At 35.9% G+C, this 72089-nt stretch overlaps 1 protein-coding gene across 1 annotated transcript; it reads left to right on the top strand.

The window, feature by feature from the left end:
* The first annotated feature begins 11739 nt into the window (after positions 1–11739).
* On the top strand, positions 11740–60959 carry LOC145783202 (dachshund homolog 1-like). The gene is made up of 18 exons (XM_082595003.1): positions 11740–11862; positions 16800–16937; positions 20508–20609; positions 21310–21416; positions 39486–39573; positions 39869–39953; positions 46534–46637; positions 47236–47406; positions 48025–48141; positions 48482–48540; positions 48918–49078; positions 51376–51582; positions 51975–52058; positions 55474–55587; positions 56063–56251; positions 57595–57738; positions 58685–58750; positions 59510–60959. Exons 1-18 carry the CDS (start codon positions 11740–11742, stop codon positions 59566–59568), a joined length of 2118 nt encoding a protein of 705 aa, XP_082451129.1. The 3' UTR covers positions 59569–60959.
* The last annotated feature ends 11130 nt before the right edge of the window (positions 60960–72089 follow it).

Genomic DNA, 72089 nt, shown 5'->3' with positions numbered 1-72089 from the left:
TCAGTAAGGAAATCACGAAGTTCAGGTTGTTTTAAAGCTTTCTTTCTTAAAGCAGCAGCTCTATCTGACGCCAACACAAAATTGTTAGGTAGATCAATATCTTCCTTCAACGGAACAGGTATCTCAAATCGACCATCTTTCAACTCAATATTCGGTTCGACAAGTTCTCTAGCCAAAATATCATTGCGAGACAATTCACAGGTTTCATTTTGCAAAGTCAAATCCTGAATGACTTTATTCAGGTCTGCTATTTCCATATCGCGAGACTCAATTTTACGCTGAAAGCCAGAGATGACATCCGACTCTGAAGACGTCTGCACTCTGCACACTTTAGCAACGCTTTCAACTAAGGGTGACTTACCACCACAAGCCAACCAACCGAGAGGAGTGAGCAAAGCATGCGGTTCACTACGATTGTCACCAACACGCTCTTCTTTTGCACACATCAAATAAGCGTTGTCGTTGCCAATCAGTACATCTACAGTACTACAATCATTCAAATGAAACATATTCACGTCATGAAAATGACGGAAACCACTTAAATCTTGTTTATGGGGTAAAGTTTTAACATCGTCAGCCCAAGCTGGGTTAACCACCGAGGTTATATCACAAAACAGTTCATCAGTCTCTAACGACTGGATGTTGAGTTTAACAAGGTCAGCACAAGTAGGTTTCTGACCAGCCAGAGTATCCATTTTAAACGACGCTTTATCATACGGTTTAAGACCAAGTTCGCACACCAAGTCACTCGAAACAAAGGTCAACTGCGAACCAGGATCATGCTGACAATACACCAACTTCGATTTGCCAGTCATTGGATTCAAAACACGAGCAGCAGTAACGCGGTTAAAGGCTGCTTTAACATTTCCAATCTTAACATTACGCACAGGAACTCTGGCACCAGCCTCATCTTTACCGACCAAATCCAGAGAATCACGTGACGTCACATAAAAATCATGCAGAAGAAAATAGTGTTTCCTATCGTTGGTAGGTCCACACTTACGACAGTTATTTGCATGATTACAGTCTCTAACCATATGCTGGCGCAAACAATTCAAGCATTTGCCAGCTTTCACAATGACATCTCTCCGATCTTTAGGTGTCAAGCGCAAAAATTCTTTACAATTAGACAAAAAATGATATTCAACTTGACCACGTGACGAACAACAAAAACACGCCGGTATGTCACTATGTCTGGCCACACCGCCGCGCGGTGCGCCAACAGCAGTCGAGTACTGCGAACTCCCTGAAATCACATTATCATGGGGTTTTACCGACGTCTGCCTAACCGGACATGAAGGCAATTTTCCTTTGCCAAACTTTTTAAAATGCTGCGACTCACCAGAATCGCCCATTAGCATAATGCTAAAATCAGTCGACTTGCGCGTTTCCTCCCGTACTACAAAATCAAACAAACTCTGAAAAGTAGGTTCCTCAGTGCTACCATATTGATCACCTAAAAAGTCAAGATAACGCTGCTTAGCGTCAAACGGGAGTCGCTTAGCCAAATCCAAAACAAAACGTCCTTCTAATTTATCACGCTGACCATAAGCTTTCGCGTAAAGCAAACACTGCGACAATTCATCTTTAAACTCTTTCAAATCACTGGAAGAGATAGAAGTCAATTTGCTACCATAGCGATACTTTCTAATTTCTGGTTCTGCGAAAAGACCTCCACGAACTCCAAAACGTTGGGACAAGCGAGCTAACGACATTTCTATCCTGTCTTCCTCTGACAAGCCAGGAGTGTCAGAAACCAAATTAGCAATCGTTTGTGCAGCTGTTCTAACACAAGCTGCTTGCAACAAAGTCAAACGAGTTCCCTTAAAGGGCGAAGCTGCCATCAAGGCCATAACACGATTTTTAAAGAAGACAAATGGCATATTATTACCATCGTAACCAATCAAGGCCGCCTTATCGAAGAACGTCCTACTATTTTGGTATTCAAAAAAGCAATCCTGCTGTTGAGAACTCGATTTAGCGGGAGAAGACAAGCTATATCCCTTAAGGGGCTGAGTGGGCTCAGTCACATGCACAGCCCGATCACGATCCTCACACACGTTAAAATCAGGAGACGCGATACGCCTCTCACAACCACCCAAATTACGTGTAGCTGGGCGATCAAAAACTAGCGGCGCTGAAAACTGTGAAGGGGGCAAAGCATTACTGCTAATGGCGGCCCCGTGACCTGTACGCTCTGGGGGAGGAGTTCGGTTGTAATTTGCAGGCCTTGGCTCTACAGCCTTCGGAAGACCCTTAGCCGCGGCCCCGAGACCTCCTGAAACAGCTGGAAAACATGTGGATTGTACAGGTCCACTTACGGATTGAACAGGCGTCTGGAAAAGGTTAGGTAAATTAAACTGTGATTGATGTTCACTTCTGGAATGCCTAGAAGAGCCCTTCCTAGAGCTACGCCGGGAGCCCAACTCAGAACGATATTCAGCTAAAACTACCTCTTTACGTTGTTCGGCCCTCAACTGAGCGTCTTTGAGTGCGAACTCAGCAGCTCTAGCTTCGGCTCTCGCGGCGGCCTCAGCAGCTCTCGCTTCGGCCTCAGCTCTCGCGGCAGCCTCTGCTCGTGCGGCCTCAGCAGCTCTCGCGTCGGCCTCAGCTCTCGCGGCAGCCTCAGCTCGTATGGCTTCAGCAGCTCTCGCGTCGGCCTCAGCTCTCGCGGCAGCCTCAGCTCGTATGGCTTCAGCTCTTGCGATGGCCTCAGCAGCTCTTGCTTCGGCCTCAGCTTGGATCTGGAGCTCCTCTCGTCTTAACTGTAGGTTAATTTGTGCAACTATCCGTGACGAGCTCTCAGACATCCTAGTGCTTACATTTGAGGCGCTATCCTCAGGATGTATGTCAGCATCCAACCTATCTGAGAACTCACTTTCTTTTTGTTCGAAGTTATAAAAAACTTAACTGCAAAGACCGTAAAAATACAAAAAAGAATTTAAATGCACGATACCGTAGCTGTACGAGTATGTGAAGTCCAAACGTCCACAAAACTTGCTTGGATTCTTCCACTTGAATCTTCAAGCACAGATGGATTGCCTTTAATCTTCTTTCTTGCCAATGAATGTCAAAGTTATTTTTTTTCTGTACCAAACTGAGAAGAAATGTCTTTAATTTTCTTTGCTTCTTTAGACTACCAACCAACAAGATCTTCTTTTATTATTTCTTTGCTTCTAAGTGCTTCTTGGCCTACCAACTAACTAACTTCGTCTTTTATTTTTTTTGCTTCTAAGTGCTTCTGTGCCAAACACTAGACAGAGAATCGTCTTTTATTTTTTTATGGTCACAGCGGTAAACCATAATTTCTTCGTGGGAAAATTGTAACTTAAAGTTCCCGGATCCTTTCGTCTGCATATAATGACCGAAGAAACACACACTTGAACTTCTTTTCAAACAGTGTATTTCTGTAAAAATTAGCCCACGGCTACCAAAAACGAGGGGGTGCAACGCGTACACCACTGAAAACTGTCACTACAGAACAGATTACTTGGATAAAAGACGGAACCTTTGTCCAGCTAGCAAGCACTAAGCCAACAGTTAAATGTGCGGCCAACTTTCAAACAATCATTTTACGAATGACCAGAATAGATATCAATATCAGGGTTGCCAGATACTCAAGCTATAGTAAGGCCAAATCCATTATAAAATAAGGCCAAAAAAAGGCCAAATTTTTTATTTACTTCTAAGGCTAAATAAACGCTAACAACTTAATTGAAACAATTTTTTGAAAATGCCATTTTACAATCAAATATGACAGATAATAATTTAGCACTGTCAGAGCATAATGACCGGTTCGTTTGCATAATTTGATTAATGAAAAATTACTGTAGTAGCAGATAAACTAGAAACCACTATTACTTCAATTCATGAACAGTGCTATTCGGAACATCTAGCTAAGCAAAAAGCATGAATTTGTCTTATTGAGTATATGTACCAGGGATGTCTACAACTACAGGATTGGAAACTATTTTCAGGGCTATACATGAATACAGAAGAATTATTAAAATAAAACACTGTTTGTATCAACTAAAGAATGTATAAAATTCAATTGACCGATTTTTTAGCAAAATGTCCGAAAAAAATGTAGTCAATTCGGTCAAAATGTCCGAAAAAATATAGTCAATTGACTATTAATGACCAAAAATGACTAAAAATGATCGAAATAAATAAAAATTGACCGAATTTTTTCAAGTCATTTTGGACAAATGACCGAAAAGTCTCAGCAAAAAAAAAATCCCAGCTTATTTGATGTATAGAAGTTTAAAACCACAAATCTAAAAAATCAAAAATAAACGAATGCAAAGATTTGCTGTCGTTTTGTAGCATTTTGCGTATTGCAAACCGGATCAGAAGTACGGTAAACGTGGAGTGTTCAAAAATCAGTGAAATGTGTTGTCGTAGGCTTTTATAATAAACTTATTCACAGACCAACCCAGTACGAAATCAATACGTTTAAGATGTCATAAGAACTAAAACTAATACTGTAGCCTACTCGGTTTTGAAATTATTTAGCAGCAAACAAAATACGACAAAATTGAACAAATGGAATGCAAACACATCACATTAACAAACAAGGCAAGTGTATACTTTACGGTTTACGGCAGGTGCAACTTAATAGAACCGCCCTGTCCACCGCTAACACATTCTCTACTCTCTACCAAGTACCAATGTCTCTACTCACTAATTAAAATTAAAACGAATATAGGTCAGCCTCTAAGTGATGATAAGTGATACTTTTATAATACCATTGAAATTGAATTTCCTTAAAATAATACTTTCTAAACCGGTCAAAACTTGCAGCCATTAAAAGGGCCAAATAAGGCCAGATTTTCTGGCCTTATTTGCATCAATTTTTGTAGGCCAACTGCAATTTAAAAAGGCCAGTTTTCTGGAATTTGGCCTAAAAAAAGGCCATCTGGCAACCCTGATCAATATCTCAAATTCACGTAGAAAGTAACTGTGACGCAATAAATGAAAGACAATTATGAAGTCATTCCAACAGGTGTTTAAAGCTGATGTAATATTTCCTGTTTAAACAGGCCCAAACAAGTCCAAACAAGTTTGACACAAGTCTATGAACGATGGTGCAATTTTGGCACATTTTCTAGCAACTTCCATGACGTAATATTCAGTAGACTTGAACGGTTTTATATGACGTTTGATTTGTACAGAGATTGGCCGTAACAGCAGGTTTCTTGTGAAACAATCACCCAGACGAGAGTGCACAATTATTTAAGCAAGACAGTTGTGAAAAAGTGAACTCTTTCACTATTGACCCATGATTGACTTTTGTGATTTGTCGCAAACGACTGAATTCCAATGTTTTCAAAACAAAACGATGTCCATCGCAAAAGAGATTGCAACAAAAAGTTTCAAGAAAGTCAAATCAAAAATCTATTTGTATTTCATTGGCTATTGTGCCACAGCATCACAATGCTTCAACAAATCGCTTATGACGTAAGAAGCCTATGAAATGCAGTCTTTTTTTTTCATTAAAAACTTATTTTCAAAAAATAAAGAGCCCAAAATGTAGATACTAAACTCATGTTCAGCAAACAAACGTTTCGAAAACTATACTGTCTTCATCTTCAGTGCTATAAATGTAAGCAATCCCTGATGCCCCATAGATTTAAATTGAATTGCGGCTGACGTCACAAAGACTCATCAACGTGTTGGTTAACGTTTGTTAACGTTGGTTAACGTTTGTTAACGTTGTTGGCTAGCGTTGGTTACTGGGCGTCATGAACGTAAGTTGAAAAGTCTAGGCTTACACATTGATAGTAACAACCAAAAATCTATTGTTGAAAATCTTTCTTCCAAAAAATTATCTAAAGTTCAACTGGACGTTCTTAACCGTGGATTAAATTTCTGTTTCTTTCCGTCCAAAATCAATTTTCGTAATGTGCAGGTTGAATTTGAAAGCCTTTACCAACAAATACGCAGTTTTCTGTCATTCCAACAACGTTTTAAATTCAAAACAACCCTAATAAATCTTTACAACAAGTATGTTTCTTCCTTTTTCTTTGAACGCAAAAGAAGCATTTTTGCTCCAACACTAGCTCAACAAGAAGCCATTGATGAACTCAGTAAAGACGATTCCATTGTAATTACCAAATTTGATAAAGGAAACGGTGTTGACATATTAGACAAATCAGATTATATTTCCAAGATGAACAGTATTTTGTAAGAGGAATCTAAATTTCAACCAACAGATACGGATGACAATATTATAAAACTTCACAGGTTTCAAAATCACTCACGTTATTTAAAAGCAGCTAAAGCACTTTCACCAGAAGATTATTCCAGAATTCGTCCTTCTTCTGCTACCACTCCCACTCTTTACGGACTTCCAAAAATTCATAAACCCAACATCCCACTAAGGCCTATCTTATCTTCAGTAGGTAGCTTCAATTATCAATGTGCTACATGGCTCAACGAAATTCTTTCACCTATTCGATCTCACACTACAAACTTAAAGGATACCTTTTCTTTTGTTTCTCTTATCGACCATGGCTCTTTTCCTGATAAAATTCTAACTTCTTTTGATGTAAAAAGTCTGTTCACTAACATTCCTGTAAATTTTACCATTGGCTTAATCTTACAACTAATTTTTACCAAAGACGTAAAAGAATTTCATGGTCTCAACAAGCGCCGACTTAAATCGTTATTGAAATGGGTAACCAAAAATACAACTTTTCAGTTCAATGGAAAATACTATAAACAAATAGATGGTGTAGCAATGGGAAGTCCCATTGCCCCACTCATGGCCGATGTTTTAATGAACTACGTGATAGACCAAGCTTTACTTCGTACTACCGAAATGGAAAAACCAACCTAAATTTGCCGCTATGTGGATGATATCTTCTTAATTTTTCCAACTTCCTCTTCTTCGACAAAGTTTTTTAAATTAATTAACTCCGTAAGAAAAGAGATATCTTTTACAAATCAAGCAGAAGTTGACAAGTGTCTACCTTTTTTAGACGTTCTCGTTAGTAGAACGGATGAAGGTAACATCAACACCAATGTGTATCGAAAACCTACACACACTGGACATTATTCCCTTTGGTCAAGCTTTGTTCCTTTTCACTACAAACGTAATCTCGTTAATTCTCTTCTTTCCCGAGCTTACCGCATCTGCAATTCATATTCTTCCATACATCAAGAATTTGAAATCATTAAAAAGATGCTTGGGCATAATGGCTACCCCAGAAAATTCGTAAATAAATGTATTGCAACTCTTTTGAACAGAGTACACAGCACTTCACCCAGCCAAAAATCATCTAAAGATCAAACTCGATTTTTAATCTTTATGCTGCCGTTTCTCGGTGACATGTCATACCAAATACGCAAAGAACTTCAACATTTAGCATTTCAACTAACCAAAGGAAAATTATCTATTCGTTTCGTCCACAAAACCACAGATCTTTCAAAGCGTTTTAATTTTAAAGACCGCCAATCCAAATTATCAAGCTCCAATGTAGTGTACCAACTGTCTTGTTCGTGTGGAGCAAATTATATTGGAGAAACAAAAAGGAATCTATACACTAGAATTTTAGAGCACAAACCGGATCATCAAAATTCAAAAGAATCTGAGGTTGCAAACCATTTGCGCACCAATGCAGATCACAAGATTAATTTTGAAGAAGTTGAAATACTAGGGAGAGGGGAGGACTCAAGGAAATTGAAAATTCTGGAAACGTTATTCATCAAAGAAAAATCTCCGCAATTGAACTTGGACTTGGCATCTGCACCATTATATTTATTTAATTGTTGAACTGATATACCGTATAGCACTTATTCTGACTTGTCAAACCCATCTCGTTGATCCAGTAAATTGTAATTTGTTTTTTCGTAAAGTCTTATCGTAAAATACTGACTTCTGTTACGCATCATTTCATGAAAAAACCTGACTTCTGTTACGTTTTTTACTTTCATAATAGCTTGTTGATGAGTCTTTGTGACGTCAGCCGCAATTCAATTTAAATCTATGCGGCATCAGGGATTGCTTACATTTATAACACTGAAGATGAAGACAGTATAGTTTTCGAAACGTTTGTTTGCTGAACATGAGTTTAGTATCTACATTTTGGGCTCTTTATTTTTTGATTAACTTATTTTCATTTCTACAGTAACATAAAGCAACTACCGTAATTGCATTACTGGCAACCTGTTTTACAGCAACGATATGAAATGTAGCTGTGGATATCAAATCAATGACACAACAAGTTCTGCAGCGCGACTGCTCACGCGGCAGCGCTTTGCAACTTTATTTTGTAGTTAGGACCTTGAATATCAAAATTACTTCACTCTCAAATATCCACGTGCACGTCACTGTCTATTTTTTCTTGCGATTTATTAGATTAGATAGTTAGACAGTGGTCGCCAAACTAGAAATCCTTTGTGTGTTATTTTCTAGTTAGAGCGTTTTTTAAGTTTTTTAGAATTTTTTTTACTTGAAGAAACAGAAACAGTGACAAATATGAATAACAAAAAAAAATAAAAAATAAAATAACAACTAAAGCTTTTGAGCATATGCTTGTGATAATTAAACGTATGTTCATGTTACAAACTGTGCATATTCCCAATTTGTAGACCAAATTGAAAATAAGTGAATACGAATGAATAGATATTGTACCAAAGAATATCTCAAAATGCGTTTCAATCATTTCCGCAGTACATATGCTTGTCGCCTTTCATACGGTCCAAAAACCACCACGAAGGCAAAATAAAAGGAAAGCTATTCGATGGCTGGCTTGCGTCGCACAACCCTATATCCCAATGATATGTTTGGACAGAGTTATGAAAACGAAGTTCTGCTTTTTTCAAAAAACCATGGGTGGTAGTTTGAAGCGTAGCTCTTTGTGACTAGCCTTACGGTCAAGCCTGTAGCGTAACTTGGGCTTTAAATTACAATCTATTACTTTAAAACGAATGTGCCATGAAACTTAAAAACATGGATTGTCTTTTCTGTCATTATTTGTATATCATAAAAAACAATGAAAACTATTAATACTACAAAAAGTGCTCAATGCTAAGCAAAAAGGCAAAGCAGAGCGAATTAAATCAAATAACTATATTTGATTTATATCAGAAAAAATGTACATTTAATGTATTGCCAGCGATTTTAAAATTTGAATGCTTTTTGTAATAAAATTAGGAAAATTCTCATTTCGGACAACGTCTTGTATGTGCCGTACAGAATTCGAAAAGTTTGACTAAGGCAAATAATTTTTTGTTCAACAAAATGCAAATTTAAGAAAGAAATAACCACTTTTTACTTGAAGCGTTCAACTAATTTGAGTTCTTCAAGTTTGCTCACAATAAAGAACGAAAACCGCATAACTTTTGGTTTCCGAAAGCTTAATGGAGACTTTAAGTTGTAAAGCTTTGAATTGGCCAATAGTCATTTTTGAAGAAGTGTCAAGAACAAGGCAATCGCTAAATTGTAATCGCTGCGATAGAGTAGGTGAAGCGTCGAAAGACCAAAGTCAACGTAATATAATTGAAAAATTTTTGATTCTACCAGCACAGTTCACTACAGATTATTCGCGACAGTGAAAGCTGTTTTGCTTTTACATCTGGCAACGATGAAGCGATGTTAAGGAAGGCAAGTTTCTTTCAGATGAAACTGCTGATCGCAATGGCATAACAGTTACAAATCTAAAAGCAATTTGTCGTTTCTTAAGCGTTCACCATCTATTTGCACATTAGCTGCAATGTAAACGTAATTAGACGTTGACTTTGCAGCAGATAGGTGCTAGGTGCAATGATCGTCATTTGAAACGACACATTTGACAGATTGGTTCAACTGGCTCCCACCAGCAAGGCTGCACACTTCACAGGAACCAAACTAAACTTGACATGTAAGGACGTGGGTTAAAATATTAAAAAATGGTCTATGAGAGATACAGATATATTCTGAACATTTTACTAATCTCATAACTGCTCTTTTCCACGAAATAGTGCGTATCAAGCCATCAAACTCATTGAGAACTCTTATTAATCTTAAATAACAAGCCTTAGAATAAAAGTGAAAACGTTCTTGTTCGCAGCTTACACTTCATTTTGTAGAAACAAAACACTTTTAAAAATGTTCGACAAAGCCAACAACTGACGAAAGATGGTATTTTTTTGTATTTTCATGTGTTGTTGGAAAACTGTGGCATTGGTGGTGAGAAAAGTCTTTGCCGCAAATCTTCTCGTTTAGCTTAAATTTAGAAAGTTAATAGGCTTAAATGTGGCCACTAAATGACTTTTGAACACATTACTTAAAAAATCTGGTATTTCATTATTTTTTTCATGGTATTGTATTTTTTCGCTTCTTTACAACGCATTTTTACGTTAAAGTAACCAACTTATTAAACTTACGTCATATTTTTAAATATGACCTGCTGCAACTGCAGTGAGATCGTGCTTGGTTTTATTTTGTTAATTATTTGAAACTGATAGATTTGTGTTTGAGAATCTATCACAATCCACCATGGGCTCTATCCAAGGGGGGAGGGGGTAAGGGGGGTGATCAACTGATCAAAATCACCCACTATCCGAAAATATCCGAAAATACCGAAAATTACCACTATCCGAAAACCCCCCCTATCCGAAATCACCCCCTCGAATTCTAAAAGTGGATAGAGCCCCTGCAATCCATGTAAAAATATTATATTTGTAATCATAAAGATGTCACAGATGAACCGTTGTCGTAGTGAACGCGATTACCAATCAACCATGAGTGGCAATCGAGCGTTTTTTTGGCATACCGTATGTTAAACTATCTACGTTGTCTTGGCGAGATTGAAGTCTGCGCAATGCTGCTAAACAAAAAAAAGGAAAAAAAAACTCTCGATAGTGATGTGAAACGGTCAACAGAGGACTTACTTCCCAAAGTAGCGTTATAGCGCAACAATAACCTGCGGTTACTACAACGTTAATTATGCAGTCACTGCTTACTTTGTTTTAAATGAACGGGTATAAAATTGTAGTTAGAATAACAATTCAAGATAAAAAGTAGCCTATACTCAGGTGTCAAGTAAACAAAAAAAAAACATTTAGGTTTGAAGATTTCGAAGTTTAAGCAGAATCGAAGACTTTAAGGCTGTAAAAATGTCTATGGTAAAAGCAATATTGCATTTTTTAACTCTTGATAATAACGGAATCGGCCCAAAGGCTTGACAGCCGAGTTCAAGAGTTCTCAGGCTGTGGTTCGATTCCTTTCAAGGCTTTCTTTCAAAAATTCTTACCTTCATCCATTTAAAGACATTGGTCTTTCAAGAAATTAAGTTTATACTTAGATGATCAGCATAAGAAGAACTTAAGTAGTTACAACTATTTTATAAATTCTCTCTGCTGCGTTAGAGTTTGTGAAGTATCAGACAAAGCAAAGGCGGATAAAATTTTTCTAAACAAGTGGAAAGGATCACAGCCAGCCCAGTTTCGTTTTGCTTTGTTATTAGAATTGGCGACACACAAATGGAGTGATGTGGTAGTATTTGTACGAATGTTTAAAGTTGGTCAATCATATGATTAAATGTATTTATCATTATCTTTAAATCAATACTTAAATCTGCATCACGCAAAAGAAATTTGTTCTCATAAGTTTTGCTTATTGTAAAAGAACTTAAAGTAGTCACTGAAAAAATACAGCCTATTGACCTTGCGAAGAAATACGCACACTGTCAAGTAGCTTTATTAAAAGTATTTAATATCAGAAACTTTTATTGTTTTTTAAATCTAAAGGTTATGTGTACTGTAGACCATTTCATTTTCAAGAAACCTCATATGTCTGTAATGCGTCTAGCGACTACAATGCACAACAAATCGTGGGATAACGTGATGAGTCCGGCTCAAATGTCTTCTTACAAGGTAAGGATTCGTTGACTGTTGCATTCAGTGTGATCGGTTTCAATTTCGGCATTAGGTTATGTCTGATTTCTTGGAATTCTATAAACAGGCACATTGGAAGAAGTTGTAAATTTTTGCCGCAAAATGAACCTTATTATTCTGCCTCGCTATTATGTTTTTCCGATGTAGAAGCACGTGTTCTGTTCACACATAGTCGCAAATAAGCAAAAATCATTTCTTGAAAACATTCAATGGATTCTGTTTTATTATTATCTTATTTCAACTACTTTAATGCCAAGAATTTCAAGATGTTTTTAAATTTTCGTTTTCATTTGTGCATCATCATCATCATCCGTTCAGTCGTTTACGACTCTCGGTCACTCTATACGTCATCTTTCTCCACATCTCTCGATCCCACTCTCGATCATTTGTGCAACTGTCTGACTGATATTCTCAAAATTAAATCTATTACAATATTTCTAAACTAATCTGGCAATTAAAAAAGGCCTCAAAAACTTTTAGTAAAATAAAATAAACCAAAGAAGGAAATTACTTCTGGCTGAAAACGCAAAGAGGCGATTTCGTTACAAACAAATTATGATGTCATCATTTACGCCTTTGATAGGTGTCATAATGGCTAGAAACACGTCACCAGTAATTAGAGTTTTCGAATCTTATTCGTTCAGAACTAACACATGTAGCCTACCGTTTTTCAACTTCGAAAAACATCCAATCAACATAAAAATGTGTTTTGGTCATTTAGAACTGATGTGGGTTTTGCAAACACAAAATCACTTTATTCCTCATGCTTTGAAAGTGACACCGATTCTCTCATCTGGCTGTTAGGCGTTTGTACTATTGTTGGCTTTGTGTGATATTCTTAGAGAGAAAGCAACAAGTTTTTTGAGAAAGATCAAAAACTTCAACTTTTTGAGCAGTCTATGTTCAGCGTTTAAACCAGTTGGCAGAAATCTTGCGTGAACTACTTTTTACTTTGCAACTAGGAATCAGATTACAGTGTTATTGTAATACAGATTTAAGCAACAGAGTGGTAGAAATGCAATGCCCTGCATTAAGATTTATCGCTATGGTTAGACAGAAATTTCCTTTCATAAACCCAACCTGCTTTAATTGTGTCGTGATAAGCTTGGACTCTTTTTGTGTCTTAAAGAGTGTTAAGTTAGTAACCCCAGATAGCTACGAACATTGTTGTAATATTTGCCAACGGTTATCAGATGGTTATCATTTCTTATTTGCGATAATTTTTGCTTTAGTCGCTAGGTTCGATAAAGAAAAATTAACAAGTGGATTATCCCGCCTCTCTGTTTTTGCATCTGTGTGACATTTGATTACATTACATCGATTAATTCCTGACAAAAATTAATGGTAAGGACCTTGGGTTGCTTAAATGTGAGAAGAGTTTCCTCTGAGCGTTTGCGATTGCTAATCGCTCTTTATTTGCTTTACCCACACCCCCCAGATAGCGCATGTCAATTGAGAAGATAAAGTTTTTTTGTTTCAGCCCGAATTAACAACATTCTGTAACTCTAATAAAGCGCATTGTGTTACAATAATGGCCTAGCTACTATGCTTGTTTGACGTTTGAGGCTGTTAACCATTAACTTTTAATTGACACGTGTTTTGCAAAACTACTGTCTTACGTGCTCTAAATGTTTTACTTGATACAAGATCTACTTTCTACAGGAAGGTGGGTATCAGGGTCAAGGCAAGTATAGTCATATATTAAAAAAAGCACTCAGTCATTTTTAGCTACCATTTTGGCTCCTTTGTGCTGGTTGTAGGCTAACGTCTAAATCACATTTTAAAACTGAAAGCTTAATGAAAGGAAAATGGCGTCACCAAAAGGTTTTAATTATGTCGCGAATGTGCGTGATAATGCGCGCCATTTTGAATATTATGTTTTCTTGTTGTTTGTGAGAACAAAAGTTTGCAAGAAAGGTTTCATAAAACCAAGACTCAATCTTTTGAGGGAAAGTGCAAAGCAAATGCTTGAAGGCTGATATCTTGGAGATGCAGCAGGCCTAAGTTAGGGAGCTGCTGAGCATTTTTGTGAACGATTGTTCGCTTTCTCCACCTGGCATCGACCCAGGTCTTCAACTTCATAGTGAAATTCTGATGATTGACAGGCGAGCTTTTGTCTTCACTAACCCTCAGTTATGTGATGTCAATAGACCTACACTGACGAATATTAATATTACGTTTTAACAAGGAATTGTAAGAAAAAGTGAAGCGAACGTTTTTTTTTGTTTTACTGCTCAGCAACCATTAGGCTGTTAAAGTGTTTTGCAAAATTGAAAAGCATCAGTATCGTTCAATGTTTCATTCAACATCATAACTGACCTGAAGTGGGGTCTGTGCGTACAGTTTGTGTTTTGCTTTAGCATCAAGTCTTTCGTCAAAAATACAGAAAAATCGAATTTGTTGTATTATTTTATGTTTTTTTGTCATTGTCATCAATATAAGATACCGGTGCACTAAAATGCTAAAGCCACAAACTTCCGTTGGTAAAAGTTATTATCAACAAATTGTTTCTGCTGCTGCTCGGGCTCTGATTCGCTTTTGTGAGACTGGTTGCTCATTTTGTTGCTTTCGATGTGTTTAAAATATCAACGTAAGACTCTGAATCAATATTAACCACCAAGTAAAACTCATCCAACGCGTCGTGTTGTCATATGGAAAAGCGTGGTTTCTGTTCTTGTTACGTTGCGCCATGACATCTGCAAAATAATTTTGCAAATGCATGAACAATGGATTTTGCATGGAAAGTTTTTGGTTTGGCATCCAATTTTGTTTAGTCAAGTGTTTTCATGGCTGTTCTCCAACTTTAAAAACAGTTCGATGTTTCAAGCGTTTGTTGCAATCGCAATCACTGTATTTGTCTGATTGATTGAATCTAGATCTGCGTTCTGGTGCAACTTTACTCTCAGCAACCTGACTCGTTTTGAAGGACCACGTTTCTGAGGATTAAAGAAACCTTACAAGTTTCCATTTGTGTGTTACTTAAAAAGCAATATAAGGAAAAAATTCTCCACAAGTTTCTTTTCGGTGGAAAAATATTGTTGGGATCATTTTTGTGATGAGAAAAAGTATAAAGATTGGAAAGAAAAGCTCTGGAATTATGCTTGACAGTGTTTGGACAGCGATGGCCGATGGTGATATCACAAACAGTGGCTTCTCGAATTTTTGCTTTGAGTTTTGCTTCTCAAATTTTTCAAAAACATACATGGAAACTCTGGCCAATGCGGCAACCACAACTTTATGCATTTGAAAATGAATACCGAGTAAAGTTTTGATCCATGACAGTTTTATAGATCACGTAACTAATTGATAAAGAAAAAAACAACATACCCTTGCGTTATTTTTATAGTATTTTATCGGTAACATGACGTAAAATCGACGGAATTTGTCAAAGATTGAGGAATTCGTGGGCGTGCACAGTTGGCATAACTTCAGGAGACTGGTTGTTGCTTCAGTGTGCTAAAGGAAGTAACAATCCCACTCTATAATGAAATTCATTCAATTGTGATACAGATCTTATGACTGGAAATTTGAAACAATAAATAGACTGTGTTGTGAAACCGTGTGCTTGCATTTTGCTAACCTCGTTTCCATTCAATTTACAATAATATTACCTTTTTGATTGTGCAGGCATTTACGTATTTGTTCTTCTTTTTAAGGATAATATAACTTTGTTCTGGGCTTTGAATGGTGGAAAATTGTTGTCTATTTAAAATATTTGGAAAGTTTTGGTGCCAAAACTCCTTTTATGAATAACCCCTTTCTAATATTCATATAATCGTTGATTGTTTTTCGTTTAGCTGACGTTTGAAAATAAGTTTTGATTAATGTGGTTCCCAATGTAAATTTTACACTCATTCAACGTTTGAAGAAATTAGATCGATGAGTTTTCTTTCATTGATTGGCAAGATTTCCAAGTGACCCTGTTGTTAATGCGATACATAGCTGAGGGGAAATTAATCCTATTTGTCATTCTCTCCTTTGTTGCAAGCTTTTATACAGTGAACTAAATGCAACCTTTCATATGACAGCAATTGTAAGAACCAAGAGAATATCTTTAAGGTTTACATCGTTCTAATGTCAAAAGACGTAAGAAATGGCAAATCGTAAGCTCTTGGTGAAGAAAGATGAAATATGCAACTTTCAATGCAGTGAAATCGTTAGAAAACGTTTTCGGCCATTCAGTTTTATTGCCTGTTGACTAATGATGGCGGGACTTATTCATTTCATAACCTTTTTATATCTATTATGCTCGCCTATAAATCGTAGCTCTCAAATTATGAAGGAAGACAGTGACGTCATGAGCTGTGAATTTTCCATCACGTTCCATAGAAAACGATCTTGTGTTAAAGAAACATGTCTCTCACCTATATGTGTTGACAAACAGACACGCCGCTTGAACGTTTAATTGAAGATTCACTGTATTTTGTTGACAAGTTTATATAGCCTCCTTTCAGCTATCTATTTCCGTCAAATTTCATATTTTGTTGTCAAATGGGTAATATACGTTGATAGAAATGTTCATCTTTATTCCTTAAAGTCTAACTAAGCTATTTTATGGCAGGTAATAATCTCGACCTGTGAAGAGTTTATACATTGCTGAAACTGTAAAAACATCTTTCACTGTTTTAAAACATTTAGAATTTCGTTACTTTTTTGTAAGTTAATAGTCAGAGAAAGTGGAATCTTTAAGTTTGCTTTAGCATTGCTTGCCTATAAATATGATTTAGTAAGTATAAATGAGTCTAAGTCATTTATATTTCTTCCACCTGGCCAGGGCTTGATTAAACAAGTGAGTCATCTTCATGGCGATTGTAATGTTTTGGAAGTAATAAATGGATTTTTTACAGTATCCTTATATGTTTTCGCCTAAGTAAACATTGCCATCTTGTTTGTTATATGAAACAAAATTCTTCCAGATGGAACGACCAGCTTACAGCACCCCTCCTCCTGTGGAGAACATACCTACCAATAACGAGTGTACAATGGTGGAGCTAAGGGGGACCAAGGTGGCAAGTTTTTCGCTTGGATGTGAGGAATATATCTGTCTCCCTCAGGTAGGCCGACAACTGCAATCGATGTGACTATGGTGTAAACGTCAGACCATTTCGTTGTCTTAGTTAAAGCTTAGATTATTGCTTATTGAATTGTAATGCAATGGTGGATCAATTAAAGTTGCCGCCACTACACTTGACTAACATCAAGAAATTTGAATGTTACAAGATATTGTAGCAGTTTAAAAAGTTTAACCTTTGTAAAAAAAAACAACACGCAACACTTGCAAAGGTGAGGATTTAGTTTTGTTCTACGTATGTACAGCTATGGTATGTAAAATAAATGGCAAAGGAATGGTGAATCAAAATAGGAAGAGACGTAGGCATACAAAACGTATAAAAAAGAAAATTAATTTCTTCTGAAATTTCTATAATAGAAAATTTAAATACACTAGTTGTTGATACACTTTCGAATTCACTAGTTGAAAACAGTTTTCTGTTAAATTTACTACTTGTGAAGCAATTCGGTAGCGAACACTCGCGCTTTTTTCCTTTGTCGACTTGCCGCGAATTATATCCATGTCACCATGATTGGGGATGAATTCAAACATAAAAATTTAAGGGAATCAATTGCTTTTTGCATTTGTTTTCTACAAACTTGAGATCACAGCAGGGCCGCTCAGTGCAATCTTATTGTGTTTGTGCAGTGTATTTGAAAACACGTGTCGACAAGAAATTATATTCTGCAACTAAATCTCTTATGAAAGAATAGGTTTTGAATTAGATGTTAGTTATATTGACGACCTGTCATAGAGCCAATTGCATGATTCTAGTCACTTTTGAAACATTTACTGGACTTTAGACATTACTTGCTTTGCTCACAAAGCTAGAGAAAGTTATGTTCGACCATGAAAACACATTTTCTTTGTGATAATATGCATGACCATTTGATATCATTTAATTACTTGTAGACTTAGAAATGATTGCATGTGGTTAGGTGGGGGTGTTTTGAATTCTTTTTTTCTTTTTTTATGGCCAACACCACTTAGGCGCTTTTGCTTATGGCCGCCAATATGTTAGGCTTAGAAGTGGGGTAACACACAGAAAGTGGAAGTTACCACTGCCAATGTATATTGTATAAGCAACCTTTTGCACTGCCGACCAGTTTTTAAAACATAAACTCAGCCCTGTTTTATATTTGGTTTTCAAACCAAATCTCTTTCAATCCAATAGGCCTACAACGGCAAGAAAATCACATCTTTTTGCACAGCACACCAGTCGTGAACTGTTGCGTTTCCTGTCTAAAAATGACTTTCCTCACAAGCTTCACATCATGTTTTAATTTTGGCCTGTCGAATGCACATTTACACATGGATTGGAATAATGTTGTGGGTTGAGGGGCGTTTATAGAATTCAGATGGAAAACATTTTCAAAAGCTGACAACTTCTGTAATCTTAATAAGAAAGTCAATGCATGCTTGTGACCCCTTGGAAATTTCTAAGCGAAACACCAAAGGATGATGATAATTCATTTTGGAATTTTTGCTCGGATGAATTAAGTTAAATAGTTGCATTTATTAAACTAACAACGTAGCAAATTTGTTTTAACCTAAAATTATTTAAAGGTTGTATCAGCGTCATGAACATATTTGCCACTATAGGCTACGTTATAAACCAAATGTTTCTTTATACTAAAGGCCAGACTTCTGTTGACTGTTAACTTTACTCCGGTTACTGAAAAGTTAGCAATTAACAAAACTGATGTGAAGACGCCTATAGGCCTATAACGTCTACTTCACTTGCCGAAATTGACAAACATTTCAATTGACTATTTCGTTAATTTTTATATAATCTAGTAGACGTATGGACATTAAGCCTAATTTTTAATTTTGAAGGGGTAACTACTGACAAATAATATTACTTTGTACTGATTAAAAAAGATTAAATTGTGAAAAATCAAAAATATCAAAATTACCAAATAGATGTATCCTGCATAAACACAATCCTCGAAATGGGGCAACCGCAAATGAAAGAAACAATCCCATGAAGTTAGAGAAAGTTTGTTTTTGGTCGACAAACCATGACTGGGACAGACATTTCGAAAGTTTTAGTTGATTTCTCAGCTTTTCTTATCAGCTTTAAATCGGTTATTTTTCTTAAACTCTATTTACTTTTAGGTATTGTGTATACTCTCCCCGCTGTACCGCATGTTGTGGCACTGCTTGGTACTTTGAACAAACAAGTTGATTGAGAATTGAGCTATTTTAACTTCGTGTCATTTGTTAAGCCTGATATCAGCAAAGAAACAGCAACGATTTAATCCTACTGTAAATCAAAAAAACACCATTTTAAAAACAGAAAAAAAAGTGGTTTGCAAAGTTTACACAAACTAACTTTTACGGTTGATTTCTAACTTTACTTCAAATGCCGATTGCGAGCGTATCCACCCTTGTTCACTTTCTCGTTAAGTTAGCTCAGTGAGGAAAAAGCGAAGTCGCAAAAGATTAGTTTATCTGATCGATGCATACCAGAAGCTGAGTCAAAGTGGTGCTGGCAAGCCGAGAATATTTTACACATTTAACGCTTTTTAATTTACTTGAGACATTCCGAAAACATGCTGAAGTTGTTTGTTGCATTCATATTTAAGCTGTTGTAGAACCCGGGACCTCAAACTGTGCTCTTTGTACGAAAGCAAATAGTCGTCATTTACAAGCCGTTCGTGTTTAAATATTTTATTTGGAAAGCTTTCTGCCACTATTTTGCAACGCAAAGATTTTAACTCCCGATCTAACAGATGGTACTGCTAATTTGCATTCATCAAATGCTGGCATTTGGAATTTCGTAAAATGATTGTTTTAAAAGCTTTGTCGTCTACGCTTATACTCTCTAATAGATGAATTGGGCTCTGCTTTTGAAACACAATAAAATAAAGTTCAGTGGAATTCTCTCCCTAGTTTCTATTGCCCAAAGTTAAATTGGGCAACGCAATCCAAGGCGAGTATGAACTTGCACACTTGGCGATGAAAATAAGCAACAAAATAGCAATCACTCTCATATCAGGTTGAGGTTCGCCTTTTTTGTTGGTATCCAAGCGTTCGACCAGTTGTTGTGCATTTAGAAGAAGCCAATCTTCGTGGCTTGAACAACACAGCCGCATGCTCTTGAGCGGTGTCGAACCGACGTCCTTTTGACCATCGCGCCAGAGCTCTCACCACTCGGCTATGTAGCCAAAAGTATTGTGTTAATTGAACCAGAAGCACAAGAAGTGTCTATTTTGCTTGTTAAGAGTTTTCTAATTGTTCAATCACAATATCTGGTGCCCTCCGCGATAAACAGCGGCTCGATTCTCGGGTATGACGTTTTTCGTCAATCTTCATATTCGCAGTTAAACGTTCAAAAGCTGAAACAGTAAATTTGTGGAAACTGTACAAAAACTTACTATTTTCATTCAGTTGCTGCGGTGTTGTTATACAAGACGGTAGCTACTTTTTCACTAAAATTTGACGGAAAAAAATACGTTTGATGTAGATTATTTATGGTAGCTTTTCACATCATTTCGAATACCAGCCTTTGCTGTTTAAGATCTTCAACAGAAAGTAACCAATACTGAGCGATATATTTTTATCTTTTTAGGCATTTGATCTTTTTCTGAAGCATTTGGTCGGAGGACTTCATACAGTTTACACAAAGTTAAAAAGATTGAACATTACACCTGTTGTCTGTAACGTTGAACAGGTGAGGTTTGACGAAGCAATTACATTTTGCAGTCCACAATTCCATAAAACAGACATATAGGTTTGAAAAGGGCAGTATGACTAGCCGAAAACGTTAGATTATTGTTTTTGTTTTTTGTTTTTATAATGTTAAATCTAGTGTTGTTGCTGGGTTATGTCTGTTTATGGTTTAAAAAAGTTACCTCTCTACCCAAATTGTATAATTCCATAAGAAAAAACTAACTCGAAAAATTTTCAAGATAAAAAGAATTGTTAATCCCTTTTTTAAATTTGCTTCTCTGTTCCTCATTTCGGCTTTTGTGACTGATTAAGTTTGAAATGATGTCTGCTTACTGTTTTTGAATTGGAGAAAGAAATGTTTTCTGCGCATCATAACAAATTATCCAAACAAATCAAAAGAAATCCAATAAAACAGTTCAAGCCGTTTTTCTTTTGAAGTGTCAAAGTTGAAAGTTTTTAACTCTTTTTTTACTTTTGGCATCCGACGCATTTATTTCTCTTTATGTCAAAAAGTGTTCTTCACTGACATTTCTTTTTGCAGATCAGAGCGAACTGCTTCATATTTAGCGATTTAAGATAAAATTCCAGACTAAAATTTATCTAGACCATTGTAGATTGAAAACCAAAGTCTGGTGTATGTCATGCTAGCTTACTTGATTTGATGACTGAGTTTTGTAAACAAATTTGCTTGACTCATTCAGGTTCGAGTTTTACGAGGCTTGGGTGCGATACAGCCAGGCGTCAACAGATGCAAGCTAATCACGAGAAAGGATTTTGAAGTTCTCTACCAAGATTGCACTACTGCCAGGTAATTGTTTAATCTTCAGGCTTGTTGAACTTCTAATTTCAGTACACTTCGATTAAGAATAACAATCTAGGTTACTGCATTTCTAACACGTTGAAAACCTTTGCGAATGGAAATATAGTAGGACCAGTCATAGCCTTGAGAATGGAAAATCAAGCCAACTCACAAAAGCTGAGTTGTATTTGCGAATGAACAAGTGTTGCTAGATCGAAGACGATTGCTTCTGTTTTGTTTAAATTGTGAAGTGGTGGTTCTAGATTATTACGAAATGGAGGGTGTGAACGACGGGCTCAACTATTCCCAGAAAATAAATTTTATTGATATCTTTAGATTACTACTTTGATGAAATTTAGATAAAATTTTGAAAAAAAAATTGAAACGCGCGACGTAGGCCTACACTATATTTTGTAAAAATTTTTATACAACTACAGTATATTTGTAATGCAGAAATAGAGATAAAAGGAAGGATTCTTTTATCATTTGAGAACCTCTCTTTAATAAACTTGTTTTTGGGAAGTTCGCTAGGGTCATTCTTGCAATCATTTACGATACTGTATGCAATGTTACTGGTAGTAGTTTAGTGCCATACGATGCAATGAAGCCTGTTGTTGCATTAGGATGTTGCGAAATAACCTTGAGCCTTCTGTTTGGTGCAACAGAGGCTGCGTGTTTTAGCCTACATTGACTCAACATAATCTCACATTAAATTAATAGATAAATAAATTGATTTCGACAGTTTGTTTTGATTTTAATGTAGGCCTACAGTAAACCAAATGAGAAATGTATACTAATTTATGTCTGTGTGACAATTTATCAACAATTAATCGAATTGGCGTTCATCCCAAAATGGCTATAAATGTATTGATTTGCGAATACATACAGCTTGTCCAGTATGATAAACATACAGTATTTTGAACGATTTCCGCGAAAATTACGCAACTCTATTGATAAACGTGTGGTAGGCTCCATTCTTTTTGGACAAAGATTCCTCGAAATGCTGACCCTTGGTAAAATTTATGAAGCCAAACTAATTGTTTCAATTGAAGAATGGAAAAATCCCGTTTAGTTAGTCACAGCTTTTGTGTGATTCTGGTTTCTGTTTGTTTATACTAAGTTAACTTCAGTGCTCTGTTGTGTCATTAAATCGATATCTAGTCTTAATTGTCTATCACCATTATAACATAGAGAATTCATTTGACATTTCAAACAACATTAACCTATGAAAGTCTTCCCTTATTTGGGAGATACCTTTTGAAGATCTAATAAAAACGAAAAGGTTTTTACTTTCATTTTTTGGAAAGATATTTCGACATTTTTTGGTAAATTGGATTAAGGGAAGTTACACTTTCATCTTTGTGTTTATTCAACCGTGTCTTTGTAGTCATTTGCTCACAGTTGAGCCGCTCAAACCAGCAAGTACGTTAATTATCCGTCAAAAATCCACCTTTAATCCAGTAAAACGTCAATCATTGTATTCTGGCACCCAGAAAAATAAGCATGAACAAACATTCAACGTCTACTTGTACTGAAATAAACGTAAATAGAAAAATAACATCAGTAACAACAAAGTGCAGCGCGCTTCCAAATTATAGTATTTTGAAATTGGACTTCTCCAGCCAACCGATTGAGTTATTTCAAAGCGTTGTTTTGTTATTTTTGTGTTCATGCAATATAAGGTGCCGTGAAGGTAGTTAAAGCAAAGAAACAAAAACTAAAAACTAAAATTAAACTTCAATCTTGCCTCAGCTAAATACGAAAAAAGCATTAATGTGTTTTAGTAAATGCAACACCGAAATTACATCATCCTAATGTATGTTTGGAAATAACGGGTCAACTCAATGCTTCTTTCGAGGGTTGGGTAATTTTTGTTTTTTCTTTATTTTAAAGCTCACTTAAGGAAAAGCATTGTCCTTGTTTATTCCTGGAATTTGTGACGTAAAGCACACACAGTGTTCTTGCGCTGGAATAGATGGTTTGCAGTACTTTGGTGATACTGACAGAATGTCATGTGGTAGCAATGCAATGACTTTCCCTTCTGCATTAACAAAAATGATACAATATTCTAGAAATGTATAAAAAAAGGATTTTATTTCACCAATTAAGATTAGAAATCCTGATATTTTGATACTAAAATATGTTGGTTGGGAATTTATGCCCACTCCAAATTCAAAGCTTTTGTAATTTAACACTACCAGTTTTGCATGGAAATGCAAACTGAATTAAATAAAACGAAGCCAAAAGTGTGTAAGAAAAGAAATCTATCTCAAATCAAGATTACTTATCTGGACAATAAACGTTGCATTTAGGCGAAATTTACTCTAAAAAAAATTGTTTTTTTGTAGCTACCTGAGGAAGAGCTTTGCGACATAACGTCTTAAATATTAAAAAGAATTGTAAGATTTGCTTCTGTAATACTATACTTTATTTTGTGTCTGCATTTTGGTTGACCTGAAAGGCATGTTTTATTGTTCGAGAGTGAAACATTCAAGGTTGGATGCACTGACAACGAAACTTTTAAGCAACCGATTAAGCTAACCGTTGTTTTAAATATTCTGCAATCAGTTTGCGTGAAGTTCATCGGTGTATCAGCAATCGGTGATATTAATCAGCGGATTACAATTGGCTCATATAGAAAAGTTAGTCTGAAAATAAGTTGGTTAATTAGCGAAATCGCTGAATAATTCACTGGTGGAGCGTTTTACCCATAATTTGATTCTCAATACCTCGTTAAACGCTTCGGGACAAATTGTCGTTGAAATTAACTGGTAAACTAGATGTGTATTTTATTTCAAAAGTTTCGTAAAATAAATTTTATGGGTCACACCAGTTACGTCACTGCATTTTCATATATATCCTTCCGCATATGGTGATACATGAAACATTAGAAATAGCGGCTATGGTCCTGATATTCTTTCTAGAGTTTCTTAATTAATTGTTTCGTAGTCCAACTCCGGATCAGGGTTGTTTTCTAGCACTTATAGGACACGAGTCGTCAAATGGCGTGTGCTACCGATTTAGATTGTTTCACGCAATGTGGTTTGATACATTTCAATACATCTTTCCTGCATCTATTTGTTCTGGAGTCATAGAAGATGGACTACATTTAACTTCTGAGCAATTTAATTAGTGTTTTTTCCATGTTTTACAAACCTGATTGAGTAAGTACTTTAAGGAAACCTCAATGAAATGGAATGAGATTAATCTTTGAAACAATAACAGCAATGAAGCGGATGTGCTGGGTGTGCACGGTATCATACTACAGTGTCAGTTTATAGATTGGAATGTCGCAAATGCTATTCCCGACTGCGCGGTGTGGAGTTTACATAAGTTTCTAGCTGATTCAGCAGCCTCAGTTTCGGAAAGAAAGATAGAAATGTAAAGACAGTCTTTGCCTAAGTTTCATCTCAATGGATAATTTTGTGCGAGATTCACAAAATAGATGATCTATTGCATCATTTGTTGGTAGTGATATTACTACTTCTGCCAGGTCTTTCCGGTTTAATTGTTCTATGCATATCACGAGTTATGTTTGCTCATCATCCTCATTGGTGAGGTCATAATTCACATTTGTCTTTCGTTCTGGTCTTGTTTTGTTCCTCTTTAATTCTTTCTCCCCTTTCCTGTTATATTCTTCCGCTTCACCTTCCACCAATCACATCGCGAAAACCAGTAATCAGCATTTGTCATGCTCCTATAAGGATTGGAAGTTACGTGACTTTTTTGTCAAACAATTGATTTGCTTCCTTGTTGAAGTCTTTGCTGCCTTTCTTTCGTCCCATTCATCTTTGCGGTATTTGAACCAGTGTCGTTCGAAGCAAAAGTAGAATATTTCGAAAAATTTTGGAAATAAAACGAATTTTCTTTGCCGGACTTTGTTTTTACGTTTCGAATTCAAATTTCTGGATAAGAATTTGCTTTTGTTTCACCAGCAATGTGATGCCGTTTCGTTGAGCGGCAAAACCAACCAGGATTTCAGAGCGTTAAAAGCGCCAGAAAATTGAAAATGCGCAGCCTTAGGCCTTAATAGGATCTTCGTGTTTTCGAACCAAATATGTTTTCGAAATTTTTTTTGAAATTTTTATTTCGGGAAAAAGTCAATCATGTCAGGTACGTTTTAAAAAAAGTTTTTGTTTTTAGAAGAATTTCGCTTTGTTTCATTTCGTGCTGCTGTTCATAGAATATGGTTTCATTTCTTATAGAAAAATCTAAACGAGAAGATGAGAAATGTAGCCTGCTGCATTGACTTCTAAAATTTTTCTTCTTCCTGACGTGCATAATATTTATTACGTCATAAACGAGAGCAAGCGAGGGCGCAATACATAAAAAGTTAGCTTCTATAAATAGGAGTAAATTTCACACTCACATGCCTCGATGCTTGTAATCAGTGTGTTCACACACAATTGCTGTTGTTGTTTTTGTATTTTCATGATTTCGAAACTTTTCATGGCCGCAGATGACACACAGTTGCTGCTTGAGATATGTCACTTTGGTTAATGGATTTAGGATTTTGTGTTTAGATTAGACAATGACCTCATTATATATTTAGAATCTCAAAAGTTTTCAATTTTTTGTTAAAAAGTAGACGAGCTAATGAGTGGATCAAAGGTTAAGAAGCCGAAGTAACGTTTGTTGTCGGCCAAATAGTTATTATAAAAAAACAAACATAAAATTATTTGTTCTTTAAACGTTAGAGTACTGGTTAGGTTTGAAAAAGTTAACAAGCTTGCGTACCACAAAGATTTTAAGGTTGACCCTTTACAAAAAACGTTTTGCAAAAATACTCTAAAATCAGAGGTGGGTAGTGGCGCGCCACTTTTGTAGTGCCGCTACTAGCACGCCTCTGTTTTGATAGGAATACTGCCACCACACTTTTGTTAGAGTAGCTGCTGCAATATAGACGCTACTTTTTTTTCCCAAGGTAGCAGAGAGGTGAAACAGTTGTTTCGGTTGTACTTCCGCTACTTTGCAATTTAAAATAGAAAAAAAAAATCATTTTTAGAGATTTTCAAAGTAGCAGATGCTCACCTCTGTCTAAATGTATTACTGTTAGTGCTTCACTAGTCGTACTTTTTTCCTGAAAAAAAAAAGCATTTACTGACTCCTTTGAACTCAGGAGACGCGAGCCCAGGTTGAGAACCACTGTAAAGAATTGACGCTTCAAAAATACAGCATCGCACTGGTTTGTTTTTGATGAGTCATTTAAAATAATTTTGCCGCGTTGTGCGTCGTACAACGCGGTTTGCACGGTTTTGTTTGTTCTTTACCAAATTGTTATGGCTGTCATGTTGTTTGTTCTTTTAAGAGAGCATCTTTGGTTTTTCTCTATATTCACTTTTGAAGCAGCATGGGCTAATACTTTGTTGGGTCCGTTTTGAAGATTTAAAGTGATTTGTGAATTTTTAATGCAAATTTTAAAAGAAATTGCCAGCTGCATGATGTTTGAAAACAGAACTTTTTAACTTCTTAGCCATTCTAGTTGACGTCAAGTTGATGTCGAGGTAGGAAGCGATATTGATTGGCGAGACCCTCACTAGTCGACGTGTTATTGATGCGATCGTATCATTTGTATACATTTCAATTTAATTTAAAACCAACAGAATGAGATATTGAGGTCGTTCTCCTATCTCGGTTTCCTTAACCCAAGGAAACTAGAAGCTCGTTTGTTGCAAGTATGACTTGAAGCCCTAATCTTTTTGTAACCGAAATGCTTACGGCGATCTGTTCACACAGGTGGCCTAGACACATGAATGCAAAAATTATGCAGGTATTGTGAAACATATAATCTTATGGGGTTTTCTTGGATTTGTATCCAAGTAATTGTCTAATTGTATTACTTCGAACTTTTTGTTGGTTGGCTGTGATGAACGTTTATTTTTATCAACAAAAGGATTTTGTAGGCCGACCTGATTCCAAAACGTTTTGATCTATTCATGTTAATGTCCGGATACTGCATTTGATTCTAGTCTTCCATCACTTTGCATCTATTCTTTCATCGTATCAATAAAGAAATAATTGTTTGATAAGCAAGTTAGTTACTACTTGGCGTCTCATGAATCATGTTACGTAAGGTTTAACAACAAAAAATATTAAACTTTTATAGTTTTAATCCACTTAATTGAAATTACGTTGCAACGACGCTTAATGAGAAATGTTTGAATCATTTGCAAAGACGAGAAACTCTTCTAAATTTGCTTTAAATAATTTTTAAACTAATTTAAAATCGACCAGCTTCTTCAAAGTTATTTAATGTACTTTCTATAAAGTCGAATTATAGACTTTAATAAGTATTATCTTGTGTTGAGGAAGCACACATCTTTTTCAGATTTCTGAAACGCCAATTCATCTAAGACTTTTAATTGGCGCACTTTTGTGGTATCTATCATATTATTTTATATTAAATTGTAAAAATAAATTTCTTAATGATCTGGAAAGTCTTGTTTATCCAATGCCAGTTTAAAATGTGACATAAACTGAAATGCCAGAAGTTTATTACAAATTAATGTTGCTGAGGCTGACTCAAGGGATAGAAAACCAACAATGATCATGAAAATTTAAACTGCCGTATTGAAAGTGTTTATGGCCTTGTCACACCCAATGATGAAAACATTTTTATATTGGGTAATGAATAATGTCATTAAAACCTTAAAGTCGGCTACATTGTTTATTTCAGTATTATCTGGGTTATTGCTTTTTAATAGACATTATCTTAATATTGCATCTTTGACAAGGAAATATAGTTTTTCTTTCTATTTCAATGTCTTTGTGCTTTAGATAGGAAAGGTTTCATGTTAAAAGTATTTTTATTTCCCAGAAACTGCATTAATTTTTTAATGAATTTCGATAACGACATGCTTTATTTTGTGTTGTAAAAAATGCTCGAAAACCAAATTAATAAACATACTTTGCTGCTGCTATCAGCTAGGATTAAATGGCCTTTCTCCGGTTAAGCTGTTATTTATGGCAATGTGGTCAAGGTTTCACTGACATGTCTGGTGAAAACACAAAGATGACATTCATTTTCTGAATATGTCCGAATACCATAAGTTGATAATGATCTTTATTTATTTTCTGTCAGAAAAGTCGAAAATATTCTCGTTTTTAATGTAATTTCAAATCCTTGATCTTTCTTTACGATAATTTAGCAAAAAAAGTGTGTCGATCTGAGAAGCTTGATTTTATCTTTGTTCGGAACAACGGGTGATTTAGAACTTCTTTTTTCTGTCCCATGTAGATGTTTTCTAATCTGAAGCTAGGGTTGGAAATCGGTTGTAATTTTGACACATACTTCTTGTAAACATGATGATTTGTATTTTGTTGATTTATAATCTTTAGTGCAGTGGTTCCCAATATTTTTAGGCTTACGGCACCCTGCAGAAGAGAAACATATTTGTGGAACCCCATTGCAGACCAAATGGGTAAAAACCTTTCCATGCACAGCATTCACTTATTGGACTACAATCAACAATCAGCACAACTGGTACAGCCATTGCATGAGACACTGACATCAAAACTACTTCAGTGGCCGAGCGTTTTCGCCTTCGGTTCTGGTGCTGGTAGATCTAAGATCGATTCCGGATCGGGAAAATCCGAAGATTTTAAAGTTTAAAAGCTGTACCAGTTGTGTTGTTTCTTGCTTGGCGCAGTGAAAATAAGTCGGGTAATATTGTGATGACATGATGACATCGCGAACCTGATAGAAGATTAAAAATGAGCCGTCGCTAAAAGACCTTTAGCTGTTGTAGAGCGACAATAAATAAAACTATGACATTAATATTATGTGACATCATACAGTCACAACAACAGAAGGGTGCCACTCTTGAAATTGGTCACCACAAAACAGCCCTGCAAGATGTAAATACAACTGTGCATGAAAACTTCATCAGCAACACTGATTTTTGGTAAATGAATATGAAAAATAGCTCGCGGCACCCCAGAGTATTAAAAATGGCACTCCGGTTGGGAACCACTGATTTAGTGTGGTGTATATTTTCTAGTTATAATAGATAAAAATCAAGTTGTACATATTGGAATTCTAAGATCTATTTTATTCTATTTGAATAAGACCTTCTGATGATCCGTTAAGTGAAACAATTTGTAAAGGCTTCAAATAGTAATAACTATATTTGATGGAATTCTAAGATCTATTTTTTTTATTTTTATGTCTTGACTCTTTATACTAATATGAATAAGCAGCCAAAAAATGTTTGCCTGCCCTAACTCAGGCTTAGCTTTGAGCGAGTATTGTTTTGTCACAAACAGCAAACATGCTTTCAGTGGCTTCAGCAAGGAGTTCAAAACCGACAGCATATGGTTTGCAATTTCCCTTTATTATGATGTTGGGCTTACTTTTACGTGTGGTTGTATCATAATTATCCATTGTTTAGTAACAATTAATGAAGCGTGAGAAAGAATAGGAAGCAAGCTTAGCTGCTGGTAACTGGCTTCACTTGGTTCTTGCCACAGCTGAAAAAAATAACGTTGGTATTTTTGCATTGATAAGTTGTTGCATAATGCAAGATTGCCGTAAAGCTGGTAAAAAAAGTTTGACTCTTTCAGTTTTAACGGCTACTACGGCATTCGATTGCTAAGATGATAAATCTCACGATTAGACCACAGCAACAGCTTCACACCCTGTCAAAGTTTTCTTAATCGGCAGTACATGTAACGGCTTTCAGCTAGTTTATGTGCCAATGAGTATCCGCCCGTGATTATTGCAAATCAGAAACTGTGTAAATCCTTTGAGCATGTCATTTTGGTTTTGCATTTCTCTGTAGTGTACTGCATATTTGCTTAAAATCCAAAAACAAAAATCAAAGACAAAATCTTTTGTTAGAAACCACTCATGCGTAAACTTTGTAACCTGATCTGTGATAAAAGGAATGTGTTTCTTGACGTCACCGTTGAAGCTTTTGCGGTTTTTGACTGCAAATTTTTTAATGAGGATCATACTTTCAGTAGTGAAGTAGCTCTAACATACCGTAGCCTACTTTTTCATTGACATCATGTCTCATGTTTTAAACAAGCATGAGAGGTGAGATTCTTACACCAGTTTCCAATCTTTGTACGAACTATCTTCACCAGCCCAAAAGTCGAGGGGCTCTGGCTCTGCCTTTTACCATTCTTCGAATTGCGGCGCTGACCCGGACTAATTGTTAGGAAAGTAATTGCCAATTATTAAAAATTTTGAGTCAAGTTACTTGACATTCGTTTAATCCAGGATTCTTAACCTAGGGTACTAACACCACCGTGAGGTTGGAGACGTGTTCTCAGGAGGTGAGTGGATACTGAATCCTGAGGGGTATGTTATAACATGGAATCAAAAGCAGAAGCAGGCTCCATCCGCGATCTGTGAGTGTGGCAAGGAGGAACACACCGCCGACTACACTACACACCATCTGTAACTGCGCCATCTACTATGCGACAAATGGTGTGCATGGTCTGCGTGAACTGGATGACGAATCAATTCAATGGCTGCTCAACACCTGCCCAAATATCTAGACCACTGCTCAAGGGTGGTAAAAAGCAGAGCCCCTCGACCCCTGGAGTGGCGAAGAAAGTTCAAACGAGGAAGATGAAGAAGCAGTTACTTGTTTAACAGACATATAACATTTTTGCATTGAAGGTGGTTATTAATTTTCTGCCATTTTAGAAAGGGGTATGACTACTGGTTGGTGATTTCAAAGTTGTGTCTACAAGAAAATAGTTTAGAAATCACTAGTTTAACAAAACGAACTATTTAATTGGGTCGCTTTTTTCTGGACTCAAATTCATTTTTGTAAAGATTTTCTTGTAAAGGATTCACAAAATAAATCGAACCAATTTGACTTGATGTTAGATCGAGTGAGGTTGACTGTAGTTCAGTGCTCTTCAACCTTTTTGTCAACACGGAACCCCTCATGTACTTTCGCGTTTGTCACGGAACCCCACTAACAAAAATTTGGTTAAACACTGTTTTTACTTTATTCTCACAAAGGCTCAACACTCAACAGCAGCTCAAGTCTGTAGTCTCTACTCTACTTAGTCTGCTTGTACTTCTGTGATCTTTACATGGGCAACATTCTATAACTGTGATGCAACAATAACGTTCTTGTTGATAGAATAACAATAAACAGCAAGTGACGCCATAATTAAATCAATGTTTTATTCGGTTGTTGACTGCATTCAACCTCTTGTTTAACAAAATAGTCTACTTGGAGTGTGAATGCGGTGCAGTGATCTAAAGAAATCGGAATGACGCATCAAAAAACTCACGGAACCCCACTTCATGTTCCGCGGAACCCTGGGGTTCCGCGGAACCCCTGTTGAAGAGCACTGTGTAGTTTGAATTGATGCTACTACAATCCATTCGTTGGTTTATACATGAGAAGTAGTCAACACGAGAAAAAACAACAAAACTGTTGAGCTTCACTTTGCAAATAAAATTATTTTATTTGAGGTATTTTGCCTTAAGAGAATAATGCCCACTTACAGTTTTGCCCACTTTCAAGCAGCTCCAGTATTTTGCCAATAACTTAGTAAATAGGTTCATTCCATTCTTTTTCTACTGTTGTATTTTCAGTTAGACGTTTTTTAGAAAAATCTTGGAAAAATAACATCAATCCAAAGAGTATATATGAGTACACCAAGACCAAAGGGTATATATGAGTACACCAAGACCACAGGGTATATATGAGTACACCAAGACCAAAGGGTAGCCTATATATGAGTACACCAAGACCAAAGGGTATATATGAGTACACCAAGACCAAAGGGTATATATGAGTACACCAAGACCAAAGGGTAGCCTATATATGAGTACACCAAGACCAAAGGGTATATATGAGTACACCAAGACCAAAGGGTATATATGAGTACACCAAGACAAAAGGGTATATATGAGTACACCAAGACCAAAGGGTATATATGAGTACACCAAGACCAAAGGGTATATATGAGTACACCAAGACCAAAGGGTATATATGAGTACACCAAGACCAAAGGGTATATAGGAGTACACCAAGACCAAAGGGTATATATGAGTACACCAAGACCAAAGGGTATATATGAGTACACCAGAGTTTTAAGTACGTTACGATGTTGTTGGTACATTAGTCTAGCTCTGTTGTTTTCAACCTTTTTCATACCGCGACCCATTTTAACAACCCAATGTAACTGACGACCCCCTTCCAAAAAACTTGGTTCAGGCATATGTAAAACATTTGTGTATGCGCAATAGCACAAAAAAAAACATACTTACAAACAATATAAATTACGATACCACTCCGTTGAAACAAATACTCATTTATTGAATTCATCCACAGGGCAGCATTAGTGACTAGTGAGATGGCTTTTTTCTGCTTAAATCTTTTACTTTCTTTACGTCTTCGCGACCCCCAGCGAAAAGGTAAACCACCCACCCGGGGGTCGTGACCCCCAGGTTGAAAACCACTGGTCTAATTCTAAACAGCTGCAACATTAAACCAACGTAGAAAACGATCCGAAAACATTTACAGTAAATTACCGAATTTGAAACAAAGAAACATTTTCCTGGTTATTGTTATAAAACAATATTGATTGACAGGCGATTGTTCAATATTCTGGAAATTACTATTTTCCTGTCCAGGCTTAGTCAATGGAAAAATCTCGTGTAGCTGATAAAAATGAACACTCAAATCGTCGTGCTTGGGGTTACGATGCTTTGTTGACTTGAGTAGTGCCGCTTGAACGAGCCCAATTTTTGCAGTAGCAAAGTTTTTGTATGCATAAAATTCTGAAACTTAAACACCCATTCACTGCGTGTATTGTTTTAAGTGTTACCTTTCATCTATTATAAAACGAGTCGATGGAAAAGATACAAGCATCATTATGCTCTTTTTCTAGGACCTTGTTCTTATGTGGTGGCCCGATGATGCATAATAGGGCAGTGGCGTAGCCAAGGGGGGGGGGGGGTTACAACCCCCCCTTTGGCACGCATGTGACGTCATGATATTGAAAATGATGCTTTCAGTCTCTATGTCTCTAAAACAAAGTTTGCCTAATTTTAAACGAAACTGCATTAAAAGAGCGAGTTTTGCCAATACCAAACATTCAATTAACTCAGCCAAGAATTAGCAACAAAAAAACATAGAAACTTAGCTTTATTTCTGAAAAATGCCCAAGAAAACATGATCTTATCCTTTTGCCATGCCACCGGACAGCACCATTTTACAGGAATATTTATACCCACATTTTTGTTGAAAATGCTCTCACAATGCACCAAATTCAAAGTAGTTTTTCAAAATTTTCTGGGTGAGGCCCCCCCAGACCCCCCGCCGCTGGGGGTCGCCTTTGGCGAAAACGCCGTCGGGCTTCGCCCGTCGGTCGTCAAAACCCCCCCTTTCACAATTCCTGGCTACGCTACTGAGTTAGGCTATACTTCAAAATGTTACAAATACTATCACAAATAGTTATACCAGCAATAAAAGCAATGGTGTATATGTCAACTTTTCACCTGACAACCGTACTGGGCTACAAAAATAGAGCAAAGCCACTTACTTCGGACAGCACGTTTTTTCTAGCTTGCAGAGCCAAGAGATGGTGTTGCTATTCGTACCTGTATATATTGTTTCTTCAAGTCGGCTTTGGTTTGATATCTTTGGTGGCTTCAATGCATACAGGAATACACATCCAGATACCGTATTTACTTGATTGTAAGCCGCGGCTTATAAAGTTTTTTTTCCATCATGTTTGCGGCTTAAATTCAAGGGCGGCTTACAATCAAAGGCGGCTTACATTTTTTTGTTTTTGCCTTTTTCCTTGTCGACTTTGCCATAGATGTTTTGCCGTACTGCGTTGTCTGCCGACAATTGTGAAGTTGTGACGTGCATTTTAAATTGTCACATGCATTTATGACGTGCATTCGAAAGAAAAAAAGGAGTTGTCAATTTTGTTTATGGTACTTAATGAACATACCGGTAAATTTGGAGAGTACTGCAGTTTCAGCTTTGCGTGTAAACAGTATTTGCGGCTTACATTTAAGGGCGGCTTACATTAAATTTTTAACACTATCACATGCGGGTTACAATCAAGGGCGGCTTACAATCAAGCGCAGCTTACAATCAAGTAAATACGGTATGCGCCGACAAATTATTACAAACTGCTGCACAGCTTGAGGGATGTAGGCTACTAGTTCTTCACGAACTGAAAACTTCTATTTGCTTTATTATTGCATCTTACTTCATCACAATGAAACACTGCTGCCATAAGCTTTCACCATTCTTTTTGTCAGATACCTGTATGAAACGTATGAAGTTGAAGTATATTCGATAATTGTTTAATTTCAACACACATGTTAATATATGATGTTTGAAGCTTAATTGGCAGCGCTTGGAAATATGTCAACAAGAAATCAATTTTTATTTGCAGAGAATTCTATAGGCTACACATTTTGGTTTCACGAATCATTTCCAGATTTGTCACTTTCTTTAAGTGAAGAAGGGCTTCAGTTATTGTTATTTGAAAGCTGCAATGATGCTTGGATGTCATCCACCTGCCCTTTCGCTCGGAAACATAGGGTATAAAATTAGGCGAACAGACTATCAGGAATTGTATCGAAAATTGGCGATTGGATTAGTTAAAGTTAATTGAAGCCTGCAACAGTCAGATTCGAGTCAATTGAAGTCTATTTAATTTGATTGCATGTCTCGACTCTCGCATTTAAGTGCAATATCTTGTAGTTGAGTTTGAAAATTGTGCACATTGTCCCATCACAACATGACACATTTATCTCCCGTATACCTGCTAATAGTGCAATTAGCAAGAAGATGGTCACATGACCGTTATAAGCCTACCCACAATTGCATAATAAATGTCACATTTTAAATGTTCTTGCAAGATATTAATTATTTATGAGGGCTCGAACATCTTGTTTTGAAATTTTCGATTCTATAAACTTTCTTTTCAAGTTTATGTTCCTTCCATCTCCGCAAGGTACTATGATGATTCAAGCAGTCGTTTTAAATCGGACAAGATCTGACAAACTGAACTGTTGGATTTCTCTGAATGGTTCAAGCCCTTGTGACCCTGCGGGGACGACTTTGCGATGATTCAATTATCTTATCATGAATCGCTTAAAGATTTATTGCGCTCAGAGTGAATAGAATTGTATCGTCGGGCGGGTTCGACATTTTTTTTAAAAACAGCAACTCATGATCAGTTCATCACACTTTCCATATGGTGGACTTAATGAGTTTTAGGACTATGCACATGACGAAACGACCGAACGCAGACATCATTGTAGGCTATATTGAAAATTGTAGCCGCTTTTTGACTGATAATCGTTTAATTACCGCCACCACCGAAAATCTTGAGTGAATTAAAAGCTACTGCGTTGCTAAGTAAAAGCAAATATTAAGTATGTTTCCTTGTAATGAATTTTGTAAAGATGCAAGGTGGCTTTGGGTAAACTAAAGTTTCTGGATGTTGCATTTATTGGCAAACATTACAAAAAACTAAACAGCTGTTTGATCATTGGATTTAGACCACGTGTGGGCGCAGCTGTATCTGAAAGCAATGAATGAAAAATGCAAAGCGGTTGCAGCATATAAGGAGTTCTCTCACACCCGAGGGAAGCTTTTGCGTCTTGGCCTGGTTACTTAGATGACAATGTTCCCGCATTTTGTCATCCTGGGATATCCTGAGATTACACCGCTTCTCAAAAGATACAATTGTGACCAGCCAATGGTGTCGGCTTTTTTGGAAGGAAATAGTTTTTCCCACAAGCCGTACAACATGGTTTTGAGCCTCGTAGACTGTACACAAACTTAACTCGATAACTGATCTGGGGGGAAAAGTTAAATGATGCTGCTGTCAATTACGCTTCGGGAAGCTATGCATCCTGCTAAGCAAGTCCACGTTGGTCTTAACCTGTAATCAATTTGATGTCCATGGTGTTTTGTTGCAAAAAGATAAAGACAGGAAAAGCTTGGTGAACTCGAAGAAAGCAAAGCATTTTTTCAAAACGGCCACACAGATCTACGTAATGCTCAGTTTCACTACAGTATTGACAAATAGGAATGGACTTTCATTAAAATTTATTATAGTCAAAGCTTTAATGCAGCGTTGTATACAGATTGCATTGTTACTTGAAATGACGACCTCTCCTTCTTATGTTATGCAACTTTATTGTGGTTGAATGAAAAAAAAAGACTACTTCTTGTTTGCGCACAATGCTCCATCGCAATATGTTTTCAATTGAATGTTGGTAAGCACAAAGCAGGAAAAGTTTTCTTTTGTTTTAAATCTTGGTAGGAAGTGGCCGACATTAAGATTTCCTCTTTGTGAGTGTGTGTTGTGCAGACCGCTCTATTCGTTCTGGAATCCTTGAAAGAGTAATAACTTGAAAAAGATTCGGATTTTACTTAGGTTTTGAAATAAAAAAACATATGGCATCTATAGCACTTTTTTAATTTTTTTGTGGACAGATAGTTTTGTACTTAAGTTCTATTGCTCAATATGTTTACCAACCCAAAATTATTTTACTAGATATAAACCATTGCTTTCACAATGATCATCAAATCTACACATTTTTAATAATAATTTCTCTTCCTAGACAATGAACATAGCCTTCACATTTGCCTTGTTTGAATCGAGCAGTATCGCTGCTAGGCGAACAATATATGTTTTGCTTCTTTCGAACAAATTATTTGGGTTACAAAAACTTTTCTCTTTTTGCACAAGCTACATAGCGAACCTCGTCTATGGGGCGACTTCCGAACTTCTCAAGTTTTAGACTTACATTGATGATTATTAGTTCTGAAGAGATGACGCAGCTGCACATTGCGCTACTAAATAGACCTGCGTTACATTAATAATATTAGTACTGCATTAAGCTTCAAAAGTTGAAAAAGTACAGCATGTCGTGAATATAATTTGCTGTGATTCAGTCGACCTAAAATATTACAGCTTTCATTGGGGCTGTAAGCTCTGCAGAATTGCTTCTCCATCTAAAGTTTGGATTGTATTTTGATAAACTTATCAGTAGGTTGTCGTTCCCCTATTTCCAAACATTTAGTTCCAAATGACATATCAATTAACAATTGGTGAGAAGAAACTCCTATTTTTTGTGAAAGGAACTACATTGAGTTTCATTTACTGCGCACACTTCTAAATCATGTGGATAAAAATTGTCATTAATTATTCATACTTAAAATTACAAGAAGTAGATTATTATTTGTTGAATCAAGTTAACTTATCCTAGCAAATCTTAATGAGTTTAAATCAAGACAAATAGCTTGTGATAGAAATAGAGATCGATTTGCCATCTGCTTCTTTTCTTATATTTGTCTCTCAAACAAATAATTATTTCATAAATCATTCTCAATTTATTGGATCTAAAAGCAAAATTAAACGACTTTAGTGACGTAGAAAGAAATCTCATAAAAACTCAGCGGCTGTTTGTTTTCATCAGTTTGTGATTCTCATGCGCTGCGTCTAACTATTCAACATCAACATACAACATCGGTTAGACTGCATCGCATGTTAAAATTGTTGTATCAACAAACTAATTTACAATAGTCCAACAAAAAGAAATCTTGCTACTGAAACAAACAAGATATCGTGCACTTGACATTTTTCAGAAAATGCAAATGCTCCTGTTGTGATGCTGTGAAATGCAAACGTTTTATGACTGGGAAGCAACAAAAAATATTTGGCATCAAGTGTAATTTGACGTATAAAAGACTTAAATTGATGAAGATATGTTACCCACTTTAAATAAAGTTCCTTTGTTTATAGAAAATTATCTTTGTTTTGCATTGAATTGAATGAAGAGCATTAATTATTGAGGTGATCTTCAGACCGTACATTTGTACAGCCCTTGAAAATAATTTAATTTTATCAAATACCTGTCCATGTGGTATGACATTGCGACCGTGGTCTTGCCCGAGTAGTTGACAGTTTGGTAGGGAAAGTGACACATTGCTCTCTCTGGAGACCGTGGCCTGCTAAATCAGTCATGCGTAAACATCACGTGAAGGCTTTCACTTTTCTCTCATGGGAGCTGTCATCATCACAGCTCATTATGACATCACACTTGTCATATAAATGTATGTGATCCCTTGTCAAGTTCAAAAAGTAATGGATTTTTGCACTATATCGATTCATTTTTAGGAAATATAGCTACCATTTAGACCACTAGACAAAATGCCACGGGATTCCGGGAACTAACTAATTGGGATTCTGGCTGTTTGGTGACCAAACTGCCAGGTATTGGCTTAATCTTATCGAGTGTGTTTTTTTCTGACTCCAAAATTTGATTTTAAATCAAATGTGAAATATTTCGACTGCCTTGGTCGAGAGAGTAAACACTGTAAAATCTATCTAAAACAGTTATTCTAGACAGCTTTTGCGCAAACACAACGTTAATAAAAGATTCTTTTATGAAAACACAACTTTTATGAAAACAATGTCTTTGACTTTTTTTCTACTCATTCATTGCTCATGGCTAATCAGTAATTATACTTGGAGCTATTGCTTTTTGTTGCCGCTGTATTCAAAAACATGTCAGCATATTTAGACTTAAAGCTTTGTCGTTGACTGGTTGTGACAATTGTGACCAAATGGATTGGCCTTGCGGATGAATATAAATCTTGCCTAAAGTCGGTAATTATCAATTCCAAACCACGTGGGGGTATATAGAATATTTTACACCAAATAAGTAAAATTCATTAAGCAATTAGCATCGGGGAAGTGAATTTAGAAATATGATGCGTGAAGTGGACTTCCGTACGATTTTCATAACAGGCTACAGTCTGTGTGCACTACTGTTGAGAACAGGGGATAACCAACAAATCGCTGCAACACTGCAAAAAACATTATCATTTACGATTCTATTTGAATAAGGATCTTCTGATGATTTCCCCTTTGAGGTGAAACACGCTGTAGAGGTTTCAGAAAGTTCTGTAATGACTATATTTGATGTAATTTGCTCTGTTTGACGTTTTTGCTTGGGTTGGAGCACTTTTTGTAGTATTAATAATATTTATTGTTTAATATTATCATTTCATGTCTATTTAACATAATATTACTCAACTGATTTTAGCAAATCTTTTACAGTCGACCGGGACGTCCCCCAAAGCGCTACCCTGTCCTCCCTCCCACTACAGACTTGATGTCGCATCACGCCAATCTAAGGAGCGGCAATGTAAGTAATTACTGCAACTTTCAACATTAAAATGTATACTTTTAATTGAGTATTCTCACAGACTTCGATGAACGTAAAACTTTGACCAACCATGTTGAAGCAGAACTATGAAAGCTATCTTTGATATTCTGATCGGAATTAGCATTGTCAGTTAGGTTTGACGTCTTGTGTGTTTTGAAACAATTTTTTAAATGAAAATTTCCGCTAAATTATATGGTCTACCTTCGTTAATATCAAAACAACATTGAAATATACGACGCTCTTCCGATACAGTTCATGTTTATTTTTCTATTAGACTCTTCTCAATCAAACCGACTTCTCTGTGCTTCAGAAACGAATTCGACTTGGAAGCAGCATGGAACAAACAAACGAGAGGAGAGGTAAGCGAAAGCTTTGAATAGATTTTGTAACTCAGAGAGCGTTAACTTTTGAATCAGATGAATGCGTCTGCCCCGATAGCTCAGTTGTCCGCCTCGTTAGCTCAGGTAGTTAGCGCTTGACTTTGTGAACAAAGAAGCTTCAAGATCAGGCGGCGCTGGTTTGACTCCCGGCCCACGGGGTGTGCGCTTGAGCAACGCACGTTAAGGACTGCTCTCCATTCAGCGGCATCTAATGGATGGAATAGTTCCCCGGCAACAAAACTTCAACAATAAAAACTTCACTCTGTCAATCTCGGTAACCGGCCCTGCGTCAAAAGCCTCTACAGTCTACAAATATGCAAAACTACCAGGAATAAGCTATCAAAGCTTTGTCAGTCCGAGGATAAAGACCTCAAACCAACCGAGCTAATCGACCTTTTGTCATCTCAATGTACTTTGCTAAACCATAAATCTACAAAAATTAGTTTCTAAGTTCGTCATTTGTGTTTAATGCTGCACTAATCTATAGCCCACTCTATCTAAGCATTTTAAATGTAGATGTCGTTCCTTGTCGGTTTATTGGTGTGAGCAGTCGATCTAATCGTTATAGAGATCGCTTGATAGACGTTGCGTGGGCTTTATAAATCTTTCATAAGCACAAATTCTTTTAGGAAAATAAAAGCAATCATCGCAGTGACAAGAAATTTAACGTTTAATCTCTAAATATTAAACCAATTTTTACTCGCCAACTAGGCTACATCATTCGGAAATCTCAATATGCAAACAATGCATTAATTTAAGAAAAAAAAGAATGCAGAAAAAAAAATTCAAATTGTATCACCAACAAACTGCGCTTGTGCTAAAGAAGAGATAAAAATAGCATTTGAAAGGTGTTATTGATAGAAATGAGAATTGATCTGAAAAGCTTAGTAAACAGGCTTAATTAATTACCCGTATCTCTTAAGTGATCAATCGTATAGCCTTGGCTTTGTCATTTTAAAGACATTATGAAGAATTAGCTGCATTCCGAAGCATGAGAAACATCATTAGATATCCGTTCTCTTCGCAATAACTAGATGAAAGTTCTTCATATCTTAAAGAGATTTAAATTAAAGTTTTTCTGGGATTTACTTTTTGACATAAAAAATTATCTTTTCAACACTAATTTCATCTTCAGCTATGTTGAAGCGACGTAAAAAGACAGAGCTGTTACTGAAGTAGTGATGTAACGTGTTGAAATTATTGATTGTGGTAAATTGTTTTAAGTGATCTCATCACAACAGGATCACCAAATATCTTAACACTACGAAAATACTATTTTACCTTTATTTTATTGAAAATAACATTAATTACGTTGAAGTGTTAGTTGTAAATTCAAGAATCCTCTCATGAATGTTTTCTTGAAATCCAAACACAGTGCTAATTCATTTCCACCTGTTCAAGACAAAACATTTCCATGACACGTTGGATTAATTCACTTTTAAACAATTCAAATCGGTTTTTAACCTGCTGAGGCATTTTCCTTGCTTCATCGCTTCATAGTTGCCAGACTCTAAAAAGATGTAAAAATCAACGTGTTTTGGTGAATATTTTTAGATTGGTGAAATTTCTCAGCAAAATGATATAACTCGCAGTTGTTTATGATAATCTGATTACCTTCTGTGTTGGTTGTTCGATTACATTGAGCATCTATGCATATTTTGCTGTATTCACTTGTGAGAATGTCTCTCTGAGGTTTTGTAACAGAAACGATATCGAAAAGTTGAAAGTATTTGTTTGGTGCAAATAGGCTACTACCAAGCAGGCCGCAAAAAAAGTAATTCTGGGCACGACTACGCACATCGTCGGTTATGAAAACCCATGAGTGTAGACCGGACCCGAAAAATTATTTCAATACAAATGTGCCAGAATTGGAATCCAACATTTAACATTTTAACAGTTGCATTTTCATATCAATGATGCACTGGCAAGACAAATATTCGCGATTTTAAGGTTTTTCTAAAGGCAGTCTAAATGTTTTTTTAATCTTCTTAGTGGTCTATCTTTCCAAACCTTTAGCCTACTTATTTTCAGACTGTGCAACCTGTTTGTAGAAAGGTTTCCAGCCTTGTTTTATTAATGTTTCGTTAAAAAAGCTTTAAGCCTTATTTCAAAAAGCAACCTTGGAAGTACGCAGCCATGCGTGACTAATTGCTACAAACTTTAGACAATAAGTTACAAACGTTTATCAGACTGTTGAGTAGCAAGCAAATATGAAGCGAACCCGACAACAATGTCTTAATCTTTATAAAATAGTTTGCCTGCTTATAAACAGACAAATGCTTCCTTCTCTTAATGACCCTGTGACCGACCTAAGATTACAAAGTTAATCCTTATCTACGTTGAAAAAACGTTTAATAAGTCATAATTTATTGTGTAGAAAAGCATTTTTTTATTTATTGAGTATCCGCCCGTTAATTCGTGCAGTTGTTTGCTTTTTGATAAATTTCTTTCGATAAAATTTATTTGCTTTAAAAAATTGACAAACGAGTTGTTCAAATAAGAAGCGGATTCTTTATCGTTATGATTTAATATTTTATTTGTCTGTCCGGTTGGTTACAATGCATTGACAAACATGACTTTTACTACAGCAAGACGGATATTTGACCAATAGTAACAGTTATAGAACCACGGCAGCGGTTTATTGGCTCGTAAAGACCCTTCGAACATTAATCATCTTCTAGATTTGATTTAAGTGCAATCTTTTCAAATAAAAGACTGTTTTTATCAAAAAGAAATTTCCAAGCTTACCCAGGTTATTTGTGAAAGAAACAACTGCCCAAACTCTGAAGTTCCAAACGACTATTGACAAGGCAACAGCAAATTCTGTGCATTTACGAGCAAGCTCTCGTAAACTTCATCCGCTAGCAAATCATAGAAACGACTCATTGCTTTATTCGTGAAGTCTGGAACCTTTCCGTTGTATGTTTTAACACGATCCCATTCGATATTAAAATAACATTAAAAGTGATTAATTCATCAGTAGGTTTTTGCAAAACCTTGTCTTCTCATACCCAAGACCTGAATCAAGTATGGGACCACCTTTACCTTTTACCTGCTGACCCACATTCGAGCAACGTGTATTCGATATTTCTGTCGTGGTGACGCAGATAGGTTGTTATAAAACGTAGGTTATCATTAGCTGGTCGACATCTCAACGCAAACTAAACCATCTTGCGGTTAGATTCTTTGTCGCCGTTTTTTGATTTATTTCTTTAATTGCTGCTTCGATCGAGATAGACAATTGCTACATTCCAACATTAACGAACGACCAAGCAAATTATTTTAATCTTACATATTTTGATGTTATTAATCGTTTATCTAACACGAAAATAACTCAGTTTGTGAGTGCTCAGTCGCGTACCAACGCTGGGTAGAGTGACTTCAACAAATGGGCCGAAATGTGAGTTTTGACAAACCCATTCATTTCGCCTGACATTGTAACCCGAAAACATTGACCCGTAAGTGACTGAATACCAGCTATATTGGACATACAGGAAGCATGAAGCCAGTTTTGTCATCATAAAAGTAACAGCCAAGACTTTATTAGTTTCAAAACGTTGCCATTTCTATTTGAATGCCCAGTGTTGTATTCGTGGTTATAGCTGAATCTCTGCTGCTTTGTGTGGGTGACAGAAGGTCTACTAAACCTACCAATTTACAGTATCCAGGATCAGGAATAAATTACAAATGCAGAAGTTGACATAAAGTTTTAAAACTATACAGATCAAACCCATGTTTTGGTCGCTTTTTGTGTTTTTTTTTGGCCAAAAATATTTTGTTCGGTTTGTATTCAACCAAATGTAACCTACTAATTTAAAATTGGAGTTCTGTGGAAGTTTGTGTTTCAAGGTTTGGTTTGAAATTGAAGTTAGCTTTCAATTTTTTTTTTCATATTCACAAAAGGATTTCAATAATGTATTTTTTGACGATGATTTCTAAAAAGATTCGTGCAGCGTAAATATTTTGAAATTGATTAGTTTCCAAATGGGTGCATAGCCTAGAAAACATTAGTTTTACACAGGCTTTCCTTTGCTAGCAAATGAAATGTTTGAACTACATATAATCTCCCTCGTATCAGATGTAAATTAAAGTAAAATGTAGCATACAGCAACTCTCTGTAATGCTTGCTATTACATAAGACTTGGCGTTGTGTTCAATTGTTGTTTCAATTGACAAAAGAGCGAATGCCAACAAAACAATAAGCAAGACCCACGCTTTTCATCCAAGCTCTTTTAATTTTTGCATAGTAGCCGCAGATACATGCTGTAATGTATACGATTTAAGACACAGATGCAGTACTTTCAATACGGCATGGCTTCGGTTTGGTCATCTCTGAATGCATATGAAGCAATATGTATCCAATTAATTATCCATCACAGTATATTATTGCATCTAACACAGCATTATAGACCAACAGATTTATGGAATGTAGTTAAGACCTCCTGCTATCAGATCATGAAAACAAACATACATCTGAACTCCTTTGGAAGCTTGTGAACGGCATGTTGCTGTCTAATGGTGATGTCCAGCACATATTACTTAATATACTTTCTGCTGTTGTTGTGATAAGTCAATCGTGCTATAATGTGTTGAAAGGTTTCTGTTCATGGATTTTGGATAACACTTCGCACAAATATTAAAGAATGTATTGTTATTGGCTTACTTTTGGATTTCAAGTAAATGTCAAAAACCGGAAATATTGTAAGCCGCATACAGTTATCGAATATAATCTATATTCAACTTTTCGGTTCCTCATTTTTGATGTACGTTTTATTGGTGAGAAGTTTTGTTTGTTAGATTATTAAAAAGTTTGCTCAAACTTCATTCATTCATGTTTTTTTTTTACTTCCGACCGTCGAAGCAAAAACAACAAAACAATATCACTTGCAATGACATAGCAGGGATCTGGAAAAAGCTAGAAGCGACAAAACTTGATTTTTATTATTTGGTGAAAGCACTTGCTCATGATGAAAGCACTTGCTCATGGTGAAAGCACTTGCTCATGATGAAAGTACTTGCTCATGATGAAAGCACTTGCTCATGATGAAAGCACTTGCTCATGATGAAAGCACTTGCTCATGATGAAAGCACTTGCTCATGATGAAAGCACTTGCTCATGATGAAAGCTACATTTTTAATCCTAACAAAATGATGTTAAATCAATCGTTTTGGTTGTCTTTTATTAGATAACTTTTAGTTAAACTTTTTCGTCAAGGTAAGAAGTTAACATTTCTGGTGTTGTCCATTTCGTTTATGAGTTGAAATGGGATAATTTTTGTTGGAAAGGATTTGTGATGTACTGTAGTGAACTCAGGTGCATTAGTCATTGAATTACAATTTAACAGCGTGGGTTTTTTTTGTCAAGAGTTTGGTGTTGCAAGTTAAAAGTAGAAATTCACACATACTGTAAATTTAAGTGCCAGGTTTATAAATACATCGATTTAATGTTGACTTACTATCAAACAATCGAATCTTATCGATTTCGAATTTGTTTAAGGCTAACTGCAGGCAAATGAGTAATGGAATGATGATTTGCTTTTAATTAGAAATGTGACATATAAGCTTGAGTCAGAGAATGTTTTCTTTGCAGTTGTAGTTAAGCTACTATGGGCAAGTAATGCTTATACTTGCCACCACTTTCGTTAATGCGATGTGCATTTCTTAACTTTGAATGCACTCTGCTTCAGCAGTTAACGAGATATATGAAGCATGGCGGGCCTCCGTTGCTAAATCCAAAAATGAATTTCTTTGCAGCTCAGTCCAAAATATTTTCATGTCGCCTTGTTTTTTGTTTTTGGAATTTGTTATAAAGCAGGCTGTTCCATTCTTATGTTGCACATCTGCATTGCAAGAGCAACATTATACAATGAGATCTTTTCAAACAAGACTCTTCCGTTTGGTATTATCAAAACGTTTCAACAGTTTCTTTTTTTATACAAATGGTAGCTTACGATTTGAGCATTTCCGTTTGGTGAAAATCTTTGGCAGTTGCAAAATGTTCTAAAAATAATTGATGCCGAATTTCCATTCGTGATATTTCTAACATCTCGTCTTCATTTCATGTTGATATTCTTTGTACAAATTGTGCATTAAAACTTGCTTAATTTTCACTCAAACTAAAATGCGGATGCATTGAGTCGTACAATTGTTGTGATGTTTGTACGCCCGAGATACGCATTGGATGACTAACTGCAATTGTATTCTGATTTGTTAGTTCTTCTTCTTCGAGGCAATCTTTCTGCTATATACCGACATCTTTAACCAAAAACGCATTGACTCACTTAACGCTTAGCATTTGCTTTGCCTTCTGGTAACCACATTTAGTTCTCTATCTGCCCTTCCAGTTTGTATTGTAATCTATGCTGACACACGATCGATTGCAGGTCTGTGTGATTTTTTCCTACAGCATTTCTTTGACATCGTCGTCATTTGCGTTGATTCAACTTTTGATTCGTGTAAAAAGCGTAATCGTTGGTAGGGCACATCAAGCAGCTGCGAATTCGACTGCGGGAATCGATTTTTCGACTCAATCAAGTTTAATGATGTTTAACTTTTTTAGCAAGTGGCAGCCCAACGAAAGAAAACGAAAAAGCTCAGCCGTCCTTGCCTCTCCTAGCCACAGATCTACACAGCAACCCAAACGCCAATCTAGCCTATCTTCAGGTAAGAAAATCATGTTTTTAAACTTTTTGTCATCAGGACAACATAGTAGCCTGCTACGTAGTTTTAGCCTTTTTATAAAGCACTTGCTATAGGCAGGTTGCCAGCAGTAACTTCCACTTTGGCTTCAACGTAGCTAGGATAAACAAAAAAAGTGTCACGATTACCGCTGCAAGTAATGCGCTTGTTTTTCGTAGCTTTGAGCCAGCAAGGTAGACGGTAGCTTCTTACTCTGTACTGTACCGGCCTACTGACTATTGTACTATACAGTACCTCGCCATTAAGTTGCAGCTAATATTTTCGTAGCCGTAAATTGTAACAATTTTTGTAACAATAAATTGTACAATGCAGCTAGCAGCCTACATGCTACACTTCCATGAAATTCCAACATAGGCTACAATATAAAGTCAAAAGTTGATAGTAAACTTCCAATAGCTTAAAATATCGTTGTGGTTCAAATATACTCTGAAACCTTTGATTGTGCGAAATGTACGCTCCAAAATTACTGTTATAAATTACTGTTCGAAAAGTTATCTTTCAAATTATGACTTCAATTTTTTTTTGCAAAATCATGAAATAACGACCCTTCATGCTTTTACAGCAAGCTATACGTCAGCAATACCAACAGGCTGCTGCATCGGGGCTGCATAGCGGTCTTGATGCCCAACAGATAAACCCGGCACTTGCCCCTTTCATGATGATGTCCCACCCTGCCCTGTTCTCCTCTGGCATTCCTCCTACCTCAATCGCTGTGCTGAACCACATCAATCAGGTAGAACATTTTTCTAACTTTCTCAAGCGCCTTAAACGAGGAAACTTGCAAATGGATAACTTCAACATTTACAACGTTTTTAAGGGTGTGGTGTACTGTACAAACAACCCTTTATAGAAATGCTTAAATTTCGATTCTATCTCGACTATATAAGTATATAACCTAACGAAATATGTCAAAATTTATTTTCTACTGCAGGCCTATAAGCCTACACATTGTCCAAATACGGAGTTTATTTTTATTTTTTGTAAACTTATTTAGCCTCAAAAATCATTATTATTAATTGTTGTTTTTACCTGTTATATTCTGATCTTACTGACAATGTAGGCTACTATAATTGGCTATGTCGTATATCTTGTGATTGTATGCTCCATGCTTACATTAGGTTTACATCAGCACTGTAATCAAAAGCACAAAAATGATTCCTCTTGAACAGTCCAACAAACGACAACAAATAAACCTAAAATCTGAGATGTTTAGGAAAATTTTGCTTTAAAAACTTTAAATGTTTGCAGCTAGATGAAATTACCCTATGAAGCTACAAAACAAAAACGCCGTCAGCGTTGATGATAATGATGGTGCTTTTATAACTTGTTAGTAAACAATTCTTTATTGCAGATGGCTCAAAATCACGCTGCTTCTGGAGCTATGACGTCAGCTGCAGCCGCAGCTGCAGCGCAGCTGGCCGCTAGTGGTGGTTCTCTCAGTCAGCTCACTGCTCAAAGTTCAAACCAAGTAAGAGAATATGCTTTTCACAAGACACACCTTTGGTAATTGGTATCAAAAATCTTCTGTTTACAAATATGATTTCTGAAAGTCACAGTTTTGACTTATGCCGACCCGTGGTTGAAGATGTTGATTAAACGAATGTAAAAATGAGGTTATCATTCAGTGCGTCCACTTTGGCAACTTCTCTTTCCGAGGCACTGCGTTCGCTAGATGCCGATCCGATTGTAGTGGGAGCGTTTTCACCAGTTATCACACCGCCAGTAGCCATCAAACTAAACTGACAGTAAATATTCTTATTAATATATCACTTGGTAACTTGCTCAATGTATTTGATTGTCTTATTTAGACCGGTGGATCTCCTAGCAACGAAAAAGACTCGGATGCAGAGGACAGGCATACACCACGGTAAGCTAGCAATAAAAACAATGTGTCTTAAATTTGGCTATAATAAACATTTATGAAAGGTTTGATAAATTTTTTGATTTCTTTGTTTATTCTTTTGAAGTTATCAATTTACTATTTTGTAAAATATGCTAACAATCCCATAGCTGTTGTGATGTAGTACGAGATTATTGCGCAATACTAATTTGGATGCTTTGGATATTATGGATCCACTCATTTGTGCGCTTTGACTAGTTTGTTTAGTAGTTTGTTTGTTAGTTTGTAGTTTGCTTTTAGTAGACTCAAACTAAATTTTGTTTAAGAAACATAACTCAAAACATCTTGCCTGACGCAAAATTAGCATCTCGATGTAATCAGTGTTTCATTTCTTATTTGTAAAGTTATGAGAACGCGCTTGGATTAACCAACGGGATTGGGAGCGACGGGCGCACCTCTCCAGCTAGTAGCCTGGGATCCATGCACGAAGGAGCGATGGGACACATGAGTGACGGCAGTAGTCACACCCATCAAAATTTTAACCACTCATTCAAGGAACAGAGCGGTAATTTTTGTTTTGGTAGTATCCTGACGACATTTTTAAAACCACATTTTAAAACGATTCTCTGAATTTTTGTTTTTTATCTGTGCGGTGGCTGATCGTTTAATCATTGGTTTAGTGACACTGTAGGAGTCTACCGGTATGTTATAATAGTAATATTTAGATACAGAGTTTTTAACAAAGTAGAACAAGAACAACAAAACACATGTAGGTAATTATTACAATTTTTTTCTAAAAGCAAATTCAAGTCGCCTTGTAAAGTTTCAATTCCCAACCAAAGCTGCTTTAGGAAATGAATATAGGCCAACCTGACATGCATGCAAATAAAATCGATTTTCTTTTGTTGCCCTTACCACCAAAGTATTTTAAATTTATTGTAAAACTTACAAGCCTGAGAACAGGGTAAAAGTTAAGTTGTATGAGAAGCTTGGGAGTAACATGTACCTAACATGTTGTAGCACAACAGATTTAGATCCGAAAGTCAATGCATTCATACACAAGAGTTAATTAAAACAATATCCTTTATCACCTGTAGGAAAAACAAACTGCAAACGTTATATTATTGTTATATATTTATTAATATTTAGGAAAACCCACCTTGTAAACTGAGTGTGAAATATGCCAACTTACTGTTATTGCGAAGCCAACTGAAGGTGCATTTCATAAGATTTCAACACCTCAGTTTGATATGAATACTAATAAGTTGGAAGACGATTTTATAGAAGTATGGAGGGAATCAAGATAGGTTCTCTGAGGTTGATATTGTTTTGGTTAGATTAAGCCCATTATCGATTCTGAATAAATGGTTAATACAATCGTATTTGAACTGTCAATATAGTTTGTGGGTTTATCACCATACTTTACATGAGTTGTAAAGATATTTATCTTAACCTTTTATGATTAAGATTGTATTATAATTTTACGAAATGCATTGGCAAATCAACATGAGGGCGGGTTTTTTCTTTACATGTAGCCTGAATAGGAATTGATGTATTGCAATGCATTAGTTCTCCAACAAAGCGCCCTAACCTCCTACAATGGCACTTAAATTTTTAAGGAACGTATGAAAGTCTTAAAGAAGTACTAATAGCTTTTATGAGAGTAGAGTATTTCCTGTTCGTACTCTTCATACCTAAGCGCAATGTAATTTTTAAGATCCTTTATTAAATTGTCGTATCCTACTAAACAGGCCTCAACTCGTGATGCGATTTTAATTTTCTCATCTTAAAACAGATTTAGACAACAACCGTCCGAAACAAAAATTTTAGTCGCAAAAAGCAATGACGTTGAAGTCTTATCAGGTTAAACACAAATCTACGGTTGGAAGTGTGAGGCAAAAAATTTTTGTTGCAAAGTTCTTTATACTTTAATATACATTTCGGCTGTCCTACGGAATGGCAATAAAAAGACTCCGTCTATTGCTTCTAGCAAACTACAGTATTGACGAGTAGAGCATGCTACCCCTAACACATTTCACAAGTTTCCCCAACGTTTCATGAGCTTAGAAAAATGAGCAAGCCCGCATGTCACCCAAAATCGGTCAAATGTTCTATTTTATTGCTTTCAGCAATCACTATAGTATTGCAGGTTTACTTTTCTTTTTCAATAAATGCAACTCTCTTTCACGTTGGGCCAAAATTTAGCCCACAATATAAGAACTGAACTAGCCGACTAGACTTGCTGGAGAAACATGAATACTGTGTAATCAACCCTTTCCTTCATTAAAAAAAATTACTCTTGTTTTCTTTGAGTGTTGCCAGTTAGGAAGTACATTAAATAGTTAAATCACGAAATCGCTTTGGCCAGCTTGAAGTTAGGTTGTCATTATCTCACAAACATTCTTTTCTGTATTGATCCATCTTATTGGGCATATGAACAATTGAATCAACCCAAATAGAAAGCACCGCGTGAAAGTTTCTCTAATCCTCAACGTTTGCAATACTTCAAAGTATGTGTTGCAAACGTCGCTAATTGAAATGAAAACGTTTCAGTCAAGAGATTTTTTGTCATCCTGTTCTTTTAGATTTCGATTGGTTTAGTTCAATGCATCCTGGGAGGATTTGCATATCTTGAAAGCTTTTTCGTTCTGCATAAAAGATGCAGAAGGTCTTCTTTACGCAAACATTTGCGATTTCAAAAAGGCCTTTTTCACCATATTATTGTTTTATCAAACATTTTCATCATTGCCAGGTCCTTGTGTTTTCAAAAATTTTAAATTAAACATTTTTTCAGTTCACAAAGATCTTTTCAAAAACAAATTTAAAAGCAAGGTTTTCATTTTTAAAGCGTTTTGCTTTCAGCTTCAAAGTTGAGCGGTGGTGATGTCCCGGATGCTGTCAGAGAGCTGGCTAAACCGCCTAAAATAGCTCCGTCTAGTGATGATGAGATGAAATCAACAGAAAGCAACATCTCCTCGATGCAGACTTTACTCACCAACATCCAAGGACTTCTCAAGGTTGCCGCAGACAACGCAAGCCTACAAGAGAAACACGCTTCGATTGAAATAGGTAGAAAATGGTAGAAACGACAATTTATTTTTCATTTCACAGCAATACCCACTCTTTATTTTGAAGTAGGAACAATATTTTTTTATTTAATTTTGTATTCAAGTCTTATTATTTTATACTCAATTCTGAAACTTTGTGATAGATGATCTTTTTGTCTGCCACTCATCTTGTTGTCGATGTTTTGATACACTATTGGCTATTTCACACATCAAAATCTATTCGTTTACATTGATTTAACGTCTGAAGACGTATATATTTAACGTCTGAAGACGTTAAATCAATGTTATTTAACGTCATCAATATAAAAAAGGCGGATTTAGCTGGCTGCCATCAACTCGATGGGTATCATTTGTTGCAAATATAATCGCATAACTGTTGTTTTTTGTTTTCAGCTGAACTCAAGCTAAAATTAAACCAAGAAAAGCAACTTCGCAAACTTGTGGAACAAAAACTGAATGATTGCGATAAAGAAAAAGGTAAATTGGTGACTAATGTCGAATGTCAATTGATTTTAACAGTTTACAGTGATTAAGCATTTAAAGCTAATGAGTCAATAAAAAGTTAGTTTGTGAAGGGACTGGTTGTATTTTTTTTATGAGCAGCTAAACGTGTCATTGTTTTGGTTAGCTTGAATGCCTTTTGATTATCTGTGAAATGGTCTTCACATAGCTGTTGCTTCTGCTATTGTGCAACAAATTTTTCCTTTTGTCTTTATTTTGTCTGTCAATATTTACATTTTTCGCCTGGATGGTCTTGGCTTATCCGATTGTTTTCTTTGTTAGATAGGTCCAGAAATTTCACAAACAAATTCAAAATAGTTGTCAAAGTCTTTATCGATTGGTCTTGCATTTTGTTAGGACAGATGTTTCGCAAATTGAAATCGAATAAAATATATTCTATTTTTATTTGCTTCCAAACGTAGACGCCCTTCTACTAGTCCGGAACGCTCCACGATTTTGCACCGAAAACAATGACTGGGTGTTTCAAACAGACATCGAGTTAAATTGTAAACAGAGTACAATAAAATATACGTTCTGAAGGTATATCGCTAGATCAATTGTTGTATTTGTTTAAGTGATAAATTGTTTTCTTTCTTCCAAGCGACTTATCAAAAACCTCATTTCTCCGGCTGGTCGATTGCTTGTTGTGATATGTTTGTGTAAGAAATTCTCTAACCAACTCTACCACAGGCTCGTGTCTGTGGGCTCTAAGTAGGAATGTTGTCTTTGAAGCCAGGTTTAGTCACCGGTAGAAGTAATGGGAGCTTTAACAGCTTCATGAAGCCTGATAGAATTTCTATGCAACCATGGGTCTGCGTACGTAGTTTGTGCATACTTTTAATGAAGACGAGGATATTTTTTGATGAGATAAACTAGGAGCATCACAATATCAAATAACGGATCATTTCCTCGTTGTTTTCAGACGATAGAATTCTTTTTTTGACTTTGATTTCTTTTCTTTGGTAAACACATGAGCAAATATCTCTAATTTTAGTGCACGGCCACTTTGCAATAAAGCCACGTGTTCAATGCTTACACAATAAAGGTTTATTCTTTCATATATACAACTTAACTCAACTACGTGTGCTCCACCTCTCCTAAATAGATTATAGTGTGCTCTATCATAGCTCGAACAGTCGAGAATCACTGAGTAAAGGCTAACTACCGACAACCACTGATATATTCTTGATCGTTAACAAAGAGAAAATAGCAGTTGTATGTAATACTGTACAATAAAATGTTTGTAAACACTTCAAAAAAACATATCCTCTGAGGTAGCTGCTCAGCGAACATTTATCTTCAATAGTTGATCATATGTTAGTCTGCCCCGTTAGCTCAGTGGTTACGCGCCCGGCTCAAGATTACGCGGTGCAAGTTCGACTCTCGGGGTGTGCGCTTAAGCAACGCATTTCAGGACTGCTCTCTATTCAGCCGCACCTAGTGAATGGAATAATTCCCCGGCAACAACACTTCAACAATCGGAAGCTCCACTCTGTCAATCTCGGTAACCGGCCCTGTGTCAAAAGCCTCTACAAGTATGTGAAACTACCAGGAATAACCTATCAAGGCTTTGTCAGTCCGAGGATAAAGATTCAAAACCAACCAATACATTATTCAAGTTCTTATGGATGCCAAAACTAATTTCAATAGGCAGTGCAATGAATGCATGCAATCTTGACAATTCTTTTTGGCAAAATCAAAGGATTTAACTTTCTTTCATATTGATGCGGAAGGTGTTAGGTTATATTTAAATAGGCTTATATGAAAAGTACCTTTTTGCATTTAGAAATTGGTGTTGAATGATTTCCTCCAAAATAACCTCAACGGCTTTCTAAACTTATTATTACAAATCCAATTAAGCAAGTTTAAGCAACTATTTATGATTCATGATGGTGGCCACTATCAACGCATACAAGACGAAAACAAAATATGAATTAGATAAAGTTGAGTTTTGGTAATCCAAGAGTGACTTTACACTGTTGAGGTCTAGTATCTGTGTTATTATGTCGCCGTGTTTTTTTTTTGCTTTTTATAACCACTTACCCAAGCGTTTTTCTATGTTTCGTTGTATTAAACATAAAAAAAACTAATTTTAACTTAGCTTAGTCATATCCTAGTGTTGAACACATAAATACAGAAACAAGTACCAGAAGTTTATCTTAACAGGTAGAAAGTTACGAAATAATTTCATTTTCTTCTCGTTATTTTAAGTTTTTTAAATCAAAACAAATCAAAAACATTCCATTTTATAAAGACATCTCCTGGTGATGTTTATGTCAGTAAATTTAGTCTGAAATATTTTCTTTTTGACAATTATCAGTAGTTATCGCAGATTAACATCAGTTGTAATGTTGAATCAAAATTTTTATACTTTATCGCTGCCATCGGGAGAATTTGTGTTTTTCTTGGAAATCAGAATTATTCGCCAACCTCACTTTCTTGAAGTCTTTCGTAACATTTCGATTTCTATCGTTTCCTGCGATCATTATTACCTGACAATTGAATATTATCGGTGACGTAGATTGAAATGTAATTATTTGTCAACGGCCATTCTACGTTTGGTTGCGAAAGTGTTATGTTTTTTTTACATGAAAGTTATTTTGCTCAACATACAGTAACCAGTAAACAGCGCTTAAGCAAACCGAACCTTTTGGCTAGAAAAGAATTTATGTCTTTTGAAGATGTTATATTTTTATCCGCTTAAGCCAACAGTGCTATTATTATTGTGGGTTTTGAGATAGTTTTGAGCAATGTCAACATCTCTCACAGTTGCATTGAGATGTATGAAACACTTAATCCACACTTACTATATCAACTTGGTTTAAATTCAGATCTTTTTTTTAAAACTTTAATACTAACTTTCCTCGCTCGTTCATTCACGAAATTGACTGTTTACCTTATTTCTCATAAAAAATAATTCGGTTTTGACCGCTGATTTGCATACTAATATTGTCAATTTAAGCCGTAAAGGGAGGAAGGATTATCCCTTGTCTTGTTGCCATATGTTGTATTCTTTATATTGTTTGTCAGACTCTTCTTTCAAGGCTCATTTTGCTTGGCACTTTAAGCCTTGTCTATCGTGAATAGCTGAAGGTTGTGATTTGTGCGGACGAATTGTTGCTAAAAATTAATCTTTGCAAACAACTCTATTTGTATCATACATTTTTTATTACAAGTTTTATGCACCAATAAAAGCGTAGAATTAGACTTTTCCCAGATGTTTCAAACTTTTGCTCTTAGTTCGTGGCAGGAAAGCAGCATTTTAATATTTGATGTTGCCGACATCTGACCTCAAAGATCCACTGATAGCAGGCGCAAGACCGATGATGAGGCTAAGTAGGCTTAAACATTAAAACTTGTTTATTTTAAAATTTTATTTCTTTTTATTTAGCTGAAGCGGAAAGACGATATAACAAGGAAAGGAAAGAAAACAAAAAACTGCAAGGACAAATAGTCTCAATGCAGAGGATTCTTGGTCATGATGTGAATAATAACAACAGTAATGGTTCGTTAATTAAACGTTGTTTTGCATTAATTTACTTTTTTGTGGTATTACCTTAATTTCCATGGAGTATTGCACATAAAATACGTAAATACTCTACTGTATTGTAGAGATTCTCGAACTGTGCGTCGCCCTGATGGGTCGTTTCAATTTTCCAAGGGCGTCGCACAATCATTCCTTTTCGCATCTTCACCCAATTGCAATAATAAAATGCCTACAAATATTAACTTCTCCTGGCACTGACACTCAGGCTGGAGGCACAAATAAATTCCTATAGCTGGATACGTCGCAAGTCCAGAAAACTTATCAAAAGGCGTGGCAACAAAACAGTTAGAGAACCATTGCTCTATTGGTACGATTACTTTCTTTTTTATAAATTGTCAGCTAATAGCAGATGGAAGTTGCATTTGGCTGCACAGGTTGAAACCAACAAGATCTGTTTTGAAATTTCAACTTTCATAAAAGTTACTACTTGCAGACGGTGACGTTGAAGTGACGTCGCCACAACCTTCTTCTCCTGCGTCAAACGGAGTCAATGCTGGTGACGTACCGTCCGAAACCTCATCGCCTGCCGCCATGGTTACGTCACCTGAAACGTCATTTCCGCCTACGTCATCTTTTGACCCTAACGCATTTGCGGCCAGAATAGCGGCCAGTCAACAAGCAGGTAATAATTTGATTAGCATTTATACTCTATTGTACTCAACTTTTTTTTATATATATTATATATGCGTTGTTTGGGTAGGGTCGAAACTCTCTTCCAGTGCACCTTATTGAAATAGAAACAAATGTAAGTGAAAAAAGGTGCTATTTCTAACGTTTTATCTTGTATAACGCTCCCATTCGATTGCTATGTAGGTCAATAGATATCGAGAATTTTCGCGTGCATCGCAGGAATACTTCTTCCTCTGACAGAAATAGCATTGACTTTCGCCAAAGGAATAACTGTTTGTTCTCTGTTTTATTTGAGTTACTCTCCATGGTTTTTGTCACGTAATAAATAACAATGTGTTTCCGATACAAAGCGTCTTCTTCGTTGAAAACCAACTTGGTATTGTCGCGCGTTGCAATTCAAGCTCTCGTTGTCTCATTAGCACAACGAGAATTGGACGTGATGGCAGATAGCAAATGTAGATAAGACTCGTTAACATCTTATTCCAAGCCATTCTCCTTTTTTAAGATTATAATCTATTGACAAGGTAAACCAGTCACATATTTTAATCCTCCACTTTGCACGAATTTGTAAATTCTTTAATTAGGTTTTCTCACTTGAAGCTTATAGAGTCGCAGATTTGCTCAAATCCATCTTATAATTTCATATAATTTCGTTTATTCACTGTTAGAGATAGATCAACATCTCCACTTTATCTTGAATCATTAAGGGCTGGGTCTTAGCCTAGGGCGTTCGTTAGGCTATGCTTTGTTGCTGCTTGTTAACTGACTAGCAACCATCCACTTTTTCTAATTCAGGAATTGAATTAGGTATAAAAAGTATGTGTTCTCTGACGCAATGAAATGAATAGCTCAGTTTATTAAATGGTGTGATAGTTTGTTGGTCATAGTCAAATTTTTTCAACCAAAGGGGTTGCTGTGTGATTTATAATATGAAATTATAACAATATTAAACGATCTATTTCTTACAATTTTTTTTTTGCTTTTTCTAGTTTATCTCATTTAGCATACAGTGCTTAGAAGATAATGCAACTATGAAGCGTATGTAATGAAAGAGTGCAAGCATTTCAAGAGAAATACCGGTATACCCCCCAAAAAAAATTCGTGCTTGCTTCGCTCGCCCAGTGCGCCCTTAGTTAAAGATGGGATAAAATGCAACACAAGACTTTACAATTTTTTGAGAAACAAGCATAGTTAAGTTACGTTTGAAATGTTGTATTTAGGTGAAGAAAGATGACAATATGTGTTTAAAAATATAGTAGGCTAAAGTTAATCCATAAAAGATGATTCTGATGCCACTTTGATGCTTCTCTGATTACCAATTCTATTGTTTTCCAGGGAGTAAATCTAGCTCCAGATCTTCCCCTTCTCCCACCAGCCTCTCAATCACGTCACTGGCAACCAACACCAACAACAACAACAACAACCACAACTCCGATGATCAGAAGAGTCCGGACTTCAGTAGAAGACAACTTATTTCAGGTAAATAAAGAAGGAAGAATGCAAAAGACCTTTTTTAACACTAGAAGCCCTGACCGGTCATTTTTGACCGGTTGAGTTTTGGCGCTTCATATTTCTGGCGTTCTTGCGATTTGCTTGGTCATACTCCATGAGTTTTCCTAACTTTTGATAAAGTTTTAGTAGCTGTAATAATTTTTCACTAAAACTTTCGCAAACAGAGCATTTCACACATCTACCTATAAGCCTTGACCGGTCAAAAATGACCGGTGTGTGATAAGAAGATTTCTAATGTTCGAACAATGTTTGTTTGTATATCTTGTACATCTTTGTATATCTTTGTATATCTTTGTACGAATATCAATGTTTGAACTAAAATAAAGAAAAAACGGTAAAAAAACACGTTTCATACAACCGGTAAAAAATGACCGCAATCGTCCTTATAGGCAGGGGAATATTTCAAGGCTTCTAGTGTTAAGGAAAGCGAGAGCTGTCCAAAAGGATAGGCATACATGGTAAAAATGTTAAAAGTGTTGTAACATTTCATATAAGAAATTGTCTAGAAAAAGTTTAGAACTGATCAAAATGACCGGTCAGAGCATTAAAGAAATCATTTCTGCAGAAATAGCCGATAAACCTACTAAAACATATACTAGTTTCAATAAATCAAATATAGTTGTTACTATCTGAAGCCTTTACAGACTGTTTCACCTAACGGATCATCAGAAGGTCTTATTCAAATAGAATCTTTATTTTAGATTTGAATAAGACCTTCTGATGATCCGTTAGGTGAAACAGTCTGTAAGGCTTCAGATACTAATAACTATATTTGATTTAATTTGCTCTGCTTTGCCTTTTAGCTGAGCACTTTTTGTAGTAGGCAGTTTTAGGCAGTTAGGCAGTTTTCATTGTTTTACTAGTTTTAATAAGTGGACTCAAAATTGTGATATAAATCTTTTTAACCTTGCAGATTCAAGAGTTGCAGATATTGCCATTGACTTGGGTATGTCCAGAGCAGAGCATCCAGTGTTACAAGGTAAGCTTGGAGCAAAACGTAAAGGAAGACCAAATCTACAATGAAGTTGAGATTTGTCTCTTTAGGAACCCAAGTTTTTCAAAATAGAGATTGGTGGACAATTCAATTTTTTTTAACTTTTTTGTGTTTAAAAAATGATAGATTATTTTATTAAACAAACATGGAAAAAGTTTACTAAAAGAAAAGTTCACAAACAAAGAGAAAGTTATTTAGCAAAAGTATATTTTAACTTGTTGTTTATCTGAGTTTTCATTTTTGTTGCTTTTCGTTGATTTAAGTTTGTTTAAGTGTTTTTTTAATTTATTGACAAGGAAGTGAATAAGTTTAATACTTGACAACAAAGTGATTTTAAGATACAAAATATTTGTTTGAAACTGGCCAATGACATAAATGCCTAAAATGAAGAAAAATATTTTCTATAATAATCGGCAATGCATCTTAGCTAATTGTTACATCGTCACCCTCATAACAAAACTGCCTAACTCACTTTTTGACAATTTTGAGATTTTCAGCCCAAGTCACTGGTTTTAACCTTAGTGATGCCTGGAAAAATGCTCAAGACGCTTCACACTCACTAAAGTACTGTAGGCTACTTTTTTTGCAAAAATTCGTTAATAAAAACATTCTCTATGCGGAAGTTTTTTGTGTTTTTCTCAAAAGCTAAAAAAATGAGTTAGGCAGTTTTGTTATGAGGTTGACGACATATAACCTTTCTTTTACTGAACTGAATTTTTATATTTAACACCAGTATTTTTTCAGATCAACGCATCTTCATTAAAAATTCCCCTCTTCTGTTCCAACAAACCACGTCCCAGTGACTAACCAGTGGCGCTGTTTCAAGGTGACGACTATAAACGTGAAAATCGCGCCGCCATACGGTGATGTTGAGTCGTTAAAAGCGAGATGTTAGAGTTGGTGCAAAGATGATTGCCAAGACAGCATATTTGCCATTATTGAAGTGATGTCAAACGCAGTGATGTCATAGACCTTCTGAACTTTTGACCTCTTAAGGAAAGATATTTCACGTGACAGAACAATGCCGTAAAGTCTAAAGATGACGATGTATTGCTTAAATAATTTAATTAGTTTAATTTGTTTATTATTGTATGCTTATTTTGTCATAAAAGACATTGATAAATCAAATTCTCAAGCGTAACAGTTTTAAAGAGGATTTTTACTCGTGTTTACAATGTACAAAACGTGGGAAACAATGCGTTTCATTGAAAAGCAAGAACAAATCATTGTTTGAAAAGCTTTTTTTATTAAAATTATGTTTTTTTACAACTCTGCACATCAGCAAGCATAAAAGTGGAAAAATTAAAAATTAGTTTCATTCAACTGCCAACAATGAAAAATAGTTTCATTCATTGCTTTGAGTAGAAGGCACGATGATTCTTTGCTGCTGATATTTTGACATATTGCTGTGTTTAATAAGAGTGACATAAGTAAGCTGTTGTTTAACTTTTGTAATTTCCGCTGTAAATATTCTTCTTATTGTCTACCCGCCGTGTACATTGTTCGTTAAATGTTTATGTGTCAGGTGTAACTTTGATACAAATGATGCTCATTGCAATGTACCAAGAGAAGTAATTCCAAAAAATAGGCCAAGATACTCTTGTTTGTGGTATTGACCTAACAAGTCATACTACTGTTTTTTGGCAGCCTGTTTGTCCTCGTAGGTTAATATCAGTCGAAAGATCATGTTATAGCGTTGGGTATTTTTTTTTTTATTATATTTTAAACGGTAGCAATCAATTTGTCTTAAAAAACATAGATTCTGATATGCTTTTGTTAAACGGCATCAACTTCCTGCTGTGCTTGTGAAGTTCTTGATGCCTTGTTGTCTTGCTTATCGCCATAAACCAAGCATCAAATTTACAATGAAATAGAAGGTTTGAAATGACGTCATAGTTTAAAGATCAAAGCCGAGTTGCTGCTCAAAGGTGCAATGCGATTCAAAATAGCTTCAGCATGTAACATGAGGAAGTACGCAACGCTTGTAAATGTATTTTTTTTTAAATGTACAAAACGATTCTATTCCATAACTTAAAAGTGACTGCTTTTTGAATGTTTTGACTTTGATGAATCCTACAGTCCACATTTGTTTTTGAGTCGCCGTAACGTTCAATATCTTCCCAATCTAAACAATGTTTGATTTGTTGTTTGTCGCTTGATTGACCAATAAAAAAGAGGATGAATCCAAAATTTACTTCATTTTAATTTTCGATGTTTATCTCTTCTCTGCTTACTACCAGATCATAAGTTACCACTTACCAGTGACCATTTACCAGTTACCAAGTTACCACTTACCATGTCAGACTCATGTGAGGAAACTCAGGCTAAATCCCACTCGTAATCCTGAGTTCAGAAATGCTCCTTTCTGCTAGAAATTGACCACTCACTAGTTGATAAATACTATTCTATTTGTCAATTTGGCTCCTTGGTATATCTATAAAGCGTTACTTTTTCAGAAATCAATAATTAACTGAACCTCGTATTCAGGGGCGTGTTAACCGCCCCCGTACCCCCCGGTCGGAGGAAGGGCCCCACTCATTTTAATCTGCTTAATGTTTTTTGGCTATTTGGAAAAGAAAAACTCTGCTACAACTGATCGACAATAAGCAATAGCGTAAATCACGGCACGCCGTATTTACTGTTTTTCAAACCCTGGCTGGGGGCCCACCTACGACTAAGGGCCCACGCATACTTAGTTCGTGCGTTTTTCGGCTTGTAATTTCACATTTAACATGTTTCTTTTTTTCTATTTTTGCAATTTTTTTTCGCTTGCGGTGCTCGCTCAATCACATGCTACCGAACCAGCGATATTGAGCAATGAGCATTCATAGCTACAGAAGTGGAATCAATGGAAAAAAAATTGTGTGCTAACTTAAATTTTAAACCTAACAATCTACCCAAATCCAATTTTAATTTGATGAATTTGGCTACATAGAGTTCTATGGTTGCAGTTATGGTCAAACAAAATGAGCAACTTGATAAAAAAACATTAATTTTCCTAAAAATGTCCAAAAAATGACCAAAACAAGATTGCATTTGTAAAAAAATTCAGGGAACAAGCCTCCCCCGCCCACTTTACCTTTACTTTTTCGGACAATAAGTTTTGCAGTTTCCATTTTATTTTATAAACTTTAAAACTCTGATCCTTTCCTAACCTTTTTCTTCATGGATCAGCGGCTGCAATGTCGGCTTAGCTCATAAAGTGTTTTTTTTTGTAGAAAATCTGAGAGTAGTTTACTCTTTGCTAAAATGATAAACGTAAACTGTTTCCTTACACTGAAAGAGTTTGCAGCCCTAAAGTAATGTTTTTTGTTCTAATTTTAAGCGCCATCGATAAAATAACAGAGACCCACTAGTAGAGTTCGGGGGGGGAGGGGGCAAGATAGTGCTCCCCCGGCCCTGCTCAAATCAGCGTAAACAGATTCTGATCACTGAAAAGGTCAGATGCTTCAACAAGCAATGGACATTTGTTATCACGGCACGCCGTGATAAAATAAATCCAACTCAGCACAACAATGTGCCAGTAGGCGGCTTGTTCAAGTAAAACAGGGATATTCATGGTACAACGACAACCAAGAAAAGCTTTACACTTATAACAATTTAAAACTTTATGAAAGTGTTTACTATCTTAACTCGCAGAAGACGCTAATTCATCGCACTATCAGTGGGTTTGATTGTTTGATTTATTTTATTGGAGCAAAAAAAATAAAAATGATACAGAATGCATTGAAAATCACACATCACGATGAATATGCATCAAATGAAGCGATACGATATTGTACTTGTAAATAACAGTAAGGTACTAAGGTGCAAGTGATCATGACTATCTTCTAGTTATGCAGCCATCCCGATGAAAAAATTAAGGTTATCATACTCTATACCTAAACGTTTTGTAAAAAAAAAAGCGAACAGCCGTAATAAGTATACGGTAAGACATATAAGCAATAAAACAAAAATCACAGGTCCAAGCACTGATGCACTTAAATAATGATAATAGGCTATAAAATGCTATAAATGGGTTCACACAGAGGTGAGAGTGAGACGCCACGCACCATTCATGTAAACTTTATGGTGTCAATATAGCACCTATGTGCAATTTGTGCATGTTGCTTGTATAGCCAACAAAGCACTGTAGATTGTGACCTATATTTCGGTTTCGGTTGTGATCCATACTCAAAAATACAATCTTTCCAGTTCTGTTCTGCTCAAACAGGCGAGTGGTCATAGCTACCATACCACCATACTACTACATTAAAAAAAACAAAAAAACAACAACAACGAAGCGTAAAATCAAATATGGCTGGAAACATTTCAAGATCCAATAAGATCAAAACTCAGCATCAATGACACATAAACTGCATGCACATTGCACACATTAAAACATATATTTAGTGTCTTAATAAAATGGCCCTCCTGACGAATGGAGGACCTCAACCAATCCAAAAGTTTGAATAGCGGCCACTTGCTTTCCTTGAATCAATTGTGTTAAAACGTCCAGCAAGGTATTGTTGGATGGACATCAGTTCGTCGCTTGTAGAATGTGATTTGTCTCTGTTCTCTGTCATAAGAAAGTGACACTGGTGCTATGCATTGGAGGAACCCAGATTCGTTAAGAGCGGACAGGATGCAGGCTTTCAATTTTAGATTCAATCTCTAGATGTTTTTGGTTCTGTTCGCTACTTTTCAAAAATTTCCCATCCTAGATCACTATATTAAAAAAAAACATATTATCCAAAGAAAAACCTCGCAGCTGGGGGAGGTTAAGCCAAGATATATTGCTCAACACCGCCACCATACGAATGGTGATTTAATGTCTCCATACAGGATTGACATGTATTGTTCCTATAAAATTCAAAACTGAGATTCCAGCACCAAAATTTGTCGCAGTTAGTACTATTTTTGGTTGAAGCTCAAGCATGAACACAATGCAATAACAATAAACTATAAAGCATCCACACAGATTGTGCAACCAGGACGTAGCCCAGCATCGTCGTCACAAATAAATTCTTCTAGATTTTGTCTGCCTGCTCGCCACACCAACATTTCAGTCACAACAAACTACATAAAACCATGAAAGCCTACTAACAATACGGCTTCAAAAAAGTGTCCGTTGAAGATGGTGAAATGAATGAGTGCTTAAAACCGATAAAAAGATTGATTTCAACTTGGGTTTAAAATGGGCGAAAAATTTTGCCATCCGCACAATGTGAGATGGTTGAATTGTTCAAGCAATAATAATCTGACGTGATGTTAGAATTTGAATTTGAAGGTGCTTGCGTGTTGCCACTGTCTGGATAAGACCGACTAATAGTAGACCCAAACGGGTGCGGCTTTTCCAATATATATTTGATGGAAAATAAATTTCTATCAATAACTGCAGTGGGCACTACATGCTGTTGTTCAGCAGAAGCAGCAAAAGGTAAGATTTGTGGACTCTGTGACGGTGTGGTGCTGTTTCTTGTAGTCGCATTCTCGTTGCTAACAACCTGTGCAGGTGGATCTTTAGCTGTTGCACGAGATGGTTTAGTGCGACCCTTGATACTTCGCTCTTTTCTCCGACGAAACGTTCCATGTTTGAACATATCTTTTGAACCTTCCTTCATTTTCCAATAATTTCCCTTGCCCGATTGACCTTGATTTCTTTTGACGTTGACAAAGCAATCATTTAAAGATAAGTTGTGACGAATGGAATTCTTCCATTTTGTTTTTAAATTTGTGTAATAAGGGAAACGGTTCTCTATGAAGTTGTAGATCTCTCTCAATGTCGACATCTTATCGGGAGCTTGCTCTATCGCCATTGTTATCAAGGCAATGTACGAAAAGGGAGGTCGCTTGAGCAGCGCAGTTGAGGATGACTGTTGAGAGCTATTTTCTTTGTTTTCTTCGGCGTGACTTGCACCTAAACAAATAGAAATGCATTAATGATCGTTTTCAACTGAAGATATGATTACAAAGATGACATGCTGTTTTCCGACCAACAGTTAAAAGAGATAGCCTAAAAGTTCTAATTAAAACGTATTAAATAGGAATTATTTAAGGAAAACTGTACTGTCTTCATCTTCAGACTTATAAATGCTATGGTCCTGTACAGTTATAGCACTGAAGATAAAAACACGTCTAGTTTTCGAAACGTTTGCTGAAAATGAGTTTAATATCTAAAGTTTGGGTTGTCCATTTTCTGATTAGAATTATTGGTAATTCAGAGAATTAGAGCTCATCAAACGCAATTGTGATTACAAAATGTAAAACGAGCGACCGGCAGGCATGAGTTTTTTCATTTTGTGATAGTCTCTAAAAACTAGGCTGCCAGATCATTTTGAATCATGACGCATCTGAGATTCGTTTTACATGAGCTGCGCGTAACGTACAAAAAACTTGGTTTTGATTCAAAATTAAATTTAACAAAGTTTATCACAAAAAAAAACATTTTGCAATAAAACAGACCAAGATATAAAATATTGCGTTGAATTATTTGGAAAGTTTAAAACACTTTTTAAACTGTTAATAAACTGTTAAACTGTTATATTTTCCTTCAAAGAAAGCAATAGAGTTCTAAGATGTTAAAAAGAAAATAGACATAGCGTGCAAATAATTTCAAATAAACTCATTAATAGTCTTTAATATGTATTTGCAATGGTAGAACATTTGCTGTTTTACTTATTCATTATTCTGAAACAGAAACCAACCTTGGAAATCCTGTATTCGCATGACGTTTTCTTTATCCATTTTCCGACAATCGTATTACCGCCAGGTGGCACTGCTTACGTAAGAAAGCGATGACTTGTTGCACTTGGAAGAAAGCAGAAGAATTCAGAATTTTATTCAAAATGCAGGAATTTAATTACACTAGAAAACAAGTAATCCTGTACCCAACAAATTATAACGTTAAAACATTTCATAAAATGTCAAAGCAAACCATGTAGCCTAGACCCTATTTGGCTGCTTTGAGTTTTGCAACTACAGCTTCTAACTAATAATAAAAGTAATGCTACACGTAGTCATAATATTTGGTTGCAAACATTTAAATTTTTCTAGGTAAAGTTTTTCTTACTTAACCGCAGACTATGACTGACTCTTTCGACCAAAATTTTCAAACTTAAATGTACGTTTGCTGCATGGACTGAAACTAGCAAACGTAAAATACATATTTCTATCTCTTTACTTTCAATACTAAATCACAAAGCAATAAAACACCATAAGCCTGAACAAATTATTATCTTTAATATTATACACTGGACTAGTTGATGCGTTCGTTCTACTCTAGCATCAGCAGCAGTGTTCTACTAAATGAAGTATCTCTTGACTTGCAACAGTCTAAGTACATATTCTCCAGTGCTATTGCGTTTATTTATCAAAGTAGAAGTAGGCTACTAAAAAATTTTATAGACTTTGATTTTGGAAAGCGGAAAGCTTTTGAAGGGAAATCTTAAAAATTGTAAGTATCTACAAAAAGAAATTATCCAAATTTATCGACTTTCATGCAACCGATCAAAGATAAATTGTTGAAACAGTGAATCTTTTCCTCATTCCTCGCGAGGTTTTGGGATCGCTTTAAATCTACTCTTTGAAAAAGCGCTTTGGAAGTCCAAATGATCAAAACAAGCCTGCTTCTCTGTTGATCAAAGCGTTGATCAAGATGAGACCATCAATCGCAATTGAAGCGATATTACAAAGGCAAGGTACCGCCGCCTGCTTTCCCTTATCAAGTGACTTCACAACTAGTAAAAAAACTTTATTTATCAAAAAATTATTTGATTCTGAAAAACTTTTATTCACAGGTAAAAATAAATCGTTGCACTGAACGTTGTATAGTTCAAAGTTTTTATAAACTGTATTATGCGACATACTGTTACCGATGTATTGGAAGGCCAAGGACTGTCCTTTTGTTTACTATTAAATTGAAAATGTTCTTCATCGGTGGAAAACATTTCATTGTCATTAAAGTATTTTGGGCTTTCTTGATAAACAAGCTTATAGAGTGAAGAAAGGGGTCTTCCCGGCCATCGGCACAAGGCTGAGGACTCAGTAGTACAACGAGTAGTTGCGATCTGTTAACCATAACGGTGTTGCTTCCACGCTAGCCATTCAGACTATCCAATCAACTATGTGTTTATACTCTTGCTACTGGCTGCCGAGAAACATAAAGCTCATATAGTCTTGCCATATCATTGTCCACCATTTTGCAAATTGGATATGTGATCAGGTGGTTGATTTTCTCTGCAAATATTGTCCGAAAATCGTTCAGACTCGATCACTTTTGGAATAAAATATTGAAAAATTAACAACATTGACGAAGCCTACAAATCAGACATTAAACAAGATGTTTTTGTTCTATTTTAATCTTAAATTTTCTTATTGTCGTCAAGCATAGGTCAGGAGTGGAGTGTCAGGAGGTCGGGAAGTCGTGTGTGCGTAGTAAATTTAAATAGATTCAAATCCGACTGACCCGCCATTGCACAACTCCACACACCATAGCCGCTGTTCTAGAGAATCACTATCTTATAATGTTTGCCAGATCTGGTCACATCCGTAGAACTAACCGGTCGGATTAAATTTAATGAACTTCAGTTATCTTTTTCATCCAGAGTCCACGTTTCTGCCTTGAAACATTCATTGATAAAAACAAAATTTCGACAAATGTTTAGGCTAAGCGAATAGAAAATGATTTTAGTTGGATACATTGATATCAACATCACATTCTTTTAATTGGGGTAACGGAAGCTTTTTACAATGCTTGCAACTTTTCCTAATAAGTTTGAGCAGCTTCAAATATATTGAAAACCAACGAAGCAAGATATTTTCCACCGTTTCCAGGCACTCTATCATGAAACTTTTTTTTAATGCAGCTTTTTCTTAACATTTTACCAAACGAAAAACATGAAACACACTTGCTTCAGTGTGAGCAGTGGGCTTGTATTTTCGGCTTGAACTGAACAGTGACCAAAACCGATTGTAAAGTTTGTCTGTCTAAACCAGTGGTTCTCAACCTTTTTTCTTTCGTGGCCCATTTTGTTTGCATAAAAGTTCTGTGGCCCATTCAGTTTTTATGTAAAAAAAAAATTACAAAAAAGGTTTACAAACAAAAAGCAGCAGAACATTGCCTTTGGAATGTTGCTGGAATCCCCTGGTTGAATCCAGGCGCTGACGCTTCACACTGTCTTCTTTTCGATAAAAAAATTCATATCTTCATCCTTGTAATTAAGATGAACTTTTTTCAGATGAAGTTTCAGTTTTGATGGCCTCAATGAATGATGACTAAGAACTTTACAACATAATACACATTGTCTTTTTTCTTCTCTGTTATCAAAAATTGATGTACGTACTGAATGTAATTTTCATCAAACTTAAAGCTTCAAGTATTGTCAATTCCTCCCCAAAACAATCCACAAAATAAAATGCTGCACGTACTAAAAAGCGGATCTGCAGAAGTTCAACAAGGCTACCGCTTATAAAGATGGCTTAATTGTAACCACAAACTGGTCTATTACAATTACATCATAAAGTGTTGTAAAAACTGAGTTGATGTAAAACTGTATGTTGCAATAATTAGAATGATGATTGCCACTTTGTAGCTAAAAACAGCAGCATCATTCATTGTAACTAAACAAACACACAAGTGTAAAATTGACTATTGTGACAAAAATGAAACAAAATGTTTCAATACATCTTTCAATTTTTCAAATATGTCTGTGGCCCACCTCAAAATGCTTCTATGGCCCACCAGTGAGCCATGGCCCACTGGTTGAGAACCGCTGGTCTAAACATTAGTCCAACATAGTAGCGGATCCAGAGGGGAACACTTGCTTATGTCCCCAAAATATTCCGGTTGGGTGGGAGCTAGTGCAGGGGATGAAGGTTTGAAGTGCTATGGAGTTCTTCTACCACTCTAAGCTCCATTGGTGGTCCGCTCAGGTGACTGCACTGATGGCTTGGTCTTCATTAGTTTACTTGAGAAGTAGCGCGGCCTGTACAAATGGGTGTCTCGATTTCAATCGCTTGATTAAAGATTGTCATTTTATACGAAGAATATTTGGAAATATTTGGCATTGTATGTGAATAAATCACATTACTAAAGTTCTGCGGCTTGACATGCTGCAGCAAAACTGCAGCTTTTCAATGCAACTTTTATTGGGCATCAATGGAATTTTATCTCTTCTTTGCTGCGACAAAACGTTATCCTAACCGTCTTATCAAAATAAATTGCTTAACTCCACGTGAAGTTTAGCATTAAAAATGGAAGGTTATGGTTTTCGGACAATATTGGCAGAGAAAATCGACAACCTGATCACATATCCAATTTGCAAAATGGTGGACAATGATATGGCAAGACTATATGAGCTTTATGTTTCTCGGCAGCCGATTGTAGCAAGGGTATAAACATATAGTTGATTGGATAGTCTGAATGGCTAGCGTGGAAGCAACACCGTTATGGTTAACGGATCGCAACTACTCGTTGTACTAGTGAGTCCTCAGCCTTGTGCCGATGGCCGGGAAGACCCCTTTCTTCACTCTATAAGCTTGTTTATCAAGAAAGCCCAAAATACTTTAATGACAATGAAATCTTTTCTACCGATGAAGAACATTTTCAATTTAATAGTAAACAAAAGGACAGTCCTTGGCCTTCCAATACATCGGTAACAGTATGTCGCATAATACAGTTTATAAAAACTTTGAACTATACAATGTTCTGTGCAACAATTTATTTTTACCTGTGAATAAAAGTTTTTCAGAATCAAATAATTTTTTGATAAATAAAGTTTTTTTCACCAGTTGTGAAGTCACTTGATAAGGGAAAGCAGGCGGCGGTACCTTGCCTTTGTAATATCGCTTCAATTTCGATTGATGGTCTCATCTTGATCAACGCTTTGATCAACAGAGAAGCAGGCTTGTTTTGATCATTTGGACTTCCAAAGCGCTTTTTCAAAGAGTAGATTTAAAGCGATCCCAAAACCTCGCGAGGAATGAGGAAAAGATTCACTGTTTCAACAATTTATCTTTGGTCGGTTGCATGAAAGTCGATAAATTTGGATAATTTCTTTTTGTAGATACTTACAATTTTTAAGATTTCCCTTCAAAAGCTTTCCGCTTTCCAAAATCAAAGTCTATAAAATGTTTTAGTAGCCTACTTCTACTTTGATAAATAAACGCAATAGCACTGGAGAATATGTACTTAGACTGTTGCAAGTCAAGATATACTTCATTTAGTAGAACACTGCTGCTGATGCTAGAGTAGAACGAACGCATCAACTAGTCCAGTGTATAATATTAAAGATAATAATTTGTTCAGGCTTATGGTGTTTTATTGCTTTGTGATTTAGTATTGAAAGTAAAGAGATAGAAATATGTATTTTACGTTTGCTAGTTACAGTACATGCAGCAAACGTACATTTAAGTTTAAAAATTTTGGTCGAAAGAGTCAGTCATAGTCTGTGGTTAAGTAAGAAAAACTTTACCTAGAAAAATTTAAATGTTTGCAACCAAATATTATGACTACGTGTAGCATTACTTTTATTATTAGTTAGAAGCTGTAGTTGCAAAACTCAAAGCAGCCAAATAGTTTCTAAGCTACATGATTTGCTTTGACATTTTATGAAGTGTTTTAACGTTATAATTTGTTGGGTACAGGATTACTTGTTTTCTAGTGTAATTAAATTCCTGCATTTTGAACAAAATTCTCAATTCTTCTGCTTTCTTCCAAGTACAACAAGTCATCGCTTTCTTACGTAAGCAGTGCCACCTGGCGGTAATACGATTGTCGGAAAATGGATAAAGAAAACGTCATGCGAATACAGGATTTCCAAGGTTGGTTTCTGTTTCAGAATAATGAATAAGTAAAACAGCAAATGTTCTACCATTGTAAATACATATTAAAGATTATTAATTAGTTTATTTGAAGTTATTTGCACGCTATGTCTATTTTCTTTTTAACATCTTAGAACTCTATTGCTTTCTTTGAAGGAAAATATAACAGTTTAACAGTTTATTAACAGTTTAAAAAGTGTTTTAAACTTTCCAAATAATTCAACGCAATATTTTATATCTTGGTCTGTTTTATTGCAAAATGTTTTTTTTGGTGATAAACTTTGTTAAATTTTATTTTGAATCAAAACCAAGTTTTTTGTGCGTTACGCGCAGCTCATGTAAAACGAATCTCAGATGCGTCATGATTCAAAATGATCTGGCAGCCTAGTTTTTAGAGACTATCACAAAATGAAAAAACTCATGCCTGCCGGTCGCTCGTTTTATATTTTGTAATCACAATTGCGTTTGATGAGCTCTAATTCTCTGAATGACCAATAATTCTAATCAGAAAATGGACAACCCAAACTTTAAATATTAAACTCATTTTCAGCAAACGTTTCGAAAACTAGACGTGTTTTTATCTTCAGTGCTATAACTGTACAGGACTATAGCATTTATAAGTCTGAAGATGAAGACAGTACAGTTTTCCTTAAATAATTCCTATTTAATACGTTTTAATTAGAATTATTAGGCTATCTCTTTTAACTGTTGGTCGGAAAACAGCATGCCATCTTTGTAATCATATCTTCAGTTGAAAATGATCATTAATGCATTTCTATTTGCTTAGGTGCAAGTCACGCCGAAGAAAACAAAGAAAATAGCTCTCAACAGTCATCCTCAACTGCGCTGCTCAAGCGACCCCCCTTTTCGTACATTGCCTTGATAACAATGGCGATAGAGCAAGCTCCCGATAAGATGTCGACATTGAGAGAGATCTACAACTTCATAGAGAACCGTTTCCCTTATTACACAAACTTAAAAACAAAATGGAAGAATTCCATTCGTCACAACTTATCTTTAAATGATTGCTTTGTCAACATCAAAAGAAATCAAGGTCAATCGGGCAAGGGACATTATTGGAAAATGAAGGAAGGTTCAAAAGATATGTTCAAACATGGAACGTTTCGTCGGAGAAAAGAGCGAAGTATCAAGGGTCGCACTAAACCATCTCGTGTAACAACTAAAGATCCACTTCCACAGGTTGTTAGCAACGAGAATGCGACAACAAGAAACAACATCACACCGTCACAGAGTCCACAAATCTTATCTTTGGCTGCTTCTGCTGAACAACAGCATGTAGTGCCCACTGCAGTTGTCGATAGAAATTTATTTTCCATCAAATATATATTGGAAAAGCCTCACCCGTCTGGGTCTACTATTAGTTGGTCTTAACCAAACAGTGGCAACACGCAAGCATCTGTAAATTCAAATTCTAACATCACGTCAAATTAATATTGCTTGGACAATTCAACCATCTCACATTGTGCAAATGGCAAAATTTTTCGCCCTTTTTAAGCCCAAG

This window comes from Aplidium turbinatum, chromosome 14 (assembly GCF_918807975.1).
Source record: "Aplidium turbinatum chromosome 14, kaAplTurb1.1, whole genome shotgun sequence".
Lineage (NCBI taxonomy): Eukaryota > Metazoa > Chordata > Ascidiacea > Aplousobranchia > Polyclinidae > Aplidium > Aplidium turbinatum.
Note: the sequence above shows the minus strand (reverse complement) of the source record. Positions and strands in the feature narration are given on the sequence as shown.

Excerpts from the sequence above, each read along its gene's own strand:
- LOC145783202 (XM_082595003.1), top strand. The coding sequence starts at position 11,740 with ATGTGTACTGTAGACCATTTCATTTTCAAGAAACCTCATATGTCTGTA. Across the intron at positions 21,417-39,485 it reads CAAGATTGCACTACTGCCAG|TCGACCGGGACGTCCCCCAA; the intron begins GTAATTGTTTAA and ends AATCTTTTACAG. Across the intron at positions 52,059-55,473 it reads TGATTGCGATAAAGAAAAAG|CTGAAGCGGAAAGACGATAT; the intron begins GTAAATTGGTGA and ends CTTTTTATTTAG.